Raw genomic sequence first — 72,089 nt, 5'->3', positions numbered from 1 at the left:
CGTAAAGTTGAATATAGAATTAATCATAGTGTCTATAATATATATCCTATTGCTATGAAACTTTGTAAGCAGTCTTATAATATATTCAGCTTTTGTCATACCAAGTTTTATAAAGATTGGTCAACTTTTTCTATCCTATTAGGTCCGAGTACACAGTTATCGTCCTTTGATTTTCGTTGTCCACGAATATAGTCCTTAATGTGGACAGTGTGTTACTTGCCAAATTTTGTTATACCCCTTCCAAATTTAATTCTCCATGTTTTATGCCTCATATAGCAAGTTGGGGGGTGAAATGACACTGTAAAAAAATTTGGGTCATAAATATTAAGGTAAAGTAGTGATGAGGTCCAGCTGAAAAAGGTCAAAAATTAGCACTTCGGAAGCTGTCAAAAGATTTCAAGACCCCCTTAACACAAAATTGTCCATATTTTGAGTTAGAGCTGATGAAGTTTTCTATAATTTTGATATAATTTGTCCCAAAAGTAGTACAACACACTGTAAAAATATTATTGAGAAAGCGCAGGTGGGATTTTTTTTATTTACATTTATTGTCTAAAAGAAATGCACTACGAAATAACTGTGTACTCGGACCTACTTATACAAGCACAACTATTGCTACAAATATATATTCTTTTTAATAAAACTTCAGAAAATGCATATTTAATTCATTGCATTTCATATGACAGGGTGAAATAGTAAAGGGGAACGTTACATGACTTATTGGGGTGAAAATTGAGTAGTAAAACTGTTATGTGATGAGTTTTATAAAAATGCTTGTAAAAGTTGATTTGTATGTTCTATCGAACTTTCATATATGAAAACTTATTAAGTATTGGTAGTGCTACTTTTTTGTGTGAAAATTTACTATTGGTGATATATATAAGAAAATTAAAATACTTTGACAGACGGTAAGCTTGAAAAAAAAGTTACATACATTTGAAAATCGTCCAATTCACTCAACTTATATGTTCATATGATATTAAAGTTTGATGTCAAATAAGAGCTACACTGTGCAATTGTTTTTATTGTTTATTTCAATTTGACGTCATAGTTTCACAGATGATATCGGATATGTTCCTTACGTCGTAACTACTATCCAACTTTCCTTTCATGAATGTGACCTACTGAATTAGACTATTTACCGGATTTTTAAACAGGAGCATCACGACGGGTGCCACATCTGGAGCAGGATCTGCTTACCCTTCCGGAACACCTGAGATCACCCCCAGCTTTGGTAGGGTTCGTGTTGTTTATTCTTTAGTTTTATATGTTGTGTCATGTGTACCATTGTTTGTCTGTTTGTTTTTTTCATTTTTAGCTATGGCGTTGTCAGTTTATTTTTGATTGATGAGTTTTTATTTCGTCCCTCTTTTATGGAAGTTAAAAGAATGATTTTAAATTTTAAAGTAAAATTAGTTTAATGCCACCATTATTTTGTTTTTTAAAATATGAACATTTTAGATGCAGTATTGACAAACTTTTATTATTTATATGAACATTTCTTAAACGATAATACAATACTGGATATGATAGACGTTGATATAGTTCAACTATGTATTACAATGGTCTTGACTTGATTTCTACACATACAGTAATAAGGAACATTGATACAATTTGCTTATATTTACAAAAAAAATGCAATCGTGAACCCTAATGCCTTTTAAGTGTATAAGATATTATAAATGTTATTTAAAGATGCATGATTTTACCAATTTGTTTTCATATAATATGCTACAGTACAAAACTGTTATTTACTTTTAATGGAAATGCTGTTCAAGGTTTGGCAACATTTTCTTGTTAGATAAATTATTTATCTCTGTCTGTCTGTCTGTCTCTCTCTCTCTCTCTCTCTCTCTCTCTCTCTCTCTCTCTCTCTCTCTCTCTCTCTCTCTCTCTCTCTCTCTCTCTCTCTCTCTCTCTCTCTCTCAATCTCAATCATTATGAATTAGTGCTGTAGCCAGTTTGATCTCAATTCATTTTTACCTATGGCAACACACTCCTAGTGTGTAAAAACATTTGAAAACTCAACTTAAATCGAACGAATCTCACTTTTTCATTTCATAATTTGTCCTTTTGTAAATATAATGAAATCGTTGTTTATATATAAATATATGGGTGTGTGACAGTCTCTAAATTGTTACTTTAAATCTGATTCGCTACACAGTTGGATGATATTGAATATGCTTGATTTATATAATATCATTTCTATTACCTATAACGATAACACTTCACTTAGATGGCGTCCTAAACATGCTGCTGTATACAACCTACGTTATTTGCAAGGCATACCTATATCAATTGTTGATGTGTTTTTGTCCTGAATAATGTTTAAATAGTTGCTGTTATATGTTAATAACAATCAATCAAACATATGTATTATCTTAATTCTGATGTAAATTTTATTAAATACCCTTTCCTGAAAGTTTGAAGTAAAAAATATCTAAACCAATATTAAAAGTAAACAGAACGTGACGAAGGTGTTCGATATTCAACCACTTCCAAATACATTATATGCCTGTGTGTATTGTTTTACTTACAAAGAATTATACATACAAGACCTTTTACCTCAGTATGAATCGATTCAAAGTAACATAGGTTGGGATAGTTTCTGTTGAAATTCATATGAAGTTGAGGTCAACTATTTGGATATTATTAGAAGTGAAATATTTAAACAATGCCGTACCTATGACCAAGAGAGCCAATTAGCAAGCTTTTCTCTTTGGTGTTTTTGACGTAGAGCTTGGAATAATTGGCTACTATAGTATATGTTGTTTGGGTATTTTATAGACATACAAGACGTGTTTCTTCAATGAGCCCATGTTATAGCTGACTATGCCATATGAATTATGTTCATCCAATGACTTATAGTTGTCATTTGGTATCTGATGTAGTTTTCTCATTGGCAATCAAACCATATCTTCTTATTTTTATACCGTGATTTTACACTATTGTTTCTGTTAAGATTTGTACTTATTAAAACGTTAAACCCGCTGCATTTGTTTGCACTTCTCGTTTTACAATTTTTATATAGATAAGACCGTTGTTTTCCGTTTGAAGGGTTTACACTTATCATTTTTGAGGCCCTTAAAAGCTTACTGTTCGATATTGACCACTATACGTTGACCTATAATGGTTGACTTTTACAAATTATGACTTAAATGGAGAGTTGTCTCATTGGCACTCATATCTTTTTCTTATATCTATCATATCTATAAAGAAGCAGACTTTTTAAAAACAAACAGAACTTTCAAAATGCCAAAAAGAACATTAAAAAATGCCCCAAAAAAACACAATACCATAGGATGCAACTAAAGCGTGCAAAAGTTGAAATGTCCTTTATACCAATTAAAGTAACCATCCGAGAACAAAACCATATATCCAATACCAATCAAAGAAAAACATCTTAAAAGTTATTAAAGGTACCACGATTATAATTTAGTACGCCAGACGCGCGTTTCGTCTACACAAGTCTCATCAGTGACGCTCATATCAAAATATTTATAAAGCAAAACAAGTACAAAGTTGAAGAGCATTGAGGATCCAAAATTCCAAAACGTTGTGCCAAATACGGCTAAGGTAATATGTGCCTGTGATAAGAAAAAACACTGTTAAACTTTAACATATATTCATTTTAGTGAACACCATAATCCTAAATTAGGACAAAAATCCACTTCAGAGTATTAAATCTATATTTTTATTTTTCAAAAGTTTAACCGACTGTGTTCTATTCATATTCTACGAATCATCATTGATGTGGTCTTCATTGATTGAGATGCTTTCCAAAGAGGCAAACTCATTCCTTTGTTATCAATTTTGTTTCCTAGATACAGTCCGTTCAGATTAGAATCATGACAGCTTCGATACCACCAACCTCCTTTCTAAAGTTCTGTACAATCCGCCCTGCTATGGCCGTTATTATTCTGATCTTTTGTCGAGAAAGTCTGTTTAGTGTGGCCCTTTAAAGAATCACCTAACATTGTTTAGAAATGAAAAATATATATTAGAATCGACCATTTGTTTTACCATTATTTGAATGTATGCAGCCAGCTTTGAAATGTCCTTTATTTTACTTTTAATTAATACCACGTTTTTCTAATCCACTAATGCTAACACATATTTTTTTTTTATTGCATATACAAATATGAATATTAAATTTTATAAAAGAAATGTAACGAATTAAAAATGTATTTCAAATTTAATTAAGGAATGACTTTAATATTTTGTCTGTCTATGAAGAAATAATATAAAAAATGTGGTACAAACTGAATAACCTGCATAGCGTGTTGTTTTAAAGTGTGCACCACATTTTTTATGTTATTGCGAATAGACAGAAAAAATATTACAGTTATTTCTTATAATTTAATTATAAATTCCATTTTAAACCATAGTAAACCATGATAAAACGTAGATGACGTCGAGGTCACATGACCAAATTATGAATATGAGCTGATAAATAAAACAGCGTCAACCAATCAGAAGACGCGTTACATCTAAAATTAAACTATTGTGGAATAGAAGAAATATGCATAGAATATATGCAGTATATCATATTATTTTAAAGTTTATTGTTTCTTATGCACATGATACTGCAAGTTTTCGCGGTGAAATTGTTTACCTTTCTTATGGCGGAACCTTTCTGAAACTAATAATAATCAATTACTTTAAACGAACTCTAAACATTATATGGTTATTACATGCTCTACTGCATTTGAGATTATTTTATGGTTACGTTAGCTATAAAGCCAAGTAAAACCACGTATTTATCTTGCAAATTACATATACCAATTCAGAAAAAAATAATTGTTCCTTATTGGTTCCGTTGGTTGTACCAAGTCAGGAATATGACAGTTGTTGTCCATTCGTTTTTGATGTGTTTTGTCATTTGATTTTTTCATGTGATTAGGGACTTTTCAATTTGATTTTCCTCTGAGTTCAGTATTTTTGTGATTTTACTTTTTGATATCTTCAAATGGTATTGAAAGTTTTCACTGACTTCCCCTTTTTGTATTTACCTGCGAGTTTTTTTTTTTGTTAATTTGTTTTTGAACTGGTCTTAAAATATAAGAATTCAAAAGTAAAATGACCAGTTCTTTGTAACGGAACCCACAATAAAAAAAGAAACGAAGTAAAAATATTCACAAACCACTTCTTTTGATACGAGTGTCACTGGTGATTCTTTTGTAGAAGAAACGAGAGTCTGGCGCAAATACAAAATTGCAATCCTGGTATCTATGATGAGTTTATCTGAAAACAACTTATAATCCTTGAGTGTTACATTTAGGTGGAGAAGTAATAACAAGGCAAGTTTAAAATATAGAACGTCCCTAGAACTTTGACATTGAGGGCAATTTTCTTCTGATGTACTAAATACCCGATTTCGAAAGAGTATATGTCTCTATGACTTGCAGTTTATCAGATGTACAAATCGATGCTTTTAATAAAAGAAAACTGAGATGAATTTAATGAAATGTCACAGTTGATCATGTTGAAAACAGATTTGAAAACAAATTGTTTAGCAATACCATATTCGCTTTCGGTAGTTTATGTTTACTTTATCTAAAAATATCTGGAATTAAATGCCACTGTCATACATGTGAGAGGTTTCGCTAGCTATAAAACCAGGTTTTATCCACCAGTTGCCTCTAAACAAAATGCATGTACCAAGTCAGTAAAATGACAGTTGTTTTCCATTCGTGTGATGTATTTGAGGTTTTGATTTTGCTGTTTGATGATAGAGTTTTCGTTTTAAATTCTCCCCGGAGTTCTGTAGTTTTGTGATTTAAATTTTTATTCACAACGTGCATATACAAAAAAAAGAAAGATCACAAAAATACTGAACTTAGAGAAAAATCAATTCGGAAAGTCCATAATCAAATGGCAAAATCAAATAACAAAACGCATCAAAAACGAATGGACAAGAACAGTCATATTCCTGACTTGGTACAGGCATTTTCAATGTAGAAAATGGTGGATTGAACCTGGTTTTATAGCGCTAACCCTCTCACTTTGATGACAGTCTCGTCAAATTCTGTTATATTTACATTGATGCGTAAACTAAACAGACATAATAAATAAAAGAGTCAAAATATGGGCATATCAGTCATTATCGTATAACAATTTTAAAAGGAACAATTTAACAGAACACAAAAAAACATCTATCTACAAACACATTCATTGATTTGAGTGTCTGACGTCAGAAAATTTTTAATACGTCACATAAATTTGTCGTTCAATGTGCATGCAAACAATTTTAAAATTTACATAAGTAATGTTAGCATATAGGGTTAAAAAATCAAAAGTATGTAAGAATAGATATCAGAAATAGACCGAGATGGATAATAGTCCAAAAGATATATACATGTATAGAATTTATAAGAATCCACAAATAGTTAATTACACTGTCAGTCATCATAGTATAACAATTTTAAATGTTGAATACGATCTGCTTACCATGTAAAAGAGGGACGAAAGATGCCAGAGGAACAGTCAAACTCATAAATCGAAATAAACTGAAAACGAAATGGCTAAAAATGAAAAGGACAAACAGACAATAGTACACACGACAAAAAATAGAAAACTAAGTAATAAACAACACGAACCCCACCAAAAACTAGGGGTGATTTCAGATCCTCAAGAAGAGTAAGCATATCCTGCTCCACATGTGGCACCCGTCGTGTTGCTTATGAGATATCAAATCCTGTAAATAGTCTAATTCAGAAGGTCACATTTATGAAAGGAAAGGGGATTGTAGTTACGACATAAGGAATATATCCGATATCATTTGTGAAACGGTTCTTCCATAACGTTCAACCAACTCGTGATGGCGTCCGTAAAATTTACTAAAAGATAATTTCAACTTCACCATTTGGAACTCTTGATTAAATAGCTTCCTTGTGAGCAACATATACTGGTTTAACATTGAAGTATAAATCGTATGCTGAATTGAAATATAATTTGACATTAAGTATGTGTTGTGCTGTAGGATAGCTATTTCGAAGATTTACAGAATGTCTTTGGTAATTGTTTGTGATAATTGCACAACTAAATGGATATCTCATTCTCAAGAATTGTCACAGCCTCCCTGTTGTATTCTTTTGATTGGATTGCCTAGGTTAAAGTGACATACTCACTCATTCATTGCCTTTTCTAAACCTAGTGAAAAAATAAAAATTGGGCAGCCATTTAGCTGGTTGGGAGGTAGAGTTTAAAGTCATGTCTGGACAGAAATGTGGCAAGATATATGATTCTCCATTTTGGAAATTTTAAAATCGTCGAGGGATTTGAATTGTTAATGAAAAGCCAACTCAGCAGAAGTACTTTCTTCTTTACAAATATATCCCATCAATCTTAAATAAAGTATACAACTGCTTCATTTTTAATATCCGTTTCATATCTTGACAATCTAAAATTGAAAATGAAAGTCGATTGAAGAAAGAGGGACGAAAGATACCAAAGGGACAGTCAAACTCATAAATTTGGGATTTGGGCGGGGTTCAGCTGGTTACCTAGGCGTTAGTTTTCTATTTTCTGTTGCTATTGTCTTTTTTTCAATTTTTCATAAGTTTATCAGTTTCTTTTTACTCCTGAATTTTTATTCATCCTCTAGAAAGAAAAAAAAAATTTCAAGTCAGTCAAACTGTTAAGTCATTTTTTTAGTCGACCTTGATTGTTAAAAAATAAATTCATTGCTAATTTTCTACAGCACATATGTACTTGATATTTGTCATCAAATGCAGGTCCTTTATAGCTTGTTGTTCGGTGTGAGCCGAAGCTCCGTGTTGAAGGCCGTTCATTGATCTATAATGGTTTACTTTTATCAAATGTTATTTGGATTGCGAGTTATCTTATTGGCACCTACACCACATCTTCCGATATCTATAAACAACATTAACCGTTCCTCTAATTTTGAATAGAACCATTCGGAGGAATATTTTCTTCTCTGTACAAGTATCTTTTTTAAATAATCTTTCATTTCAAACAACTATTTTGTGGAAACGCTTCCGGCAGGATGTGTGTTGATCTAAGCCTTTGAATTTCATATATTTAAATTATAACATAAACGGAAATGCTTAAAAAAAATAATGTTATATGCATGTTTGAAAAAACGAGACACGAAGAAACCACGCGTTCTTGTTAAAGGGCATCGCCTTCTTGTATCGATCAGTTTTTATTATCTGATTTCCGGATGGAGGCGTACTTTTATTTTACTGTGTATGAACAGAGGCTTTATTTCGTTCTTTAGACTTCTTTATTAAATTCAGATATAAGATCATGAATACAGTTCATTATTGAAACGTCTGAAAAAAGGAAAAATTATAACTTTTTGCTCTGCAGTTAAAAAATATAATGGTCCGTTTTCAGATATGATGAAGGAATGATAAAAATTGTAGAAGCAATACGAATTCCGTTTAACATAGACGGTTTAATTTGATCTCATTTTATTTAGGTTAATCTGTAAGTTAAGTTTTTCTTCGGGCAATATGTAAATAGTTAAATAACAAAAAACGAACTCCGTGATCATTCATAACAGAAAGTCAATTGGCAAAATCAAAAACTCAAACACATAAACCGAATAGATAACAACTGTGATATATTTTATTTTTATTTTTCATTGTGTCGATGTTCTGATTTCTAGATTTCAACCCCATTAGTTTCAGTATTAAGATAGTACGCAATATACCTTTTAAGATATTATGTAGGGCTGGCACGTCCACATGATTTATGATAAAGGAGTAGTTCCAGTAAGACTCCTTTTTGGCCCCAAAATATAGTTGTTTTACAAAACTGTTAAAATGTAAACTTTTAGTAATTTATTGGACAGAAGAATGCTTCTGCTACATAAATATGGGCTTTTTTGGACAATACAATGTACATATATCGGGTACTAGCATCATTAAGTCATGCTATTTACTGAAATCTTCACAATTTTAGCATATTACTTAAATTTTAGACGGTCCTCTAAAATGAAAGTGGCCGCAATTGTGTTCATTCTTAATATTGAAATGTAAGTTGTATTTGATGATAATACATAACATATATAAAGGTTGAGGATGAAAACGGATGCGGCCACTTTCATTTTTGACAAAAAACATCTGAAAAGTGACATTTTTTGGCATAATTGATATATTTTACATATTTGAGCTTAAATCGGAGCGTTTTGAATGACTAAATCAGTTAAAATCTTTCACATAAACTAATTGCATCAAATCAAATAGGCACTTAGGTGTTTAAAAAGTGTTCTATCGTTAGATGAACTTGAAATTTGAGGACAAAATCGGTGGAGTCTCATAACTTTACCTCCAGTTTATTTCCACAACATGAAAACACCATTGAAACATTCATTTTGATTTCACATTGAATAAGTTTCCATTGGAGATTAATTAAAATAAAGAGATAATGATACCATATAGTTAGAGACTATATTATGGATGCGTTTTGATTACACATCAATTACATTAAACGTCCGTAAAGAAAACAATGATCCAAATCATCGTATGTTAGATAAAACCCCTAAGACCAGGTTTTTACCTGAGACTTCAACATCGTTCTAGTCTGAGAGGTATACAACTTTTTGATACGAAGGACCAACATATAGTCCTTCATTTAAAATAGATTAGAAACAGAGTGGTCATGTCATTAAAGACGCTTTTTTCTTAATTCAATTACATATATAACTTTTGTGTAAACGGAAAATATTTGATAAAAATAATTGATTGTTATTTAATCGAGAATATTCAAATACCTCATTAGGAAAATAATTAAGAGATAAGGAAACGGGAACAAAATGACCAAACTTCGAAAACATGTTTGTATATTACATAGCAACAAACAGTGTGTTTGTGGTATGAAGTAAATACTACAAGGATTTTCTTTAGAATAAAATTCTATTTTTCGATAATAACGTCTGTGCGCTCCACATAAGTTATATTTTCATTGCTTACCTAACTAAAAAAAAATCCCGTTATATATCATTTCATCTCGGCTTTTATTAGGAGCTGATCTCAGAGAAAACCATGCAAAATTTGAAAAATTGTCCAGAAGTAACTTTTGAAATTTGTTTTTTTTTTGTGTTGTTTGTTGGAATGTCAAATGACTCAGCATCACTTTGGAAGTGTTTCAAATTATACCTGTTTGTCTTATTTTTAGTAACACATGTTTCTATTTTTAGCAAATGGGAAATCCGAAAATCTTTGAAATTTTATCGAAACCGCACAATTTTGAACTTAGAAAAAAAATTATTCTGACATTATATAATGATATATTCTATGATAGAATCACAAAATATATATTACAAATTAATAAAAACTCGTTGTTTTGTCTGTTGTGTGAAAATTGAAACTTTGCAAATATTTGGAAGTTGTGTCAGTTTAGGGAGCTACCATTTGATTTTTATGGTGGGGGGGGGGGGGGGGGCTAGGATGAAATTTGAAAAAAATAGGCAGGACAGCAGTTTTGAGTAAAAAAAAAGGCAGGATGAGACACTTTGCAAAAAAAGCAGGATGACAATTTAGTTAAAAAAAATAGTCAGGATAAACTAATAAAAAAAAAGGCAGGACCGAATAGAGTGAAAAATAAAAAGGCAGGACCGAATAGAGTGAAAAATAAAATGGCAGGACAGAGATTACAACTAAAAAAAAATGCAGGACAAAATTTGTCATCCTAGCTAACCCCCAAATTGGCATATTTTAGCTCTGAAGGCGTAATAATTTTCTCAAATAAAAAAAATATCTATTTAAAAGGAACGTCGGAACTTTCGTATTAAACAAAATATATTTTGCATTGTGTACACAAACGATACCTGTTCTGGCACTAATTAAAGTTCGTTTATATATCAAATAGTATTCCCGTAGGATCAAAATTCCAAGAAACGATAAACTCAGGAACATAAAAATAAGAAGTAGAAAAATGACCAATGTTTGTCCACGCTAAGTCATCGATACAACGACGTCGCTAGATGTAGTAAAACTTTTTTTCAGTTGCCTTTGAACTTCGTTATTAATTTGACCTCAAAGCACACTTGTATCTAGTATAAATATTCTTATTTATAATTTAAAGGGTGTCTTTGAAGACTTAATGAAATATGAAAAACAGAACCCATGCCACCTAAAATGGCCAACCGGAACAACAAACGGCATTTGATAAAGATTTACCAATGGAAGTTCAAATAATGTTTCAATCAGATATTTGTTATTCTTTTTAATCTTGTTTCTTAATATCGTATCCAGGAATTTTTAATTTTTTTTTATCTTTTCCTTCATTATCATCATTTTTTTCCACACAAATCTTATGGAGCTACATCTTTATTTGGTATCATATTTGTTTTGTGTGAAATTTCATTTGTTCCATACATCAAGTAAATAGACAAAACCTTGTGATTGACAGTCATATTAAGTAGAGTAGAAGCATTTCATCTTATTTTATCCACTTACAAATCATAATTGAAACATACACGGTTTTGTTCGTTTTCCAGTGGCGTTTGTATTTCGTTTATGAATTATATTTTTGTATGACCCTATGTATTTCCAATTTTGATATAACAAATAACAAATAAAATTATGAAAATCACAAATACCGAATTAAGCTTAAAAAAACCTAAATCGTGACGAAAAATCAAATAATTCAAATATAAAAGGCCAGAATTAAAATAAAAATAGTAAATAAAAACCAATCATAGCACACAACAACAGCTGACAACAAGTTAGATCCAGGCTGGTACAGGCAATACAAAAAAGCAAAAAAAAATGTGCTTACTTCCCTTTTTCTCTAATGCACAATGATATATTATATAGCACAACACAACATACGTACATCAGTTGCAAAGGGTTTGACTTTCATTGTCAGTTCACAAAAACATAAAACGACAAAACGGTTCTCGCAGTTGCTGAAAACTTGTGTATTGTTCAATGTCAAATAATAAAAAGTTGCTCTCCAAAACAAAAAAGTTGTTCTCCAAATCAAAAAAGTTCAATAGCATCTGGTTGTATATGTAGTATCACAATCCACATGTGTATATAAAAGATAATAATGTATGTTATGTTTTAAACTGTGAAAAGTAAACCTATAGAAACTTAAAACAACCTCAGATCTCAGAATGAATAATCGAGTTAATATATATTCTTTGTATGTTTATAATCTTGTATGAATATTGTTAGTGCTTCATAAGCCTCTAAAGGCTGGCTGATATGGTATACTATTGCTAATGCATTGAAATGTAATTGTAATTTCATGTATATTGTATCAGGTTGCACTTTAAATAAAATAAAATCTAAGTAAGCACCACTAAAGAAAACGATGAAAAGATCTGAATAGAACATGTAAATTGTTGCATGTATAACCTTACAATTATATTCACCCAAAGGATCAATAAGTTTGCATTTATCCCATCTTTACTTACGAACGCTATAGAATTAGTACTCGCGTCTTCATCAAAATAGAGATGCACATTGCAATTTAAAAAGTACAGCAAACATCTAAAGTGTTACATACGCTATTCAACATTTATAGATAGTCGTATCAACAGCTTATCATGTCTTTAATTATATATGAACAGTACAAATAGAGTGAGGATAATACCTGAAATGTGATGTACAGTATATGGTAAGATTAAGAAATTTCAATACCCAAAGTCTATTCAGCTCGCTAATTCCGTCATGTAATTTATATAGTCAATGCAGCATGATGTATCAAATTCATATTTGATTTTTGGATGCTCTATACTCACCAATTATTATTCTCCATTGATATCGTTTTACATTTCTCTTTATATGTATTAGTCTTTTACACTGACTGGGCAAAGTTTGAGAGAATAACATATAGCCAACATGTAGCACTTACTAGGATACTTATGCCTGTTCCTGTTCAGGAATCTTAACAAACAGATTGATGTTCGGAGTCCTTGTGGTAATAACACACAATTAAAAAAATGGCCACATCAGACAATATCATATATATAAAACAGTAAAATAAATCAGCATTTCTTTTAAGACTGTAAGATATCCTCCTAACCTAACAGATTTACAGACAAGACATTTTACATGATATTACAACTTAGATTGTTACGAAGCAAACAAATAATTCAGATTCTGTTTTGAAAATGATATTTATTCTAGCATGCGTTTATAACATAAAATGTTTTAGTCATTGTCATGCTCGTTGTTTTTTTCCAGGACCCTAACTCATAGTTATATTGAAAAATTGAAATAATTTGTCTAGACGATAAGACACAGAAAAGCAATTGTAAACAACAGTTTACATTGACCCTAGACAAGAATAACAATTTCAAGGGAATATTTTGGCAGCAAAAATAACAAATTATAGTGCTGAACTGACAGTCGTAACAATAATTTTGTTTAAATATGTAATAAACAATGTTATAAAGTTTTGTAATTGAAAAAAATGTCTAGAACATTCAACGAAATAACACTTCCTGAATGTCTATATACGTTTATACATGACGTCTTAAATTGAATATGTTTTGTCAAGCAGTTCATTTGACATATTACATTCATTACTCAGTAACTGCAGTTTGTTTGTCCATTCAGTCAAAGGACAGTGCTTCATAAGAATGAAAATAACATTTAAACGACAACACGTGTTGTTATTTTGTCTTTTTGTTACTGTAGCATAGCTTTGGGAGACATTTCCTCCTTTTTATTTACAAATATTAAATGTATTGGAAAAAACATAAATTTTCTAAACTTTATCTCATTGACAAGGCGGGATTTACTTCAACTAATTGTCATGACAAACTATACAACAAACTATTTTTATTCTTGTTAACGTGAAAAACACAGATTCAACCATCAAGTTAAACGTTCTCTCAGTTCTCCACAGCTATACGACTAAGAACGTTAAATAAAAACTCCAAATTCAAAGAAGTAACAAGCACAATTTTCCCAAATGAACTAGGTTGGCAATTGTTTTCATGAATACATTCGATTTTGTATATAAAATACAAATGAAAGTACTTTCATACTAGTTAACTACTATCAAAAGGTTAACTAACGGTTTAGATTTTTTTTTTTATAGTAACGACGAAATTAAACATTTTGTAAAATGTGATTGTGAGCTTATGTTAGCATTAATTTTGTAATTGAAAATATAAGATATCTGCAAAAATAATATACACAACGGCAGAATAAGTGACTGTTGCTCAATTTTTATAATAGCGATTTCTTTTAATAAACATGAAAACGGAAATCGGAAAATGTGTTAAAGAGACGCCAAAGACGTTCTGATATCAGAAATCAGCCCAAGGCCTCGAATTGGTTGTTAACACTGTGAGACTATTCTTTTATTGCGTTTAGCTATTATAAAATTTGTAAGTTATAATTTTTCATGCCTCTTTTTTCTAAATATTCGTTTTTCTTGAGTTGATTGAATTATATATAAAAAAAAAACACCTTAAAACTATATCATTTTTATCTGGTTAAAACTTTGTCAGTCGAATGAAGTTAATTGAAAAAAACGATATGATTTACAATCAAGGAGTCTAATTGCATCAATTCAAAGTTCGGTATTCATTTCAATGTCATGACATACTTATATAATAAGAATAAATCATAGGAGAAAAATTACACAATGATCAAATACAATCAATGAAAATCATATAATATAGGTATTAAGTACACCATTTTGAAGTAGAATACTGGTAATCAGATTCTCAAAGTCATAACAATGGATACTTCTAACGTGTATAGGAATTTGTTTTTGTCCCGGCCGATAAAGCTGCTAATAATATTATTATTGTTTGACGTAAATTTTACATTGAGGTTCTGAAAAAGGAAATCACCAATTCACCAACATTCCAACTGACTCCATTTTCAGAAAACGAAATCTGTAACAAACATAAACTTTTAGCCACCGCTTTACAAGCAGAGCCAAATAGAAAGAAAGTCCCAACTATGTATTGGCTTCCGAAACTACACAAAACCCCTTACAAATATAGATTTATTTCGTCTTCAAGCCATTGTTCAACTACTAAATTTTCTATTCTTCTTTCCAGCACACTTGGTACAATTAAAAACCAGATAATAAATTGTTCAAATAAGGCCTTCGAAAATAGTGGAATAAATTACTTTTGGAGTGTCAAGAACTCGTTGGAAGTACTTGATAAATTGCATGCTTATATTGGTGATTTTGAATCTGTTCAAAGTTTTGATTTTTCTACCCTGTATACCACATTGCCTCACATTCTCATTAAGAAAAAATTCACACACCTAATAAAATGGGCATTCAAAATATCAGAATGTAAATATATATGTTCAAACTCTTTTAGGTTATTTTTTTAGTAGCAATAAACAAAAAAACTATGTTAATTGGACATGCTTTGATACTATATATGCCCTTGATTTTTTACTAGATAACATTTTTGTTCGCTTTGGGGATTCCGTATATCGTCAGATTATCGGAATTCCAATGGGGACTAACTGTGCACCACTTATTGCGGACCTGTTTTTGTATTGATATGAGTTACAATTTATAACAAAAATAAGCAAAGACCCATCGAAACAACATCTGATAAACAAATTTAATAATACTTTTAGATATTTGGATGATATTTTGGCTCTCAATAATGACGACTTCAGTATGTATATTAATGAAATTTATCCTGTTGAACTTACTTTAAATAAAGCTAATACTAACAATGATCACTGCCCTTTTCTCGATCTTGATATCTATATCACTAATGGAAAGCTGAATACTAAAATTTATGAGAAAAGGGATGATTTTTCATTTCCTATCGTTAATTATCCGTTTTTAGATGGTGACGTTCCCTTGTCACCATCTTACGGTGTTTATATATCTCAACTTGTACGATTCGCTCGTGTATGTAACAATGTTTTAGATTTTAACGAGAGAAATTTATGTAATACTGAAAAATTATTACACCAGGGTTTTCGATATCACAAACTAGTTAAAACATTTACTAAAGTTTATCATCGGTATAAAGACATCATTCGTAAATATAGCTCAACATGCAGACTTCTAATACGTTCAGGTATTTCACATCCAATTTTTTATGGAAATATTCTTTATAAAGCACAAAGGTGTCAGTATTCACCTCACAAACTTACAAAACCTTTGAATAGACTTATTAAGAAGGGATATAATTACGATACTGTTGTCCAGTCATTAAAGATTGCATATTTTGGCGTTAATATTGAGTCACTGATAAGGTCTTTGCATCGGAACTTAACACATTTATTCTAAAAACAGTTGTTTGCATGACACGGGTTATGTTCTTCTCATATATGTTATGATGGTATGATACTAAACCCCTAACGGGAAGGATTGTGCCTGATGTTCATATGATGAAATCATAATCTTTCAGTCAGTTTAATTGAAGTCTGGAGCTGGCATGTCAGTTAACAGCTTGTAGTCTGTTGTTATTTATGTATTATTGTCATTTTGTTTATTTTCTTTGGTTACATCTTCTGACATCAGACTCGGACTTCTCTTGAACTGAATTTTAATGTGCGTATTGTTATGCGTTTACTTTTCTACATTGGTTAGAGGTATAGGGGGAGGGTTGAGATCTCACAAACATGTTTAACCCCACCGCATTTTTGCACCTGTCCCAAGTCAGGAGCCTCTGGCCTTTGTTAGTCTTGTATTATTTTAATTTTAGTTTCTTGTGTACAATTTGGAAATTAGTATGGCGTTCATTATCACTGGACTAGTATATATTTGTTTAGGGGCCAGCTGAAGGACGCCTCCGGGTGCGGGAATTTCTCGCTACATTGAAGACCTGTTGGTGACCCTCTGCTGTTGTTTTTTATTTGGTCGGGTTGTTGTCTCTTTGACACATTCCCCATTTCCATTCTCAATTTTATAGACAGTTTCCAGATAAAATTCGTAAAATAGAGAATGTCGTGATATTTTGGCTTTTGTAAATACAAAGGTAAAGGTGAAAACGATAACATTTGTTCAACTTGTAAGCTGTGGATTCATTATTACTCGTTGTATACCAACTGTCGTAGATTTTCAGGGAACAAGGAAACCACGAATTTTACTGTTCAACGAATTACACATTAGCTTTATGCAGACTTTTGGAAAAGCAAAAATGAAATATGAACGGGTTCTATCTTTACAATGTCTTATAACAGAAATATATTCAACACTATACATTAGCAGCACAAATGATTAAATCAATTAAGTTAACTAGTATAGTATCCATACTCTTCTTGACTGTACAGAACACCGGTAGTTATAGGCAGTTATTATAAATGAGTGGTCACTGATGATAATATAAATGTGTTATATAGTACTAGTGGGTGACTTTAATCACAATGATCAAATACAAACAAAGAAAATAACATGAAAGAGGCCTTAAATTCCCCAATATTGTAGCAGAATACTCGTAACAGGATTTCTAACTTGATGACAATGGCCACTTTAAATGTGTCCCGACAGTTCCCACAAATAATTCGGGAAATAAAGTATGTCTTCATTATTATGCTTTATTGTTAAACATTGTTGTGACGTCATTCTATTGTTTTACCTGTTCTTTATTTCAATGATTGATCATTTACCTGTATGAAACCATATCACAGCCCTTTATCTCACGTTTTTGAATTGTCTTTTATGCACTAATTCAATAAATTGATTGTGCTCGTTGTAAGTATTGTTTTTGTTGCTTGATGATTTTTTTTTCAAAAGATTTATCCTCGTCCGCCTTAAGGTAATAAAAATTGACTTCTGATGTTGCTCTTATTCTTCTTACATCATTTCCAACTACGATTGAAATGAAAAAAGCAATAAAGTAATTGTTCTTAATTTTGATAGATTATGCCGCAATACAAAGGCCACGAACAATATAAACCTAATCCTGTGTACAAAGTGCGAATCTAGCACTTCCTTTATAATATAGGGGACTATAATAATTTTTAGAATTTTCAGGTTTCGGCGTTCATTTACAAGTTTTGGTTTTTTCAGTTATTGCTTAAATTGAATATAATTCAACACTTCGCTTATGAAAGACGATGAATATGGAAAGCAGAATAAAGGAAGACATTACCTCAACTTATCTGTCAAACAAACCAATCGTATGTCCGATTCGCTTTTTATTCTCAGTGAACGTTTTATAAAAGGGTGGGTTTTTTTCAAAGGAAACTGGAGACAAAATTACGTTTCGGTAACTTTTTAAAAATAAACAAATAAAAAAGAAAAAGAGCGATACGACATGCAGAAAGAAAAAAAAACAGAAAAAGGGGGGTATTCAGGACTCAGGTGGTACCAGTCTCTTGAAAATTCCAACTAAAGAATATAACTGTTGCATGTTGTTCGTTTGTTCATATTAATTATGTATTTGATATAAAATCGACTGCAGTGCACTCGATATGGTTCAACGAGAACCTGTCTTCATATGCTATTCTTTTTTATCTCATTTAACCTGAAGAAAATAAAACCCGAGAAGAAACAAGAAACTTATATGAGAGGACTACATTTTGAAATATAATATATTTAAAATTTGCCATTAATAACTGCTTTGACTAAATCCTCTTTGTTATCCGCACCGAAATAATGTATCTGAATAAATTCTTAATACACACTTGATTTTAATCCAAAGTTTGAAACAAAACAAAACTAATAACGACATTTCTTTCTTCGTTTTTGCATTTTGAAACACAAAACGCATGTAAAGGTTTTCACGAAAATTATGAGCGGAAACTATTAGTTGTCCTTGCGCACGCAAAAATCATGATACGCATACTTCTTCATGTAGCACTAAATGTTGCCTACCTTCAGCTGTACTTTCTTTTTGTCTTTTTTTTTTAATTTGACCTACTGTTTAAAGGGGGAACATGTAGGATATATTTTAATGTAAAGAGGTTTATTCACAAAACAATTTTCATACTTAATGAAAATTAATCTTTGCTTGCTTTTTCTTTTGTTTTAACTTTTTCGACGTGTAAAACGTGTTACATATCTGATTTGAGCATTATTTGAACTTCCATTCGGTTAATCTTTATTAAAAGTCGTTTGTTGTTCCGGTTGGCAATATTAGCTGTCCCGATTTCAGTTTTCATATTTTACAAAGTCTTCACATACATCGTTTTGAATATAAATAAGAACATTTATACTAGATGCGAGTTTGTTTTGACGTCAAATTAATAAAGAAGTCCAAAGGCACCTAGAACAAATTAAAATCAAAAGGTTTACTACATCTAGCGAACATGAAAACCAGAAGATATGATATGATCGCCTATAAGAAAATGTCCACGGGATACCAAATGACGACGAAGTTGATATCGCTGACTGGGCATAGAAACTATTAATCATGTTACTTCTAATTTTATTTTCCCGAACTAATCGGTTTTTTTTTTACTTTTGTGAGTATCCGATTTGATATATAAATGAGCTTAGATTAGTGTCATCTAACATCTATAAGTTGCGGCATTCCTTATTCTAAGTATTTCAAATTGTACATAAATCAAAATTGAAATCAGAATGAACGTTTCAATAGTGTTTCATTATGTGATAAAAACTGGAATTAAAGTTGTTAAACTCCGTCGGAATTCCTCATAAATCATATCACTTAGTTCTTTCATACGTCTTAAGCAGATTGTGTACACGCAAGCCCTAAATATTAAAGGGTCAATTATGTAGTATCTAAATACTTCAACTAATTTAGGGGCAATTAAAACAAAAGAAGACTTTGCCATTTCATTGTTGACTTTTCTTTTTAAATTATCCACGGAGTTCGGTATTTTTCTTATTATACTTTTGCATCAAAACAGAAATAAAACTTGACTTACAGAAACTGCCAGATAAATTGAGATCAGACTAAACCGTTCATGTTTAATGGAATACTTTTCGCTCCTACAATTTTTTTTATCATTCCTTCAACTGAAAACCAATCATTATATTCTTTAACTTCACAGCAAAAAGTCATAATCTTTACTTTCTTCAGACATTTCATTAATGAACTGTAATCATGATCTTATAATTGAATTGAATAAAGAAGTCTAAACGAACGAAATAACGCCTCTGTTCATACACATACACATAAAAGTACGCCTCCTTCCGGAAATCAAATCATTAAAACTGAGTGATACAAGAAGGCGATGCCCTTTAACAAGAATGCGTGGTTTCAAAGGATTCGTCTTTGTGAATCGTTTTTGAAAACATGCATATAACATATTTTTTTTATGTTATTCCGCTTATGTGGTAGTTTAATTAAATGAAATACAAAGGCTTTCATAAACACAAATTCGGCCGGAAGCGTTTCAACAAAATTGTTGTTTGAAATGAAAGATACTTTAAAAACATACTTTTACAGGCAGGAATTTTGTGTAGTCTATGCAATGTTATTTGTTATTGTGTTATCATAAAGAAAAATATTAAAGAGAAGAACATATTCATCTTAATTGATCTATTCAAACGGACGAGTACCGCATAAAACGGACATCTTACGGAGGCGTACCGGATAAAACGGATAAACAAAATATGTAGTAAAAATTGAATGCGACAATAATAATACCTGTAAATCGCATAAATATTCAAAATGTTTCTGTGTGACTGGCTTTGGTTTGTTCTTCAAAATGCCACCAAAGGGCAGTGTCTGACCTGAATAAGATCTACTTGATAGTGAAGACGTGCCCTTACTCTAAGATCGATTATGATAATAAGTATTCATGAACCTTAAGAAATCTGACATACCAATAATTGGCATTTCTGACGCGTAATTTTCAATTGTTATTTATCCGTTATACGTCCGGTAGAAGTCCGTTTCATATTTGTTCGATATCCGTTTTATCCGTTAGACGTCCGTTAGAAATCCGTTGGTGAATTTATCTACCAGACCTCTCCAACGGATGAATAACGGACACGTTACGGATACAAAATGGAAACGAAACGGACGGTTACCGTACTAAACGGACGCCTACCGGATGTTCAACGGTCATTTCATCCGTTGGACGTCCGTTCAAACTTTTGAACATGCTCAAAATTTTCCACCGGACACAACGGACGTCGACGGATAAAACGTACGCTTAACGGACATACAACGGATATGGAAGGACGTCTAACGGATAATAACGGACGTCTAACGGACATGAACGGATTGAAAAAAAGTTATCCGTTAGGCATCCCTTCGAGCTATCCGTTAAGGTGTGACCGAGGTTTTACAGTTCTATAACCATAATGACCATATCCATGATATTTCATGTCAACACAAAAGTACTGACTACTGGGCTGGCTATACACTCTACATGACATATAAATTTCTTGTAAATAAAGAACTAGAACCTTTCATATCTTCCTATTAAAATAGCACACTTATATCAAAGTAATATTCTTGTTCATAATTCTGTTTAAGTATGTATATGTCTTTAATTTAATATGTGTTAGCCTTATCGTGTATTAAGTAAAAAAAATACTTTCATCTTTAAGCATGTATAATTCGAATCTTTAAAATGTATTGAGTGGTAAAAATATATATCCGCGGAAAGTTGATATTTTTTAGAAATGGTAATTAATTTTTAATAGATGCTGTTGCTTTAACTGAACATACTCATTTTAAAAGTAGTTCTCCATTTTGATAAAGAAAAACAAATATTCCTGTAGCTATTCATGCAGTGGTAACTTTTTGAAAATGCTTCCACACTCAGTGTTAAGATACAGATGTCTATTTCAACATTGCATTTGTTGACAGGCACGTCATACTGTATACCAATTGGTCTTATTTCTATGAAAACAATCACAAGGATACACATATAAAATGTATAACAGGAATCACAAAAAAAAACACTTGAAAGTTTCCTCCGACAATATCAGACATGAAAACCCTAAGGGACAACAATGATCATCACATGGCAATGTTTGGTGGAATAAAACCAATATTCCGTTGGCAGAAACTACAAACATCATATATTGACCGCACATGTAAGTCGTAAAATGAAAATAAACAATAATAACAACTGTTCAATATACCTGCATATATGATCTCCCTAACTTCAACAAGAAAATACGAACATGACTTTGTGGGTAGGGTCAAAGTTTGTTCGCTAATTAGAAACAAATGATTAGGTAGCTAAGGGAGTTGGCTAGAACTGGGACATAGTATAATAGTCCATGGTAAGATACTGTTTAAATGAATTGGCAGAAAGTAAAAAGATTTCCTAAACTCTCCATATTTGAGTATGTGGATCCCCCTTATATAAGCTCTGGATTCACCACTGGTCTCTTCCTAACATTTAATCTAATTCAGTTGTATTTAAACAGGATCGTAGATATTTAAGTTATCACATAAAAAAAAGAACCCTTTACGTTTAAATAAAACATTCCAAGAAGCAGACAAACAAAATTGAATATACATTTTTATTCGAAACAATCCAATCTGTTACAATAATAAGTCACGCAACTAATATTAAAAATCAAGGTATAAATCGTGAATGTACTAGTTTCAGTTTTAACGAAGCGTCGATCAAAATATATCAATCCAGTAAAACCTAAACCGTGTAAATTATTGTTTACTTTCGTATTGGTGATGCTGATGACAGTAACGGATGCTAATAAAAATCGTTTAACTTCTGATTCTGGTAATTACAATACAGTTAAATGTGTTAACATCTGTACATTGAGTTTTTTTATTACGTGGATGGATTATCTTTGATTTGCCTTCATCTTTTATTTATTAACACTTAAATGGATAATATTTTTAAGGTGTTTGCTTTCATGGAAAATCAGCTGAACGAGTTCTTAGCATCTTGGTAACCTGTACATACAGATCCGTACTGCCTCCAGGTAAAATTCATTTGCATAGAACTAAACTACGTAAAATTATCAATTCTTTTTAAGTGGCCACATGACTCAAATCTATGAAATGCATATTATGCTGAATTCGCTTTGACAAGTAAAGGACAAACAACTGAACATAAATATGTACTATAAAGAAACGATACTCTAAATTAATATATTAATCAAATCTTGATTTTAGTGATTTAATAAATTGTATTAAGATTTATTCATCAATGTTTTATCATAATACTGAACGAAACCGGCTTTTTACATGTTGTAATAGTTTTTTCACTGTTTCAGAGTATACTGTTCGGGACTGCTCGGATTTAGACTGAAAGCATTACAGAGGTGGAGTTTACACCATCTACCCGGAAGTTGGTGGTGGATATAAAGGGTTCTGTGATATGGAGACCGATGTCGGCGGATGGACAGTAAGTTACTAAAAGATTAAATGAGCAAATGGAAGCTAGCTATGGTCAATGTTCATGTGTAGCATTCAACTTAGAAAATGTATTTTTTGCCTTGTAACAATGTTTAAAAGTAGAATTACAAAAAATACCGAACTCCAAGGAGCATTTAAATGGAAAAGTTCCTCCTCAAATGGCAATATCACAAGCTCAAATATATCAAACGAATGGATAACATCTGTCATAATACTTGCTTGGAACAGGCATTTCCTTTTGTAGAAAATGGTGAATTCAGACTGTTTTCATAGCTAGTTATACCTCACACTTGTATCACAGTCGCATTAAATTCTAATAAATTGACAACTATGTGTGAACAAAACAAACAGACATAAACAACTGTCAAAAAAGGGAAACAGCAATCAAAGGTGTGTCATAATTTGCATCAGTGTAAAACAAAGAAATATGTCCAAAAAAGACAATGACATATGAACAAAGCACACAAGCAAGGAATGGCGGATTGCACAAGTACCGAGCCACGTCACTGGTTCATTAAATTTCTGCTCAGATACTTGGAATGTTCTATAAAGTCTAGGTATCAGCTGCAATCTCTTTGATACCGAATGAGTAGGAAAATGTATATCCCATTTGTGGATGAATTTGATATATGGCTACTAAGGTGGTGTAAAATAATAATATTGAAGTTAAGTTAAATTGTGTCGTTTGTCATAGTTTCTGATTATTAGATGTTAGATGACCGCTTGTGTTAAATTCAAGATAAACGCCTAAACATGAGGCAAAGGTAGCCATGTCTGTAGTTTCTTTTATTTCTAGTTCTAGAACCCAATCCGAAAGGTTTTGTTTAAAAAAAATCATCATCGAAATAAATGACGGTGAAATTAAATGTTCCGGCTTCTGCTATTCTCTTATTTTTTAATGTGTAAACTAAACCCAACTGTTAACTGCCTGGAAAATCCTCAAAACGTTGAATCTTGAAAAACATAATTATTTGATCAATACGGTGGTAAATTATAAGGATTTTAATACTAAGCATTTTTATTTGATTTAACCCTCAGATTATTTTTGAATCGAACGCTACTGGTGAGTCTTATGTAGACGAAACGTGTGCCTGGTTTAACAAATTAATAGCCTGATATATTTCGTTTTCATATGTGTACACCTTATATATATAAACGAGTCTGAATTGAAAATATCGCAATTTTTATACGTGTGCATTTAAAACAAATTACGTTGTAGAAGGGTCTAAATACAGCACAAACAACATTTTCCAAAAGACCAAAAAAGTGAAAAAGTATATTTAAATAAAACGCATTTGAATAACAGGTCGAACAACTGATGTTCTTCTACCCTGCTGACTGCCATTGGCGATTGCCAAATAAAATTGAACACAAGATGTAACAAAACGGATCTTAATATAAATTTAATACTGAACAGAAAACAATTGATTTGTGGCCACGTCATGCCACAAACATAAGGTGTCAATATTTTTTTTGTACACCAGAACCGGATTTCGACAATACATGTCTCTTCAACGGTATTTGGAAGGCCATATAAAATATATATATATGTGTGTGTGTGTGTGTGTGTGTATTTGTCTTATACAGGTAATGCAGAACTAACATTCTGTTTTCCAAATTATCTTACATTTCTTATAGCTACATCTTTGAGAGCTACCTAACAATATTTAAAATTTTAGGTTTTCACCAAAAAAAAACCAAGAATAATGCTTTTCACTTGCATTAAGAATAAGAAAGATACATGTGATTAAATTGAATGCTGGTTTTTTTTACTATCTAAAACATTATCATGTACTTAAAGTCTGATGAAATCAAAACGTACTGACCAAACTCTACAATGTTTATATGGTACATTAAATCAACAACTGTTCAAAATACCACTCATATTTTGTTAACACCATTCTTCACAAATGCATCACAATTTAACCTCTTTATTTGGAAAGTATAAAAACCTAACAACTTATTCGAATCTTTTTAAATAAAAAGAACGGGGGAAATCGTTTTAATCTTAACAGTTGAAACGACTATATCGTCGTATCAATGCATTCATTTCTATTGAAGCTAGCCTACTTGGTATAATCGTTATTTTTCTATTGTTCTGTTTTTCCAATTTTATTAGTGTTAATTATATCATAATGATAATTTTAGATAATGTTTGTTGATTCAAAAAAAGAGGAAACATAATAATGAATTTTAGTACTCATCTTAATATTTATCTCCTTTCTTTGTCATTTTGAATATAATAAGGTAATGATAAGCTATATACACTAACATCACGAGGACAGTATGAGCTCCGAGTCAACCTGGAGGATTTTAATGGCGATAGAGCATATGCCAAATATTCTACCTTTTACATTGGCAACAGGTCATCATAAATTAGTTCAATCGAAAATACCTCCTTATTTCAAAGACCAGTCTGTACCAATAATTTCTTATACCTATACCAAACCTATTGCAACTAAAATTTTCAATTACAAACGCGTTTTGCAGAATCTCGATATTGACGACTTCAAGTCTAAACCTCCTGATTGCACTTGTGCTAGTTCCCAATTCATATATAATCCTGCTACATTTAATCTAATTCAGTTGTATTTAAACAGGATCGTAGATATTTAAGTTATCACATAAAAAAAAGAACCCTTTACGTTTAAATAAAACATTCCAAGAAGCAGACAAACAAAATTGAATATACATTTTTATTCGAAACAATCCAATCTGTTACAATAATAAGTCACGCAACTAATATTAAAAATCAAGGTATAAATCGTGAATGTACTAGTTTCAGTTTTAACGAAGCGTCGATCAAAATATATCAATCCAGCAAACCTAAACCGTGTAAATTATTGTTTACTTTCGTATTGGTGATGCTGATGACAGTAACGGATGCTAATAAAAATCGTTTAACTTCTGATTCTGGTAATTACAATACAGTTAAATGTGTTAACATCTGTACATTGAGTTTTTTTATTACGTGGATGGATTATCTTTGATTTGCCTTCATCTTTTATTTATTAACACTTAAATGGATAATATTTTTAAGGTGTTTGCTTTCATGGAAAATCAGCTGAACGAGTTCTTAGCATCTTGGTAACCTGTCCATACAGATCCGTACTGCCTCCAGGTAAAATTCATTTGCATAGAACTAAACTACGTAAAATTATCAATTCTTTTTAAGTGGCCACATGACTCAAATCTATGAAATGCATATTATGCTGAATTCGCTTTGACAAGTAAAGGACAAACAACTGAACATAAATATGTACTATAAAGAAACGATACTCTAAATTAATATATTAATCAAATCTTGATTTTAGTGATTTAATAAATTGTATTAAGATTTATTCATCAATGTTTTATCATAATACTGAACGAAACCGGCTTTTTACATGTTGTAATAGTTTTTTCACTGTTTCAGAGTATACTGTTCGGGACTGCTCGGATTTAAACTGAAAGCATTACAGAAGTGGAGTTTACACCATCTACCCGGAAGTTGGTGGTGGATATAAAGGGTTCTGTGATATGGAGACCGATGTCGGCGGATGGACAGTAAGTTACTAAAAGATTAAATGAGCAAATGGAAGCTAGCTATGGTCAATGTTCATGTGTAGCATTCAACTTAGAAAATGTATTTTTTGCCTTGTAACAATGTTTAAAAGTAGAATTACAAAAAATACCGAACTCCAAGGAGCATTTAAATGGAAAAGTTCCTCCTCAAATGGCAATATCACAAGCTCAAATATATCAAACGAATGGATAACATCTGTCATAATACTTGCTTGGAACAGGCATTTCCTTTTGTAGAAAATGGTGAATTCAGACTGTTTTCATAGCTAGTTATACCTCACACTTGTATCACAGTCGCATTAAATTCTAATAAATTGACAACTATGTGTGAACAAAACAAACAGACATAAACAACTGTCAAAAAAGGGAAACAGCAATCAAAGGTGTGTCATAATTTGCATCAGTGTAAAACAAAGAAATATGTCCAAAAAAGACAATGACATATGAACAAAGCACACAAGCAAGGAATGGCGGATTGCACAAGTACCGAGCCACGTCACTGGTTCATTAAATTTCTGCTCAGATACTTGGAATGTTCTATAAAGTCTAGGTATCAGCTGCAATCTCTTTGATACCGAATGAGTAGGAAAATGTATATCCCATTTGTGGATGAATTTGATATATGGCTACTAAGGTGGTGTAAAATAATAATATTGAAGTTAAGTTAAATTGTGTCGTTTGTCATAGTTTCTGATTATTAGATGTTAGATGACCGCTTGTGTTAAATTCAAGATAAACGCCTAAACATGAGGCAAAGGTAGCCATGTCTGTAGTTTCTTTTATTTCTAGTTCTAGAACCCAATCCGAAAGGTTTTGTTTAAAAAAAATCATCATCGAAATAAATGACGGTGAAATTAAATGTTCCGGCTTCTGCTATTCTCTTATTTTTTAATGTGTAAACTAAACCCAACTGTTAACTGCCTGGAAAATCCTCAAAACGTTGAATCTTGAAAAACATAATTATTTGATCAATACGGTGGTAAATTATAAGGATTTTAATACTAAGCATTTTTATTTGATTTAACCCTCAGATTATTTTTGAATCGAACGCTACTGGTGAGTCTTATGTAGACGAAACGTGTGCCTGGTTTAACAAATTAATAGCCTGATATATTTCGTTTTCATATGTGTACACCTTATATATATAAACGAGTCTGAATTGAAAATATCGCAATTTTTATACGTGTGCATTTAAAACAAATTACGTTGTAGAAGGGTCTAAATACAGCACAAACAACATTTTCCAAAAGACCAAAAAAGTGAAAAAGTATATTTAAATAAAACGCATTTGAATAACAGGTCGAACAACTGATGTCCTTCTACCCTGCTGACTGCCATTGGCGATTGCCAAATAAAATTGAACACAAGATGTAACAAAACGGATCTTAATATAAATTTAATACTGAACAGAAAACAATTGATTTGTGGCCACGTCATGCCACAAACATAAGGTGTCAATATTTTTTTTGTACACCAGAACCGGATTTCGACAATACATGTCTCTTCAACGGTATTTGGAAGGCCATATAAAATATATATATATGTGTGTGTGTGTGTGTGTGTGTATTTGTCTTATACAGGTAATGCAGAACTAACATTCTGTTTTCCAAATTATCTTACATTTCTTATAGCTACATCTTTGAGAGCTACCTAACAATATTTAAAATTTTAGGTTTTCACCAAAAAAAAACCAAGAATAATGCTTTTCACTTGCATTAAGAATAAGAAAGATACATGTGATTAAATTGAATGCTGGTTTTTTTTACTATCTAAAACATTATCATGTACTTAAAGTCTGATGAAATCAAAACGTACTGACCAAACTCTACAATGTTTATATGGTACATTAAATCAACAACTGTTCAAAATACCACTCATATTTTGTTAACACCATTCTTCACAAATGCATCACAATTTAACCTCTTTATTTGGAAAGTATAAAAACCTAACAACTTATTCGAATCTTTTTAAATAAAAAGAACGGGGAAAATCGTTTTAATCTTAACAGTTGAAACGACTATATCGTCGTATCAATGCATTCATTTCTATTGAAGCTAGCCTACTTGGTATAATCGTTATTTTTCTATTGTTCTGTTTTTCCAATTTTATTAGTGTTAATTATATCATAATGATAATTTTAGATAATGTTTGTTGATTCAAAAAAAGAGGAAACATAATAATGAATTTTAGTACTCATCTTAATATTTATCTCCTTTCTTTGTCATTTTGAATATAATAAGGTAATGATAAGCTATATACACTAACATCACGAGGACAGTATGAGCTCCGAGTCAACCTGGAGGATTTTAATGGCGATAGAGCATATGCCAAATATTCTACCTTTTACATTGGCAACAGGTCATCATAAATTAGTTCAATCGAAAATACCTCCTTATTTCAAAGACCAGTCTGTACCAATAATTTCTTATACCTATACCAAACCTATTGCAACTAAAATTTTCAATTACAAACGCGTTTTGCAGAATCTCGATATTGACGACTTCAAGTCTAAACCTCCTGATTGCACTTGTGCTAGTTCCCAATTCATATATAATCCTGCTACATTTAATCTAATTCAGTTGTATTTAAACAGGATCGTAGATATTTAAGTTATCACATAAAAAAAAGAACCCTTTACGTTTAAATAAAACATTCCAAGAAGCAGACAAACAAAATTGAATATACATTTTTATTCGAAACAATCCAATCTGTTACAATAATAAGTCACGCAACTAATATTAAAAATCAAGGTATAAATCGTGAATGTACTAGTTTCAGTTTTAACGAAGCGTCGATCAAAATATATCAATCCAGCAAACCTAAACCGTGTAAATTATTGTTTACTTTCGTATTGGTGATGCTGATGACAGTAACGGATGCTAATAAAAATCGTTTAACTTCTGATTCTGGTAATTACAATACAGTTAAATGTGTTAACATCTGTACATTGAGTTTTTTTATTACGTGGATGGATTATCTTTGATTTGCCTTCATCTTTTATTTATTAACACTTAAATGGATAATATTTTTAAGGTGTTTGCTTTCATGGAAAATCAGCTGAACGAGTTCTTAGCATCTTGGTAACCTGTCCATACAGATCCGTACTGCCTCCAGGTAAAATTCATTTGCATAGAACTAAACTACGTAAAATTATCAATTCTTTTTAAGTGGCCACATGACTCAAATCTATGAAATGCATATTATGCTGAATTCGCTTTGACAAGTAAAGGACAAACAACTGAACATAAATATGTACTATAAAGAAACGATACTCTAAATTAATATATTAATCAAATCTTGATTTTAGTGATTTAATAAATTGTATTAAGATTTATTCATCAATGTTTTATCATAATACTGAACGAAACCGGCTTTTTACATGTTGTAATAGTTTTTTCACTGTTTCAGAGTATACTGTTCGGGACTGCTCGGATTTAGACTGAAAGCATTACAGAAGTGGAGTTTACACCATCTACCCGGAAGTTGGTGGTGGATATAAAGGGTTCTGTGATATGGAGACCGATGTCGGCGGATGGACAGTAAGTTACTAAAAGATTAAATGAGCAAATGGAAGCTAGCTATGGTCAATGTTCATGTGTAGCATTCAACTTAGAAAATGTATTTTTTGCCTTGTAACAATGTTTAAAAGTAGAATTACAAAAAATACCGAACTCCAAGGAGCATTTAAATGGAAAAGTTCCTCCTCAAATGGCAATATCACAAGCTCAAATATATCAAACGAATGGATAACATCTGTCATAATACTTGCTTGGAACAGGCATTTCCTTTTGTAGAAAATGGTGAATTCAGACTGTTTTCATAGCTAGTTATACCTCACACTTGTATCACAGTCGCATTAAATTCTAATAAATTGACAACTATGTGTGAACAAAACAAACAGACATAAACAACTGTCAAAAAAGGGAAACAGCAATCAAAGGTGTGTCATAATTTGCATCAGTGTAAAACAAAGAAATATGTCCAAAAAAGACAATGACATATGAACAAAGCACACAAGCAAGGAATGGCGGATTGCACAAGTACCGAGCCACGTCACTGGTTCATTAAATTTCTGCTCAGATACTTGGAATGTTCTATAAAGTCTAGGTATCAGCTGCAATCTCTTTGATACCGAATGAGTAGGAAAATGTATATCCCATTTGTGGATGAATTTGATATATGGCTACTAAGGTGGTGTAAAATAATAATATTGAAGTTAAGTTAAATTGTGTCGTTTGTCATAGTTTCTGATTATTAGATGTTAGATGACCGCTTGTGTTAAATTCAAGATAAACGCCTAAACATGAGGCAAAGGTAGCCATGTCTGTAGTTTCTTTTATTTCTAGTTCTAGAACCCAATCCGAAAGGTTTTGTTTAAAAAAAATCATCATCGAAATAAATGACGGTGAAATTAAATGTTCCGGCTTCTGCTATTCTCTTATTTTTTAATGTGTAAACTAAACCCAACTGTTAACTGCCTGGAAAATCCTCAAAACGTTGAATCTTGAAAAACATAATTATTTGATCAATACGGTGGTAAATTATAAGGATTTTAATACTAAGCATTTTTATTTGATTTAACCCTCAGATTATTTTTGAATCGAACGCTACTGGTGAGTCTTATGTAGACGAAACGTGTGCCTGGTTTAACAAATTAATAGCCTGATATATTTCGTTTTCATATGTGTACACCTTATATATATAAACGAGTCTGAATTGAAAATATCGCAATTTTTATACGTGTGCATTTAAAACAAATTACGTTGTAGAAGGGTCTAAATACAGCACAAACAACATTTTCCAAAAGACCAAAAAAGTGAAAAAGTATATTTAAATAAAACGCATTTGAATAACAGGTCGAACAACTGATGTTCTTCTACCCTGCTGACTGCCATTGGCGATTGCCAAATAAAATTGAACACAAGATGTAACAAAACGGATCTTAATATAAATTTAATACTGAACAGAAAACAATTGATTTGTGGCCACGTCATGCCACAAACATAAGGTGTCAATATTTTTTTTGTACACCAGAACCGGATTTCGACAATACATGTCTCTTCAACGGTATTTGGAAGGCCATATAAAATATATATATATATGTGTGTGTGTGTGTGTGTGTGTATTTGTCTTATACAGGTAATGCAGAACTAACATTCTGTTTTCCAAATTATCTTACATTTCTTATAGCTACATCTTTGAGAGCTACCTAACAATATTTAAAATTTTAGGTTTTCACCAAAAAAAACCCAAGAATAATGCTTTTCACTTGCATTAAGAATAAGAAAGATACATGTGATTAAATTGAATGCTGGTTTTTTTTACTATCTAAAACATTATCATGTACTTAAAGTCTGATGAAATCAAAACGTACTGACCAAACTCTACAATGTTTATATGGTACATTAAATCAACAACTGTTCAAAATACCACTCATATTTTGTTAACACCATTCTTCACAAATGCATCACAATTTAAGCTCTTTATTTGGAAAGTATAAAAACCTAACAACTTATTCGAATCTTTTTAAATAAAAAGAACGGGGAAAATCGTTTTAATCTTAACAGTTGAAACGACTATATCGTCGTATCAATGCATTCATTTCTATTGAAGCTAGCCTACTTGGTATAATCGTTATTTTTCTATTGTTCTGTTTTTCCAATTTTATTAGTGTTAATTATATCATAATGATAATTTTAGATAATGTTTGTTGATTCAAAAAAAGAGGAAACATAATAATGAATTTTAGTACTCATCTTAATATTTATCTCCTTTCTTTGTCATTTTGAATATAATAAGGTAATGATAAGCTATATACACTAACATCACGAGGACAGTATGAGCTCCGAGTCAACCTGGAGGATTTTAATGGCGATAGAGCATATGCCAAATATTCTACCTTTTACATTGGCAACAGGTCATCATAAATTAGTTCAATCGAAAATACCTCCTTATTTCAAAGACCAGTCTGTACCAATAATTTCTTATACCTATACCAAACCTATTGCAACTAAAATTTTCAATTACAAACGCGTTTTGCAGAATCTCGATATTGACGACTTCAAGTCTAAACCTCCTGATTGCACTTGTGCTAGTTCCCAATTCATATATAATCCTGCTGGCCACGTTATTACCGGTGACCTTAACATTGTTAATAACACTTCTCTACGAAATGTGTTATCGAAAGGTCCGAAATATCGTGAGCCTAAATCCATCAATTGGAAATACAACTTTAAAATTTTGATGGACTCAGTCGAGGATTATGCCAGGCAAAGGGCTAAACGTGAAAAGGAAGACGTAGACACTCTATCCGAATAGATTAAGGCAGTGAGGTCGTTAATACAAATCAGAATCAAGAAACTGAATGGGTCCATCAATGCCCATGCTACGTCAATCTTTAAAGACCCAAATGTTGCTAAACACTTATCCGACCTCCATGATAAATATGTTGTTGTCCCCGCAGACAAAGCCCCAAATAACATCGTTTTTGTCTGTAAAAGTCAAAGAGCAATATTGGTAGCGCGTCATCCCTACAATGGCTTCCATTTCTACGATTGTGAAAATGAACTGGCGTAATGGGGAGATAATTTTGACGAAGTAGACTCCTGACTGTATAACCATTAACTGTAAGTCTGCAGTAAAAGAAGAGGGACGAAAGATACCAAAGGGACAGTCAAACTCATAAATCTAAAACAAACTGACAACGCCATGGCTAAAAATGAAAAAGACAAACAGAAAAACAATAGTATACATGACACAACATAGAAAACTAAAGAATAAACAACACGAACCCCACCAAAAACTAGGAGTGATCTCAGGTGCTCCGGAAGGGTAAGCAGATCCTGCTCCACATGTGGCACCCGTCGTGTTGTTTATGTGATTACAAATCCGGTAAATAGTCTAATTCGGTAGGTCACATTCATGAAAGGGAAGGGGATTGTAGTTACGACGTAAGGAACATATCCGATATCATTTGTGAAACGGTTATTTCATAACGGTCAACCAACTCGTGATGGCGTCCGTAAAATTTACGAAGGGATGATTTCAACTTCACCATTTGGAACTCTTGGTTTAATAGCTTCCTTGTGAGCAGTAACCCTCTATCAAGAAAATCATGATAGGAAATGCAAGCACGGGAATATCGTATCAATTGGGAGATATATACCCCGTATGCAGGTGCTGCTGGAATGTTGCTACTTAGAAATGGAAAGTTCACAATTGGAAAGCTGAAATCATCTCTTTTGTCGTAAAGTTTAGTTTTCAATCGACCCTCATTGTCAATTTCTAGATGTAAGTCAAGATATGAAGCCGACTTAACTGTATCTGTAGTATCCTTTATCTCCAATTCGATGGGATAGATGCGTTCCACATAGTCACCAAATTTTGAATTGTTTAGTGAAAGAACGTCATCTATATAGCGGAAAGTGGAGTTAAAGGATATTGCTAACTTCTTATCTTTCTTCCTAAGAAGTTCCTGCATGAAGTCAGCCTCATAATAATAAAGAAACAAGTCGGCAAGTAGAGGGGCACAGTTTGTTCCCATTGGGATGCCGACAGTCTGTTGAAAAACACGTCCTCCGAACGTTACAAATATGTTGTCAATCAAGAAATCAAGCATCTTGATAATATCGGTTTCAGAGAATTTTTTGTTTGAATCAGAGTGATTCTTTACAAAGTATGATTTATCCCTCCCTAAGACAAGATACTTGTATCTACGTTGGCCATTCTTTTTTATGAAGCAAAGTAATACCAACTCTTTCAATTTGTCTTTTAGTTTAAAATGTGGAATACTTGTATAAAGAGTAGAAAAGTCAAATGTTTTAATACTGTTACAAGATGAAAGAGAGTTAGATTGTATGTACTCTAAAAGATCTTTGGAATTTTTAAGTATCCACATCTGATTCACGCCACCTCTAGAATAGGCAGTTTCACAATAACTTTGAAGCCCGTCTTTGATTGCTGATAAAATAGATGTTAATAATTTAGAAAGAGGTTTCGTGGAGCACTTGGAAGACCCAGCAATATACCGTTGTTTGTAAGGACACTTATGTAGTTTAGGTATCCAATACAGTGATGGAAGATCCAGTTCTTCATCTTTGGTTGACATACCAAAGGAACAAAGAACAGACCTATGATTATCCAGGATTTCCTCTTTGGTAAGTGTCGTGAGGGTATATGTTGAGTTTCCAAGTGAATTGTCTATACCTAATTCGTTTATCAAGCAATTAATGTACTCGTCCCTTGATAAAAAGCGCAGTTACCAAATTTTGTATAATGTTTTTTTTTTTTTTAAGCATAGTAAAATCTTATTTTTTGCAAAGTATAAGAACATTCTGCCATTTTTTTCTATACCCATTAACAACATTAATAATATCGTACTTATTATATGGATGGGTTTGTTTTGATGAGTTTTAATTTTATAAATTTTTTTCTCGATTTTTTATTTGTTCTGTTATTAACTTTTTTGGTTCTTTTTCGCCGTCTTAAGATTCGAAGTGTTATCAGATATGTCGTAATTTAGTCAAAATTTCATCAATTTGGTCCAAGTCTCAGGACAACTTCGATAGTTCGGTCACAATATGCTTTGTTCAATTTGTGAAAACGTATAAAACAGAAACAAAAAGTCATGAAATGTTTTCACATTTCGATGGAACCACTTTTTTGTTTTTCGTTTATTGTTTGTTTTTGTCCTCCGAGTTATCATTTTTTTTTATTTGTGTTGGTTCGTAGCATACCGGAAGACATATAGCAAAGAATACAGATCAACGATTATGATTTCACCATAGACCCTTCGTAATATGGTATATCATTAAAATCTACATCCTATGAAATGACAAATGTTAAATTGACGTTTACGATTTAGTATTTTGTATCAAAACTTCATAATAGAAAATGATAAACAGAAAAATGAATTTTGCATCAATCAGAAAGACATATGATCTTGAGAATTGTTGATGTGAAGGGAACTGGTGTTCATGACTAAAAAAAATTAATTAAAGAAACAGTGTAAAAAGGTTTTAATAAAAATTTCAAACTCCTAGGTAAATTTAAAAGGGCAAACTCCGAAAAACCTCACAAAATAAAACGCTCGACTATATTAACCAATGGAGCGAATTGAAAACATCTGTCACGCTCCCGACTTGGCATGCATACGTAAAAATAAGTTAATGAACAACTTTAAAATATATTATTTCAGATAAAAGAATTATGAAGCAATTAAATTTTTTTGAGTTTTTTTTCAAAGTGAAATAATTGTGGAAAAGAATGGTATTTTGTGTAAAAGCATATTTGAAAAGTCCCAGACATAAGAAATATAGAGTATCTTAATAGAGAAGACTGACTGCCTTGTTTATTTACAAAACAATAAACGAAAAACAAATACTATATATAGCACAACTATAACGAAGGTTTTAAATAATAATTTCTCGTAATAAACTATACAAACGTTTTTAATTTAATTTATTTCTTTACAAAATCTAGTACTTGGTATATATAACTATATAGACAATATATCATTCCATTATTGAAGATTCTAAATATGTTTATTTTTATAAAAAAAAAAAAAAGGTGATTCTCTAAAGTATCATTATAAACAGGCTTTCTCGACAAAAGATAAGGATAATGACAGCGACAGAAGTGATTGTGCAGAACTTTATAAAGGAGGTTGGTGGTATAAAGACTGTTATCACTCTAATCTGAACGGACTGTATCTAGGAAATCAATCTGATAACAAGGGAATGCGTTGGCGCTATTGGAAAGACGGCGAACAGGTCATGAAGACTACGTCGATGATGGTTCGTCGAGTATAACTGTAATGCTTTCATTCTTGAAAAATAAATGTAGATTTAATAATCTATAGTTTTTCCTTTTTTATGGTAATAAAGTATACGTTATAGGTATACATTGTTTAAAGATGTTAACCTGGTTGGTATTCAGCATATGGTAACTTAAGCAGGCTAAGAGACAATAAACTGTTCTGAATGGGTTTTTTTTACGGCTTCCAATCCTCTGTTTGTCTTTCCAAATGTATGGTCATTATGGTTATGAGGATGTTTGAGGAAGTTTATTCTAGGAACATATCCTTGTGTATGATAAGTTACCAGCGTTTATCATTAAAATAACTATAAACATAAATATTGCCACTTTATCGGAAAGCCACATCAAAGACACCAAAGAATAGGATTTGTTGATTGGCTGTAACTGTTAGAGGAATGGGCCTTTTTTCATCTAAGTCTTGTAATATTTTCCTTTCAGTTGACCATAACTATAATATATATATATATGATTTTCAGAACTAACTTTCCCAACAATATATGACCTTGAATTTATATCAATTGCGGTTCCGGTCCTGTATAAGTAGTCTCTAGTAAAGAAAGTAATAAATAATAGTCCGGAATTGGACAGTTGTTATCCATTCGTTTGATGTGTTTGAGATTTTGACTTTGCCATTTGATTAGGGACTTTCCCTTCGTGATTTTTCCCCAACGTTCAGTATTTTTCTGATTTTACTTTTCCCAACACAGTGACATGAAAATAATCCCTAAAACAAATCATAAGAAAAATGACTCAAGAAGGCGAATGTCCTCGCAACAAGTGCTTGATTTTAGATGATTTATCAACGGTTTTACGAACAAACAAAATAATGTGTTAGGTTTTTTTTGTATATTTTTTATTGTTTTCATTTCTTTATGTTATTATTATAATGTTTGTAATACATATAAATCATGAACAGCAAACTAGCTACCTATAACACATCAATGTTAAACATGCTTAATAATTGTCAAATGTATAGCATAAAATCAAACATACCTTAAAAATATAACCTCACGTGCTTAGTCTTTTCATATGTATATGTTTGTTTATGACGGATCGAATGACTATCGGAAGTCTTTGATGGTTATTTATATGTCAGCTTATATAGCATACACACTAAATGCTGATACATTATAATGTATATATGGGGGTTGATGTCCGGTACTTCGGAAGGTAAAGCTGTTCCACGTACATGTTGCACTAGACATATTGATCTTGTTAGTACAAAACAGGTGAGAAGTTAAATGCGATAGGTCACATTCGTGAAAAGGGAACGGGATTGAAGTAAAGATAAGTGGTCCATGCATTGTCCGAGTTCAATGTAAGATTAGGGGGGAAAAGGAACTTAACAAAATGATAATGATATATACATAAATGTGTTCATTTCCTATGCAAAGACCCTATAGGTAAATCAATATTAAAGCCGAAATATGTCACCTTTAATGAATTGACAAGAGTAATTGTTTAATTTATGTTGAAATACTTTAGTTTTATCCATGTAGAATCAACAAAACATTTTTCAGCTTACCTCTGCTTTTGTTTTCATCATTTTTATAGTGTTTAAATTGCCTTTTTGAAATCTTATAAAAATCCTTGTTATTTTTTTTTTATAGTTTTTGGAAGGAGCAATGTGCTAATGTCAAAGGTATTAAAAATGCAGAGAAAACCATCGACCGCCTAATTTTCAAGTGCCTATATGAAAGAAGGATTTAGCATTTGTTTTCTGCTTCGTAAGTTCCTTAATTAATACACTTTTAATGTGTAACAGTAATTTGAAAAGCTTGTTATCTAAAAAGAAATATTAACAAAAGGTTTAACGTAATTTATATCATATGCTACAGCAAAGTAATGTAAACATCTTTAGTCTTAGATGCATGATTTTTTTAGTTGTTATTGGCTTTGAACTAGCTGTCCGTGTCTTTACATTTTTTGACAGTTCTTTTTTTTTAATTTTTTAGGCGGTTAAAAACAAGTTACGTTTAGAGGACGTGTTTTTCAACTGACCGTTGGCATTCCAATGGGAACCAATTGTGCCCGCTTCTTGTCGACTTTTTTCTTTATTATAATAAGGCTGCATTTATACAGGAACTTCTTATGAAGAAAGATAAAAAGGTAGCAATGTCCTTTAACTTTACTTTCCGTTATATAGATGATGTTCCACCTATGATCTATCCCATCGAATTAGAGATAAAAGAGACACCAGATACTATTAAGTCGGCCTGATATCTAGACTTACATCTAGAAATTGACAATAAGGATCGATTGAAAACAAAATTTTACGACAAAAGAGATGATTTCAGCTTCACAATTGAAAACTTTCCATTTGTAAGTAGCAACATTCAGGTAGCGCCTGCATACGGAATATATATCTCCCAATTGATACGATATTCCCGTGCTTGTATTTCCTATCATTTCCTTGATAGAGATTTGCTGCTCAGAAGGAAGCTATTAAACCAAGAGTCCCAAATGGTGCAGTTGAAATCATCCCCTCGTAAGATTTACGGACGCCATCACGAGTTGGTTGACCGTTTCTCAGATGATATCGGATATGTTCCGTACGTCGTACTTTAACCCCCTTCTCCAGATTTATTTCCCCGAGGGTATCACTAGCCCAGTAGTCAGCACGGTTTGTTTGTACTGACATGAATTATCATTGATATTGTTATATTTATAAATTAACTGTTTACAAAATTTTGAATTTTTTGAAATACTAAGGCTTTTCTACCTCAGGCATAGATTACCTGAGCTGTTTTTGGCAAAACTTTTTTAAGGAATTTTGGTCCTCAATGCTCTTCAACTTCGTAATTTATTTGGCCTTTTTAACTTTTTTGGATTCGAGCGTCACTGATGAGTCTTTTGTAGACGGAACGCGCGTCTGGCGTAATATAAAATTTAGTCCTGGTATCTATGATGAGTTTATTTTCATGAATGTGACTTACCGTATTAGTAACTTTTTTTATCTGAGCGTCACTGATGAGTCTTTATGTAGACGAAACACGCGTCTGGCGTACTAAATTATAATCCTAGTACCTTTGATAACTATTAGAATATGAATCGGGTTTTTAATCAAATAAGCAACACGACGGTTGCCACATGTCGAGCAGGATCTGCTTACCCTACCGGAGCACCTGAGATCACCATAAATTTTTGGTGGGATTCTTGTTGCTTAATCTTTAGTTTTCTATGTTGTGTCATGTGTACTATTATTTGTCTGTTTGTCTTTTTCATTTTTAGCCATGGTGTTGTTAATTTGTTGAGTCCTTCTGATATATTTCGTCCCTCTTTTACATTCTGATACGATATGTATGTTGCTGTTCTATTCAAGGAGCCTACTGATCAGTTGACGGTGGTCGATCGTTATATCATAATTATTTTTGACAATTGTTTTATGCATCAATCAGACAGTTGTATTTTTATTTTTTTATTTTTTAAATATATACATTTTTCAATGGCAATTTCATTTATACCTAATCATACGGTATTGATTTGCTAATTGTTAAAGTCTGTGAAGTGATCTGCGATATTTTGCCTCCGTAAGGTTTTCGTAATGACAATCATACTACATTTTCATAACCTCCTTATATATAAACATAAGAGAGTAATAAGTTGAATCCAACGGCCAGATGCGTTGAAATAATAAGAGTTTGACTGTTTTGTACACGTAACTTATATATCTTTATAACCAATTGTTTATGCTTTACTAGGTTTATGAATGCGTCATAAGGGTGGATTCCTTTTTCAAGGGCGTGAAACATATGTGATAATTCATCTGAAAATCGGCACAGTAATGTCACCTTTATTTACACAGACAAACATCAGAAGGAGCTATTTGGAATGTGGAATCCAGAAAAACACGTTGGTTTCTTTTCAACTTTGAAGACTCATCTGAAACAATGAAAATCTAATATACTTTCATGTTCTTTATTACTATATTGATCGAAATCAGGTCAAAATCATCGTTATACAGAGTTTGAATATATAAAAGTATATCTCCAGTAACGATTATCGTTGAAGAAATATACATACAGATAAACAAAATCAGCATACCTATATATGTCTTGACAGTATGTCGAAAAATTGAAGTAGACAATCAAACCAATTATGTAGCTTCCAACAGGATGGCTGTTGACTTTAACAAAAAAAATATGGTCTAAGTAGGCTAATGTACATACAGCTGTCACTAAGACATTGCAAGACAAAAAAAGAAAAACAGCAATGTCCAAGTTAAAAGAGTCTTCTTCTAAAATTCAATTAAAAGTTATAGACCAGAAGGTATTCAAAATCGTCAGATCAAAGGACGAAGACACACTCTATGCCATTCCTATAAACAGACAAGGAAGTAATATAAATTCGTAAAAACATGATACTGTTCTGAGAAATATTAAACACTCCAATCTGTTACGATAATTAGTCACGCAACTGTTATAATATTTCTAGGTACAAATAGTATTCTAGTTTCGATTGTAAGCATGCGGCGTTCAACATGTTACAATCTATTATACATACACCGTTTATACTGTTGTCTATGTGTGTATTGGTAGTGGTGATTACGATAGCAAATGCCGATAGAAATCTTCTAACATCAACTTCTGAGTCTGGTAACTATAATGTAGTGAAACTTATGTGTGTATTTCCATATGAATTGTCAATTTATTACTTTGTTGCATTGTTAACATTGTTTTTCCTTTAACTATATTTTTTTTATATTATCATGTTTTCACTAAATTGATTCATATGTTTAAGGTGTTTGTTTTTATGGGAAAACGGCTGAACGAGTACTTAGCATATTGGCAACTGGTAGATACAGATCTTTGCTGCCTTCGGGTAACACTCTTTTGCATTTAACTAAATTAGTTAAAATTTAGCTTCAAGTATATGATATGTATAGAGCCTCCTTTTCAAAGTGAATGCTCTATCAGTTAATATAAACTAGGAATATTCCGCTATTTTGTACACATAAGTATTTAAAAAACCAATTATATGAAAAAATCCTATATTCTATGTTGATGGGTAAATTTTACGTGGTTTTACTTCTTAAGGTCACAATAAGGCACTCAGTAACATGAGCACTTAATGACAGTATGCTACTCATTATCGAAATTAAGTAAGGAAAATTATCAAAGAGTGTTATGAGTGTCTTCCCGATATTCCTTATTGCTAAACAGCTTTGTTTTAAGGGCATACGATACAGTTTTTATCCTGTATTTACAAGTTGATGAAAATTTGCATAAAGGCGATTTTAAAATTGATCAAATCAAATATGTTATCAAAAATATACCTGCATGTGCTACTTTTTGAGTAAATTGAGGTTCAAATTTCAGATATTTCCTCAAAATACGGATTAATTTTGTGGACATATTTTTCCTTTCGATAGAAATACATAACTTTTTTGTTTTAAAAGATAAACACGATCTGTTTTTTTTTGTTAAATTATTTGTAATTTGTGTGTTATATAAATATTGCAAAAAATTGTACATTTTATTTTTACAAATAACTCAAATTTATCAAATGATCATGAATGTAGGAAAAAAAACGTGATTTTTGGCTGTATATTTATCAAATTTAAAAAAATTGCACTATTTACGTTTTCATAAAAATTTGTACACATAATCTTCTTACGTAATCAAACCACATGTCATTTTTGAAAAGGGGGGTCCATGAACTCGTTTTCAAGTTAAATCAGTTTGAATGCTTAAAATTAGCCGAAAACTGCATCTTTTCCCGATATCACCGTTTGACGTCGCGAAAATAACAATTTACGTTAGCAACGTCATTACCTCCCCTGTAACTGTATCGTATGCCCTTAACTTTCCATCTACCAATGCAAAAGTACAATATTATTATTTGCAGTAAATGAACATTAACGTCATTTAAAGATTTCAATGAGATATGTAACATTCTGTGTAGAATTGAAAGAAAAAAGTTGATCAGAACAAATTGACAAAAAGAAAAACAACGTGTTACTGATACATGTTGGCAGATTCATTTTTGATTGTATTCTAACAAGGATTTATTTCGAAAATAATTAGGCCATTATCTGTTTCTCGAAAATGCTACTAGTGTTGCGATTGGAGAAAAACAATTGTAATATGTTATCTTCTATCTTATTTAAACCTAAGTAAATTATTATACTCTAATATAGTGTCTATGCTATTTTAGAAAACAAAATTCAGGACTGCTCGGATTTACACCGAAAACATGATAAAAGCGGGGTGTACAAAATCTTCCCGGCTGGTGGCGCTGGATTTAAGGCGTACTGTGATATGAAGACGGATGGCGGACGATGGACGGTAAAAATATTGTAAAATAAATGGAGGAAGTTGTTAAAAAATTATAAGACCAACGCATTAAATTGTTGCTTTATGATAATAGTATTCTCATGTGAATGCTATTGTAGACCTCACTGTATAATTTTTAGAAACTTTAGACTGATAATTAATATGCACATATGCGCATATCTCATATTCAATATTCGTTTTTTTTTATTCATTCAGTTACATCATATACATGAATTGTATACAGCAAATTAATTTATGATTCATACAAAATGTACATATATATTTTGAACTCTAGGTTTTTCAGCGTAGGCAAGACGGTAAAGTAGATTTCTATCGGGGATGGGAAGAATATGCAAAGGGATTTGGTAATCTGAGGACGGAATTCTGGTTAGGTGAGTGCTTTCATTTAAATAAATCAGAATGTGAAACACGTTCTCCGACTTGAATCGAGTTCGAGGTCGAAACATACATTATCAATGTTGTTTTTATGTTGATTTTTTTAAACAAATGCATGAACTAGTACATGGAATCTATCGAAATTATTGAAGTGCTGGCAAAATGCAAGATGCTTATATTGTAAAATTAAAAAATCAAACTTTTCGAACATATTTGTAATAAAACAAGGTTCATCACACATGCAACAAAACATATCCTTTAAATGAAAAATACCAATAACTTATTTGAGGTTCCTGACGTAAAAAAAAACTGAAACAATCGACTTCATCATATAAATGCATTTATTCCTAGTTTAGCTGTCCTGTTTCATTTGTCCGTATTTTTAAATTTTTCTGCTTTTAGATGTCGTGTGATGTCATATATATAATTTCTCATATAATTTTGATAAATTTAAATAATGATTCGAATTTAAGCGGGAGTATACACAAATAAGGTATTCATCTCAATATTTCTCTCATTCTTTATATATAAAAGGTAATGACAAACTGTACAAACTAACATCTAAAGGACATTATGAGCTGAGAGTCGATCTGGAGGATTTCAATGGCGACAGAGCCTATGCCAAATATTCTACCTTCTACATCGGCGACAAGTCAACCAACTACAGACTTACAGTGAAGGGTTACAGTGGAACGGCAGGTAAAATTTATGGCATTTTCTAAATAAGTTTTCGCTACATTACTTTTTTCTCAATTACAGAGAGAAAGGGACTAGCTTTCGAAATTTTTAAGTCGTAAAAGGATTTATCAAACATGTCTCAACTAAGAATACTGCTCAGAATATCTCATCGGTTAAGGACACCAATGTAACGCTTACGGTACACCATTTGTTTTGTATGTTGTTGATTTTAAGATCACTCAATCACACACTTCACAATATCAACTAACGGACGAATGAAAAACAACTGTCTTATTTCTGAACTAGTAACAGTGTACTAACCGAGGAAATTACTGTGTAAACCTTGTTTTATAGCTAGATTAACCGTTAAATAATCACATATGCAACAGGAAATAGTAAATTAGATCTATCGGAAACATATCAAAACCATATACTATTTAGGATTCGTTGATAGCAAACAATTATTGTAACCGGCAGTGCCCCTGTGTAAAAGAGGGACGAAAGATACAAAAGGGACAGTCAAACTCATAAATCGAAAATAAACTGACAACGCCATGGCTAAAAATGAAAAAGACAAACAATAGTACATATGACACAACATGAACAACACGAACCCCACCAAAACATGCAAAAACTAGGGGTGATCTCAGGTGCTCCGGAAGGGTAAGCAGATCCTGCTCCACATGTGGCACCCGTCGTGTTGCTTATGTGATACCAATTCCGGTAAATAGTCTTATTCGGTAGGTAACATTCATGAAAGAGAAGGGACTTGTAGTTACGACGTAAGGAACATATCCGATATCATTTGTGAAACGGTTATTCAATAACGGTCAACGAACTCGTGATGGCGTCCGTAAAATGTACGAAGGGACGATTTCACCTTCACAATTTGGAACTCTTGGTTTAATAGCTTCCTTGTGAACATCAACCCTCTATCAAGAAAATCATGATAGGAAATGCAAGCACGGGAATCTCGTAAAATAACAAGGCTTTCTTTGAAAAAAAGTCCAGACATAACAAATGTAAAAAAAATTACCTTGAAAACTAATGGCCAAAAGTATGTGCAAGACAATAAACAAATATGATATACAGCATACATACTCTGTATGTTTTGAGGCAAGTCTTCTATTCCACATTTAACCCAAATTACATTTTTAATTGGTTACATCTTTTAAAATTTAGTACTTGATTTTGTGTATATAATTTTTTTTTTAAAACAAATATAATAATATGAATGTGTAAGCATCGGTACTTTTAAAAACTAATCGATATAATATTGGTCGTATTATCGAATGGGGACAATTTTTAAACACAACCTCTGGAGAGATATTACAAATGGTTGAACAAACGGGCATTTTAAAGCTGCTAGTTTTCATTTACGTCATCGTCAATTATGGTCGAATCTATACACCTTCCTTTTTATCTTGATATAATTTTAGGTGATTCTCTAAAGCACCATAATAAACAGGCTTTCTCGACAAAAGATAAGGATCATGACAGCGATAGCCGTGATTGTGCTGAAATTTATAAAGGGGCTTGGTGGTATAAAGACTGTCATCACTCTAATCTAAACGGACTGTATATAGGAAATAAAAAGGATAACAAAGGATTGCGTTGGAAGCAGTGGAAAGCATCTCAATCAATGAAGACTACGTCAATGATGATTCGTAGAATATAAATGTGACACTGTTTGTTAAACTTCCGAAAAATAAAAAGGTAGATTGCATACTCTGTAGTTGAGTTTTATTTTGTTTTATTGCCTTGATATTTACAAAAATGGATATTCATTAAATGTATTTTAAGTTGTTTACTTGGATTGGTATTGTATAAATTGCAGGCTAAAGTGACATTTAACGGTTTTGTGCGGTTTCTGAATTGCATTTTTACTTTGTTTGTTTTTCCAAATGTATGTTTAGTATAGCTATAAGCATGCTTGGTGGATATAAAAACAGGAAGATTATGATTGCAAATGAGACTTCTTTCCACCATATAGACCAAATGACTTAGAAGTTAACAACTATAAGTCACCATTCCATTTTTACAATGAGCATTACCCATACCCACTGGTGGTAAGCGGGTGGTCATAACGTAAAGTTTCGACCATCTAAATATGGGAGACCACTCTAGGGATATGTTTTTCTTTTCCAATTTTCGTGCAGTAAAAGGTTCATTTGAGTCAAACCGCTTGTATCATATACACTTATCGTGAGTGTGTTGATATTGATACCAAATTTGTTACACAAAATCATTCCAATTTTCGTAAAATAGTCATCAAAAATTCGAGCAAAATGGTCCTTACTTTAAAGTGTGGTGGTCGTAATGTCAACTATAGTATTTTGGATGATGTTCGTAACCGACACAAGATGGTCAACTTTGAAAGATGACCGTAACTCGCGTATTTAGACGAACTTATATTAAAGTATTTTAAACGTAACGTGCACATAACCATGTCAATACACTCAGTTGTCATATATGGTTTACTACAAACAATATTATTTGTTACTCTGATAATGGTATGCAGAAGTTAAATAATTATTAAACATACACAGTTCTGATGTATTCCAAACGACTATCATTTAGGAGAACCAGTGAAAACTAATCAACTCGCATTAAGCCAAATAGTATGCATGTTAGGGTTGAGTGTTAATATATTTTTTACTGTACGTTAAGGCATCAAATTGTTGAATACATGTGTAATATTCCCTCATATTTGATTTTAGATTTTTTTTTATTCACGAATTTTCATTTCCTGCAATCAAGTCGGCAGATGAAATTATTGAACATACAATTTTGAAAACTAATCTTTAATTTTCAATCAGATATTGCAGTTTTCATAAACCATTGGCCTCAAAATATTTGGTTTTTGGTCGTTCATGCTGAAGGTAAATCCACAAATGCACCTGGCGTTTTTGACGTGTTGTCTTTATTTTTTATCGAGTGCATGACGATCATATATTGCGATATATCATTGGTATTAGTTCTAAGTATTGGTACGAATAAGAAATGAATCTATGGTGTCGCAATGAACATTGTGTTAACCTGAAAAGTAGGAATATTTTTGATATAAATATTACACTGTTACATGCGCTGAAGTTAAGAGTAAGATCAAATATTAGAAATTAGTAGCCAGGATAATGTTACAAGGAAGAACTAAATGTACTGCGGCAACTATCACATACATATGCAGAATGAAAATAATGTGTATGTTATATATTTATATTGTATGAAAAAAAAAGTAAAATTACAAAAATACTGAACTCAGAGGAAAATCTAATCGGAAAGTCCATAATCACATGGCAAAATCAAAAGACAAAACACATCAAAAACGAATGGGCAAGAACTGTCATATTCCTGACTTGGTACAGGCATTTTCAAATGTAGAAAATGGTGGATTAAACCTGGTTTTAAAGCGCTGACCCTCTCCTTTGATGACAGTCTCATCAAGTTCCGTTATATTTACAATGATGCGTGAACTAAACAGACATAATAAATAAAATAGTCAAAATATGGGTACAGCAGTCATCATCGTGTAACAATTTTAAAAGGAACAATTTAGCAGAACACCAAAACATCTATCTACAAACACATTCATCGATTGGCGTGTCTGACGTCAGAAAATTTTATACGTCTCATATATTTGTCGTTCAATGTATATACAAACAATTCTAAAATTTCACATGGGTAATTTTAGCATACAGGGTTAAACCATCAAGAGTATGTAAGAATTAATTTCAGAAATAGACCGAGATTTGAAATAGTCCAAAAATTATATAGAATTTATAAGAATCCATAAATAGTTCATTCCACTACGCGATTGAATAATTTTGACGTTTGTGGTTCAACGTATTTTCAAATTCATAATTGAAATATATCATAATGACATATAATAGAACAATATCATACTGACGGGATCTTTTAAAGTATAGAGTCACGTTATAAGAACCAAAGAAACAAAAAAAGTCGCATATACAAAACACACCAGCTAAAAATGAAAGATAATACAAACACATTGACGGGATGTTTAAGTACCGAGCCACGTCAAACAGATATCACATAAAACAAGCCAACAGTAAAAGTAATATTTATAATAGAACAAAGACAAATGACAAAACAAAATAAGACGTTGTAAAGATGATAAACAACATCAGTACGCAGAATCTATACATCAAGACTCCCAAAATCAGAATTTGATTGCTAAACTTGAAAATATTCAGCTTGACGCTGCGCGTATCGTCACGGGGGGTACTAAACTTACCAGTATAAACAATTTATATATTGAAACTCGATGGGAAAAATTATCTGAAATACGACGCAATCATAGACTAATTCATTATCACAAAATTTTGAATAATAAAACTCCAGAGTATTTAAGAGACTTATTGCCTGATTCAGTATAATATAGGAAGTAGGCATGATCATAATACAAGACAAAGAAATAATATTACCCAAGTCAACACTCGGACCCGTTTATATTCTAAATATTTCATCCCTGCAACAACAAAACTATGGAACACTCTTAAATTAAACATAAGAAAATGTGAATCTCCATCATTATTCAAAAAACAAATTAGTACCCAAAATAGTAAGGTCCCAACGTATTATTATATAGGACATCGTTTTAGTCAAATTCTTCATGCTCGCTTAAGAATGGATTCAAGTTCTTTGAATTCTCACCTTTTCGTTCGTAATTTAGTAGACTCTGCAAATTGTCGTTGTGGTGATGTAGAAACAAATACTCACTTTCTGTTATCTTGTCCTATATACATTAATTTAAGACATGAACTATTAGATTCTATTTCGGTTCTTCCTGTCCAGGTAAACACAAAAACTTTGCTTTTTGGATCAACGGTACTCTCAGATGAGCAAAATAGTATTTTATTCAGTTTGGTGCAAAAATATATTATTAAAAGTAAACGTTTTAACCCTTGATGTTAATGCCTCATCACTCAATAGGAACCCAAGCATTTCACACTGTATAAATTACAATTATTCACGTTTATTTATTATTATTTTTATTTTATTTTTCTCATGAATTTTTTTTTTCTTCCTTTTTTACCTTTTTCATATTCATATATTTATTACAGTTCATATTTATGTATTGTTCAATAAGTGTATTATGTCTGTAAAGGGAGACAGATTTGTAAAAGCAAATTGCTTGTTTCTGAATCCTTAATATTATTTCATTGTATAATATGTTTAATGTTGATTTATCTGAATAAATATTGTTTAAACTAAGACCATCATGTATAATTTATGAAGATTTAGCTACAAGGTCTTGGTATCTTCCGATGAACTATTTTAGAAAAAAAGATGAGACGTTCTTTGACATACCCCTGGTTTATCAACTTTCTACTCAGACACTGATGACGTTTCACAAAGTTCTGAATAGAAGCTGCAAGCTCTTGAACATCGAATACGTTGGGAAAATAGTATACAGCTTTGAAAGACCAGCACGATGAGTTGTAGCACAAAGTTTTATCTTTTAAACATTATCCTGGCTACAAGCTAGTCATACATATATTTGATTTCATTCTTAAGTTCAGTGTGTATATCATGGTACCAATAGTCGTATTCAGGATTTGCTCTAACCACGGGTAATATTTGTACCTAAACTTCGACATTGCACCTTAAAATCATCTTGACTTTACCAAATGACGATACGACTTCTCAAAATCCAGGCTAAGAATAAGGCGTATGTTCTTTAATTCAGGTACAGACTCGCGATGTCGCGGGTATGGTCTAGTCTCGACAACGACCTCCATAACTTATCAATATTTTAAGCTTATTGTGAAGTAAATCCTAACTTATGCTCTTTCGGTTTAAAGTATCAATTTTAAATTGTAGCTTTTTTTTATTTCCACCTAGTAAAAAGTTTATCATTTCAATAGATGTAAAATCTAAAGAAAAAAATCTGGATACTGTTATTTCATGTGATGTCCAATTTGTGACAAACGCATTTTCTTACAACCATTTATTTTGTGATTTGTATTCGTAACTAAGAATAATCATAACCAGAGCTGTGTTTCTTGTTTTAAAATAAATTCTCCACTTTTGAGAAATTTATATTGTAATTGAATTTAACCGCTTACAACTATTTGCCTCTTGGTTAATTTCATACATTACATTTTAAGTAACAGTGACTGTTCATTTCATTTTGCATTGTGGGGGTTTTTTTTCTATTCGTTCCAATTTTCTTCCGTTTAGCACTTTACAGGTACCCCTTTCTTCACCCGTTTTAGTTTTTATCATTTCGTAAAATCAACTTCACAAATATATCATATAATATATTCGTATAATAAAAGACACGTTTAAAACTCTTGACTTGCCTCATTCGGTCCTATTTAATAAAGAGTTACGACCATCACAATTAACGTTACGACCATCCTTAACATTTTTGTTGTTTAAGTTACGACCATAATGCTCGAATTTTTGAATGACTATTTTACGAAAATTGGAAGGTTTTGATGTATCAAATTTTGTTTCAATATCAACTCACTGACGATAAGTAATAAAATTCCACTAAAAATGTTTTTAGAAAATTAAGTGTGTCCAAATTCACTAAGTAATAAATTGTTATAAATAATGTGGTAGGACTGGGGCAGATAAGGCTATAACAAAAGACATTATAACTAAAACATTCAATGAAGAGTGTGAGTTTGCGTGTTGTTCTACTTGTGCCTTATCATCATTTGCATAGATGTTGTCTTTATATCTTATGTCAATATAGCTGATCAGCATATTCACATGAAACACATGTTATATACAAGCCGTTGAATCAATAATGATAATAATATAGCATTTGCTTTGTTTGAATGGAAATATGTTATGTATTAACCATTGTTAACAGATATATATTATTATATGTCTCTGGTATTATGCTTTTGATGTAACTCATTTATAACTTGTTTTGTTCATCTACAATACTGACCCTAAGGAATCTCCACACTGTCTCATTTTTTTTTTTATATTATCTTTTTTTTTACAAATCATAGGTCGGAATTAATCGCCTGCTATTCCGGATACGATTCAAATTATACACGTTGAGAGGTCAGAGTTGAACACAACATTGACATGTGGGAAAGCGCGAGGTATGAAATTTTAATCATGTTAATACAATGAAGACAGGGATCCTTGGAGACCAAACTCATCCTCAGAATTTAACATGCGAGGACTATGAAATACAAACTTCCAATTTTGATGACAATTCGGGATTATTAACTTTCTCGTCGCGATATCAAAACAAAACAACACTGGCAACATGATGAGATCATACAGAGACGGCAGTGGTTCGTCCTCAAGTTCATCGGAAGAAGATTATGATTCTCCATATGTTGGTGGAACATTGAAGATTATACCCTCCTCAACATGTCTTTGGAATATGGTTTGTCTTGATTCAGTGGGGTTGATTTACAGTGATGAATATTTTCCATCACCCTTAGATGTTGTTGATTTTATTTTTGAGAAAACTGGCAATTTTGGACCACTGAAAGAAAAAGATAAAGACCATGTAAAGAATGCACAGGATAGTATGTCCTTCAGCATGTCTGTTAAAGAATTACTTCAATTAACCACAGATATTCGTGAAAGTGTACTAATTCCAGTGTCCAAGCAAATAGAGAAAGATTTGGGCAATCTTCATCAGTTAGAATTCAGGTATTAAAAGTATAAGTCCATATAATTTTGACATCTTATAAGTGGGTCTCATTGGGGTCTAAGCGTGACGTGGGATTGCCGAATTTTTGTAAGCTTGACATGTGAAAGTCAAATTATTGTGCAGGGAAAACAGGAAATGAAGTCTAGCGGGACACAGGAAATTAGAAAAAAATGAGAATTGCTTATTGTAAATACATAGTGTAAGCGGGATATAGGAATCTGACAAAACAATATTAAGCGGGATCCAGGATCCCCTTGTAAGGTTATTTCTATGTCAGCTGGGTCACAGAAAAAACAATAAAAAAATAGTCTTTCCAGATTTCGTAAATTCTTATCTTAGACTAATGTACATGTAGTATGCACATGAACATGATGTAATATTGGTGAAACAAAACCCTTCATGTCTCAAAAATGCCCCTGGTGGTCTTGTTGATGCATGATCGCTCTAAGCTGCGGGAGGTCATTGGTTGGAACATAGGCAGGGTCAAATCAAAGACTTAAAAATTGGTATTCAAATTAATACTGCTTCTCTGCTCAGCATGCCGCACTAAGGAGTAAGAGTAAAGACTCAGTCAGCTCTAAGTTAGAATAATAAGTTCAGTGTTACATTTTAGGTGACATGTCTTCCTGCGGATTTGTTCCTTATGAACTAGCACCTTAAAAAAAATCATACTAAGATCTAGAGTGTTGGTATACATGTAGTACAAGGCAGGGCAAATATTCATAATATTAACATGTTCTTGTCTTGAAAATATATATCAATTTGCCGCTGGACGTAAAGCAGCCATTTATTATCATCATCATCATCTTTAATTTCCTTTAATTGAATTTAAAATTTGCTTACGATTACTAATGTTAACACTCACCATTTGTACATGTATGTTAGCAGCTACATTGTACATGTATATATAGGTTGGATTACATTTGTATGTCCTTCACCAATGAGCAAATCAGATCCTGCATATCAATCTACATTTGTCATGTTTGTAGTTGTTTTTGTACGCATGTATAAAAGGCCACCAGTGGTATAATATTTTTGCAATGAAGAAATAGTGCACATGGTACATCATCATGATTATGTAAATGTACATGTAGCTACTTACAATGTATGTTCCAGGGAAACATAGGTATTGCCTGTTTTATCAGTATTTAGTATAGAGGCTGAAAAAATTGTAACAAATAACAATTTTTTTCTTGCAAAATGCCTCTGACATCTTTCCCAAATTATACATTGTACAATGTAGGCTGTTGTACATGTAAAGTGAAACAATTGGTGTCAAATGATTGAAACAGATTTTAGTTCAATAAATATATACTATTGCTGTGGATTCATTTATTTTCGTGGATACCAATTTTTGTGGATTGCTGAAAACTTGTCTTTTCGTGGATATTTGATTTCGTGGTTTTGCCAAAGTCGGCACACATCCTAATACAAAATTTGTTATTCGTTGAACATTTAAATTCATGGTTCACCTGTACCCACGGAAACCACGAAAATTGGTATCCAATGAATAATAATGAATTCACAGTAAATGATAAGACCTCATTTTGTGTGTCGCTTCGAATTCTCTTCCTTCCACTATAAATTAATCATCATGCCTCTGTGTCCTATAGGTACCCTGCATAGTTTAGTACCCATTTGTCATCCATTCTTTATATGATTATTCTGTATGGGTTATTTTTGGAGGAAAACCGGAAAAAAGTGCTTCCTGTTTGCATTTTTCTGTATACTTTGAAGTCTTTGAACATACATACATGTATACTTGATGAAAAAAGTGAATTTGCTATCTGCTATCATTTTCAGGTTAACTACAAATGTATCCACGGTGGTCACAGGGTTAAATAAATAGAGAGGGTCTATATCCAATGTAATATGTCAATCAGACAATGACTGCTGTGGATTGATTAGTAAACCGAGAATTGATGGTAAAAAGCAAATTCACTTTATGGATAAATAGTAATGAATGTTCATAATATACAGATTTATAAACGCTAACAGAATTGAAATGTATTAAAAAACAAACAAAAAATGGGAATTTAGAAAAAAAGGACATGAAGGAGAAGTCGGGCTAGAAAAACAATTGTCTTGTCCCTAAGTACCTACATGTATGACTTTTGATACATTCTCGAGTCATATTAAAATCTTTTACAAAATTCATAGGGTCACTAAGCATGCTAAGTATATGAGATACAGAGGGTCTATATTATATATCAATGACCGCTGTGGATCAATTAGTACACTGAGAATTGATAGTAAAAAGCAAACACACTTTATTTTATAGCATGTATAGTAATGAATGTTCATAATGTACTAAATGTGTATATGTTCATATTGAAATTAATAATTGTTAATACATGTAGAGAACAAAACCATGACAATTTTGGAAAAAAAGAAGAGATGGGGTAGAAAAACAATTGTCCTGTCCCCAAGTACATGTACCTACATGTATGACTTTTGATACCTTTCCTAAAATTCTCAGGTCATTAAATCTCTTACAAAAATTCATCCTACAACACATAACACACTTTCAACCACACTCTGAATGCGTGTGATTTCGTGGGTGTGTTCTAGTATATAATTAAACAACCCCACTTATCAGTCAAGGGTATAACTTAAATAAGTTATTAGAAAAAAATAACATACATGTACATTGTGTACTTGTCGTGGGCTAAAATATCTAAAAACATCTGTGATAACATATATCATGTATATGATACATGTTAAATTTTGCAAAGTGACAATGCACATCCTCTGTTATGTTGCAATGTATACAAGTTCTATAATGTCTATTGGGGTAAATTCAGTAAAAAAATCTCCCATTGACTTTAATGCTAATCTATGTGTGGAAATAAATTTATACCTGATTTACCTTTAGAAATTAAAATCTTTCATATATCATTCATGAAAGTACAAATGTAGCCCTATCTTTTGCAACAATAAAAACATAGGGTCATGCGGCATTTTTGGGCATTCACATGGCCTTGTTTACAAACAATGTAGATTCGCACTGAATTCCTATACTGACCCCCATTACTTTTCAACCCTGTAGGGGAAAAAAATAGTACATTCAGCATTTTTTTTTTTTTTTTTCAACTCTAGTTTTGATCCATCTACCAAAAAATATTTATTACAAACATTATCTACCAATCAGAAGAGCACAGGACTTCACTTTTAGACAGAAAGCTCTCCCCCAAATGGGCGGTCCCTGATGACGTATATTTATTTACTGAATTTACCCCTATTGACATTGTTAATGTTATTGTCATTATCATGATTATGTGTACTAAACTTTAGTAAGATATTATACTGTATAGTATATACTATTATAGTTTGGCAATCATGCATAGTACAGCTACAAATGTACACAATGTATGTTATTACAGAAAAAATATGTCCATATTAACTAAAGGGTGTTACATGCATTTCAGCTTCTCTACATAACTTCCATGACTTCAATGCCTTTGCTCAGACATTTATCTTTTTTCACCTTTAAGGCACAAATTAGATATTGCAGATCCTATTAATTTCATCAATGCTGTTCAAGTAATGATAGCCTATCAGGATGCCCATTGTTTTGATAGAAAAGGATATAGAAAATCTGTTGGTGGTGTGCCAGAAGATATGTTTGTGGATATGGTCAAAGAATTCTCTAAATTGTGTAGACTGCTGCCTCTGTGAGTATTTTACAGTTTTGTAATGTACTATGTTATTAGACATAAGTGTACATGTACATTGTACACTGTTCAATGAATAATAGTGAAACCACTAAAGAAATGAACTACAGGATTTTAAAAACTACATTGCTTTAAAATGTAATTTTTCGATCAGGTTAAAGAATTACAATTTTTTAAAAAGACTGATGAAGTCAATCAAGTTTTAATACATAAAACTTGTAAAAAGAAATGTAGGAAATGGTGTATACATGTACCTAAACTTAACTAATGAACTGACGGTTATTCAAATAAAGCAACACTTTAGGGTAGTATGATTGCCATTGATACAAATCTTCACCAGAGACAAAACAGCATAGAAGTTAACAACTTACTATAGCCTAGGTCACCATATAGCCTTCAACAATGAGCAAAATGAATACCGCATAGTAAGGTTCTCATCATACCATATTTTCTCGCATCAATTTGCTTCAATGATAATATTCATAGCTATAGGCATTTCCAATTGAACAGGGCTGTTTTTATACGCCGTCAAAATTTTGACGGGACGTATTATGGTATACAAATGTCAGGTGTCCGTCCGTCTGTCTGTCCGGCGTAAACATGTCGCACCGTAACTTGAGAACGACTTATCCAAATTTCATGAAACTTAATGTAGTTGTTTCTTATGATGGTCAAATGATCTGTATACTTTTTGGTGAAAATAAGGCTTAAAATTTTTGAGTTACGGCACTTTATTACTAAAACAGGGGTGTGTTTTTTTTTCACATGTCGCACTGTATCTCAAAAATGATTCTTGATTATGACTTAAAACTTTAAACACTTCTTTGATATATTAATCTCAATATCTGTATATTTTTTGGTGATGATTCAAAATTTCATTTTTGAGTTATTGAGTATTTTGTAAAAAAAGGGGGAGGATTTTTTTTACATGTTGTGCCGTATCTCAAAAACAATTTATGATTATTGCTTAAAACTTTACACATTTCTTTGTTCTATTAATCTAAAGATCTGTATACTTTTTGGTGATTATTAAAAATTTTATTTTTGAGTTATTGAGTATAATTTGAAACAGGGGAGGGTTTTTTACATGTCACGCCCTATCTCAAAAATAAGTTATGATTATTGCTTAAAACTTTACACACTTCTTTGATATATTAATCTAACGATCTGTATACTTTTTGGTTTTGATTCAAAATTTTATTTTGGTAATATTTAGTTTTTGTAAAAAAAACAGGGTGGGGGGTTTCACATGTCCCGCCGTGTCTCTAAAACAATATATGGTTATTGCTTAAAACTTTCTCATAAACTCTTTATGATTATTGCACAAGACTTCCACATAAGACGTCGGGCATATCATGCGCTCATGGCGCAGCTGTTTATTAAATTTTATTGGGTTCATTGTTTGTTTTTCAGACCAGGTTCAGCATTCATTGGGAACACAGAGATTTGTCTGGACAAGAGAGTTCAAGTTACAGCAAAGTCAGATATAGTTTTAGTACCAGGAGCTTATTCTGTTGACATCCTTTCAAAGACTGTTACAGGAAAAAGGAGAAAGCCTCATGTTGTGTCAGTTGTAAAATTTCTGATCCTTTGTCATGATGTATTGGCCTATACTTTCTATCCTCTTTTGTTTAAATTACAGTCAAAGTTTACACCCTTCATGTCAGTTAAACCACTTTGCAGAATCTACCTATCATGCCTATAGAATTTAATATTAATTTGTGCTTGATATACATGAAATATTTACTACTTGACATTTTGCAAAATAACCAATTAATCTTTTTATATAACCACTATTTAAAGTTCATGGTTATTCTACATATGCATGTTAATGGTTCGTTTTATTGTTTCTCTTACTCCTATTACATACAATAAAAAATCTTATACAATTTAGAATGTATTTAATGTAATAACAAATTTTAAAGTACACACAATTTATTGTGTTTTATTTTTCATAATATTTTTTCTTTCATTACAAATGTTTTATTTTCTGTAAACATGATACAATTACTCTTATACATGTTATGTATTTAAATTCCTTTATCGTTTATCCAATATCTTACCCAAGGATAAACTACTATATACTGTATGAAATATTCAACTAAAATTCCTTTTACCAGAACATGCAGAAAGGCCGGTGTAAACCAGTATCATGGTTAATGTTCAAATTTTCATAAACTGAATTTCAGTTACATAATGAACTGTATATTATTATATTTTAGGTTAAGAACTTGGAACATTCAGTCAATAAAAACCATATTGGAATGGAACAAGAAAAAAGAAGACATTCAAATGCATGTAGTGAAGCTAATGGAAATAAAATGTCTGTTCATGCTGAGAAGCCAATATATCAATGGTTTAACCCAGATATATTAGCAAAACATGGAGGAGACTTACTCTTACTTGACCAGTTCTTCACAGGACAACTGGATGGAACAGATGGCCTGAGAGAGTATTGCCCTGGGGTTATAGTAGTTGGAACTGAAGTATGTAGCATTAACATATATCTTAAAATTGAATAAGAATTAAAGTCGTGCAGTTTGTGCATGCTGACAGAAATGTTACGACTTGGTGCAGATTGCATTCATCTTTTTGACAGCTGTATAACAACATGTACATTCATGACATTGTAGATGTATTTAGCAAAAAAACGTTTTTTGACAGAAGAACAAATATTTACCATGTTTACTATCAAAATTCAACATGTTTAATAGAGTTAAGGTTTTTAATTGCAAGCTGCAAATGTCCCCCTCCCCAAATAAAAAATAAAATGTAACAGGATATTGTTTATAACTTCATGGACAAAATATATAATATTAACTTTGACAGAAGTCTATTCTGTTCAATGGGTTAAAGCTTTTATTGTTGTTCTTCATCTGAAATTATCCAAGAGCAAAATAACACACCTCACTACTGTAAGTTTAAGATTACCTTAGCACTGGTTTCAGCAGAATTTTAGTTGTTGACAATACTACTTCTGTGCTAGAGTGGTTGCAAATATTTAACAAATATCAACAAATTAAATTAAAGATTATATTATTTGGCTCAGATTCACTCTCCCTGTCAGATATACATGTATGTGATACATGCACTATAACAGATTAAATCCTAATACTGCATGTGTAATAATAAAATGTAGTAGGAAAAGTATCTGACATCAGTGTAAGGTTATTGTTGGATTGGTCTGAGTTGAGCATTTAAGCTTTTTTCCAGTAACAATAAACAAATTTAAGCCTGGAGAGCTATAACTGGATGCTTTGAGTCTCTGTTTATTTGAAGCAGTTGAACCCCTCTCTACTCCCAGTACTTCTAACTTGCTATGGATCTTAAAAAATACAATCTTATCAAAATACAGATTTTTTTGTCGTCACTTTCATGCAAGAAACTGACAAGCAATCGTTTCACTGGTTTATTTGATGATTACCAAAACAACCAAGTTTTAACTAGTCTTAACACATGACATGGGTAAAATCTCTTTGTTCTTACTGTGCTATAATCTGGATAATGCACCGCAAAGGTGTGCATTAACTACCTCAGATATACTGCACAGTTCAAATCTATTTTTACCTTTAGGGGCGGTTCCTAGATTTTGAAAGGGGCGTTATTCGATCAAATTAAAAAAATATATAACCGAGTGTAGCGAGACTTAAAACGATATTGACGATTTTAAGGCAAAACACGATACTTTGTCCATATCCTAGGGTGAACGACATGTTTATCCCCACCCCGAATCCGCCGCCTGCCTTGAAATTACAACAAAATTGAACTTTGTACAAATATCGTAGTTTCAAAATAGGAAAAAAGAAAGGTTTCTCATTCCTTTTTTTTCCATCTTAGCTTGAACATAAAATGTTATTATATTTTGCGTACAACATAAATCTTAAATCAGTGTTTTAAAGTCAGAAATAAAGTTAAAACAATTTTTAGTAATTTCCGCCAAAAAAGAAATGTATCTTAGAATATCCGAATAAAAGCAATCCAGGGATCTCCATGGCCTGTTTAACGATGGCGCTCCGCCATCGTTCAAATGTCTTGCGCCATCGTCAAATGACTCGCTCCATCGTTAAATTGTCTTGCGCCATCGTTAAATTGTCTTCCGCCATCGTTCAAAACTTCATCATTTTTTGTAGCCCGACGCCATTTTTTTTATCAATTATAATCAAATGCATGTAATTGCATAACCCTTAGGCTTTTTATGTTATAATCCAACACAGTTCTAACGCCTGAGGGATATCCGGATTAAGATCGCTAATCACTTGTACCTGAGCTTGTACAGGTAGATCAACAAACCAGACAGGAGAATACTATCTGAGGATAGACGATCCATTTGTCGAATTAATCAACTACGTTTCAGCAAATGATTATGATAATTTAGATTAAATAAATAAATTAATAATCCAGTTACAAAGAAAACAGTTTAACAAGTCGAACACGTGCTTTATTTTGACTTACGCAATCAGCATCCCCCTTTTTCAAGAAGAACAAAATAAGACGCAAAACAGTAAATATTATTTCATCGCAAATAACTCGAGTACTGCTGAAACGATAATTTAGAATTACTTTAAAAGTTTAAAAGTAAAAACTTATAAATATTTCCTGTAAAGAAATATCGTATCGTAATTCCGAATTCATTTCGTATATTACAATCAAATTGATACATCGACGAAAAGAACGAGGTTAAACATCTGGGTCTTATTAGAACTATTAAGAACAAAGTGAATATAGAAGACCGATTAAAAGTGGCACGTCGTACTATATATGCTATGCTTGGTCCTGGACTGAGTGCCAGAAAAGGAATGTCACCAATCGTCTCGGCACGACTCTGGCAAACTTACGCCTTGCCAAGGAGCCTGTATGGTATTGAAGTCTTAAACTATACAAAGTCTGACATCACAAAATTGGAGAGACTGCAACTACAAATCTGCAGACAGATACAAGGACTGCCAAAAAGAGTTGCTAGTGCTGCCAACTATTGTCTACTTGGTATAGAACCAATACAGTCAACTGTGGACCGACTGCTACTCAATTTCTTTGGAGGCATTATTCAAGACAATACCAGCATAGAGTACAGAATTATAGAAAGACAACTTGTAATGTCAAAACAAACTGCAAATACGTTCATAAGTAGATTGGAAACTGCTCTATCAAAGTACAAACTGCCAAAAACTCAAGAACTGCTATTAGTCAAACCAACTAGAGAAAAATGGAAAACAACTGTCAAGTGTGCAATTCAAGATTATTGGGCAGAGAAATGGGAGATGGAAAAATTGGAAAAATCAACAATGAAGTACCTTGACATTAAAGCAAGGCCAATTGGACATGCTCACCAAATATGGAAATTCACTTCAAATAACACCTTAGAAGTAAAAAAAGCAGAAATAAAAGCAAAACTTATAACAAGGACTTATACACTCCAAGTAGATAGAGCCAAGTTTAGTAGAAATGTAGAGCAGGACATGTGCCAATTATGTAATTCAGCTACAGAAGATACAGAACATTTTATGCTGGAATGCAATGCACTGAAAACCGAAAGAGATAAACGTTTAACAACACTTATATCATATGTGAAAAACAATATAGGCAAAAAGATATTCGATAAAATTATGAATGAAGGACAAATGGTGCAGTTTATTCTGGACTCATCATCTGAAAAGATCAAGGAAATAGTTAACATCAAACATCAAAATATCAGAGACATTGAGAATATCACACGAACTTTATGCTATGGTCTACATACAAAACGAACAACCCTGTTGAACAAGAGTTAAATTTGACTAAATGAACTATATCAGTCTATCAAGCGAAAGTAGGAGTTTCTTGGTTTATGGTGTTACTGTACAGGTATAATTCTTTAAAAGTTTAAATGTACAACTGTAAATAATGTACATATTTAATTACTAACCTAAATAAATCCCATTGGGAGTGACCCTTAGAAAGGGTGAACCTACCAGACAGGTAACAGGTAACAGGTAACATCCGCGTTTCCGGTTTCTATTCAGACTCGAAAGATGCATGTTGCACAGCATCAATTTGTCAGATAAAGTCATTAAAAACCTGTTCATTTGCTTTACAAATCTCTTTAACCTTTTACATAACCCGTACGAATCGTTTTGTTGTTGCTTCAAATCAGCCATACCGGTAATGGGTTCTGAATTTGACAGTGTACATCAGAAATAAGCTCCACATCATATGATTTTTAACCCCCATAACAATTACCAAAAATACAAGAAATCTACATGGGGACCTTCATGACAGCTTTTGGTCATTCTCGACTAAGGGGGGACCATGAAGACTTGGCATTTGAATGGTTAAAAACGGCAATAAATGAACATATTGATACTTCTAATTCTATAATGAAAATTCAAATAAATATAATTTAAATAAGCAATGAATTAGCATGTTCACCATTCCTTGTATGGAGGGATAAAATACTTCCGATCGCGCTACACTGTACAGCGTAGATACGGTTTGTAATGGTGAAAGTTCCTCCATGGTTCAATTTTCATCCATGGAGATCCCTGGCAATCTGATTTTGATTAGTTTTAGACTCAATGGAATTTATAATGACTTTTTGAATATCTATTCCCCATATTTCAGTCAAGGGTACTACTTGTACAAGTGTATTTTATTTACTTGAAGAAGTAAAATAAAATAAACACATATAAGTAAATTTGTATGATACTTATACAAGTGAATTTTATTTACTTGTATAGGTAAAAAAAAATTGGCTAAGTTATGTCCCTCAGGCATTCAGAATTTTTTACTTGAAAAAGTAAAAAAATCATCCTTTCTTCTTTTCTTGAATTCTTAAGATTTCTTTGCTCTAATAGAATTTTAAATTGTGTACCCTTTACAGATGTCTTTACTAATCATTTAAGTGTAATTTCATGGACAATGAAAATCCCATTTGTCTGTCATCTTCATAACACTGCTCATTTACAAGCCCCAAAGGAGCAATTTTTGAAGGCCTTGCGCAAATATACAAGATCTTTGCTCAATCAGTTTCTTTGATGAATTAATGAGATGAAACATTGAACTTTAATGAAAAAATTTGAGCAAACCTGGGAAAAATCATTAAAGGCATGATTTTACATCTCAAAACTTGAGGACTTTTGTGGGATTGTAAGAAAAATTTACTTATACAAGTAAATTTTTTAGAAAATTAAGGGGAGATTATTCAAACATTATTTATTTACTTATATGTGTATATTTTTTTTTACTTCTTCAAGTAAATAAAATACACTTGTACAAGTAGTACCCCTGACTGTATTTTTTAATTGAATTTAAAGGGGGTCATATTTAAGTTTGTTTTAAAACAGGGAGACTAGCTGGAGATCAATCAGACTTCATTTAGATGGATGTGTCTTAAAAATTAATACAGTATACATAGCTTATAGATACAAAGAAATTTTTGGGAGAGGAGTAAAAGATTGGAAAGAGAAACGTAAAATTTAGGTAATATAACATCTTCCTCGGTTTATCTTTCTCTATTAAAGCATATCATTGATGGAAAGAAATTCAAAAGCACTAACCCTTTCAGTTGTGATTTTTTTTCATACAACAATTTGAAAGTACTCAATTTGTCAAAGTCTTAATCGTCACTTATTAAATAAAGAATGGGAATAGATCTAACAGAAACATTTAAAAAAAAAATCTACCATTAAATCGCAATTTTACAATAAGTCTAAACCCCAAAAGAAAGTTATCAATCTAAAACTTACCAATGAAAGTTGTATTTCCTCCTTTCTTACCCTACAATAAACTTTCCTCGGATCCGTGGATTGCGGAATATCGTCCACATCTAAAACGTTCACGTAAATTAATGACGTCATGTGTTAAAACAGTTATTGGCCAATCAAATCGGTATATACAATTTAATCTGCACGCGCTCAGGATGACCCTTTAACCCGAACTCCTACATTGTTCGGGTTAATAAGGGTCACCTGAGCTGTGCAGATTAAATTCTATATACCGACTTGCTTGGTCAATAACTATAACTTGTCATATCCTTGTAATTGAAGGGTAGACAAAAATGAATATAAGTGTCTGCATAGATAGATGGCAAAACAATAATTGGAAGTGCATGATAAATATCTGTAGATGATTGCGCGAAGTTTAATTTAATTCCACCTACAAATATGCTCATTGTTCACAAATTATAACCAAATGATTTATCATTCCTATTTATGTTTCAGGTAACATTTACAGTGCTAGAAATCAAGACTGGTCATTTGACTGATGTAAAGAATAAACTATGTGAAGGTGGTCAAGCTACAATATTCTACTCCAAACCAAGAGACTTATTACTCAAGGAAGATCGTGATGTATTGGTGGAGGCATTCACTAGACTTAATAATTGTAAGGTTGACTAAACATGAATTTTCTGTTCAGCTTTCTCAACATTCACATCATCATCTATGCCTGAAAGTGTTTCGAAAGTAGTAGGTCCAGTAAGGCCCCTTTTTGGCCCCAAAATATAGCAGTAGTTACAAAATTGTTAAAATGTTTAGTTATATATTGGAAATTAGAATGCTTCTGCAACATAAATATGGGCTGTTTTTGACCATACAATGCACATTTATCGGGTACTAGCATCATTATATTAAGTCATGCTAAATTACGTAAATCTTCACAACTTTAGTTAAATTTTAGACGGTTTCCGTCTTCGATGAAAGTGGCCGCATTTGTGTTCATTCTTAATATTGAAATGTAAGTTGTATTTGATGATAATACATAACATATATAAAGGTTGAGGATGAAAAACGGAAGGGGCCACTGTCATTTTTGACAAAAACCATCTGAAAAGTGACATTTTTGGCATATTTGATAGATTTTTCATGTTTAAGGTGGCTCAGAACTATTCAAATTTTCTATCAGAAGTTCTGCATTTTTTGTTATTTTATTCTTTATAGAAAGTGAAATAAATTGGTCGAAAAAAATAGGGGGTCACAGACCATTTGAGCTCAAAATTTTACTTTTAAACAGGTATGTAAAAGGGACCATTTTTCAATGAAATGATATGGAAAATAGAGGTGTTGACATATTATTATCGGAATATCAAAAAAAACGTTCTATGACACTTGGTCCAAAACTCTCCCAAAATTGCAATATAAAAAGCTGAAATATAGCTTCAAAGAATGAGCAAATAAAAAACATGGGTCACCGATAAGGAAAAAAAATTATTTTGAATTAAAACCCAAATTTTGGCGGGGAAAATGGTGAAAATGCGTAAAATGTCATTTTGAGCCTTTAAAAAATACACATAATAATGAAAATATTCTTTAAGTGACATAACTACAATGATTTAACAGGAGTTATTGCCCTTTATAGTCCCTTTTTAACCATTTTTCGTAAATCTTAGTAATCTTTTACAAAAATCTTCTCCTCTGAAACTACTGGGCCAAATTAATCCAAACTTGGCCACAATCATCTTTAGGGAATCTAGTTTTTAAAAAATGTGTCCGGTAACCCGGCCATCCAACCAATATGGCCGCCACTGCTAAAAATCAAACATAGAGGTAAAATGCAGTTTTTGGCTTATAACTCAAAAACCAAAGCATTTAGAGCAAATCTGAAACGGGTTAAATTGTTTATCAGGTCAAGATCTATCTGCCCTGAAATTTTCAGATGAATGGGACAACCCGTTGTCAGGTTGCTGCCCCTGAATTGGTAATTTTAAGGAAATTTTGCCGTTTTTTGTTATTATCTTGAATATTATTATAGATAGAGATAAACTGTAAAGACCAATTGTGTACAGCAAAGTAAGACCTACAAATAAGTCAACATGACCAAAATAGTCAATTGACCCCCTAAGGAGTTATTGTCCTTTATAGTCAATTTTCATAAAATTTGTAAATTTTTACTAACATTTTCCACTGAAACTACTGGGCCAAGTTCATTATAGATAGAGATAATTGTAAGCAGCAAGAATGTTCAGTACAAACACATCACCATCACCAAAACACAATTTTGTCATGAATACATCTGTGTCCTTTGTTTAATATTCACATAGACCAAGGTGAGCGACACAGGCTTTTTAGAGCCTCTAGTTATGTGTACTTGTTTATAGCAATGTTTTGTATTTAGTAAATTACATGTACATGTTTACTTTAAAAGTATATCAAATCCCGTTGTAAGAGCTTTGATAAACAATTGTATACTATTGATTGTAAGTTTGTGCTGATTCTAAATGATTATCAAATAAGAACATGTAGTGTGATTGCCAAACGCTGCATCAGAGACCAAAATACATAGAAGTTTTACCACTAAAGGTAATCATATGGCCTTCATCAATGAGCAAAACCCATACTGCATAGTCCCCTATACCAGGGTCTGCAATCACAAATGTAAAACAATGAATGAAAAAAATATGAAATACAGCTACAAACAACAACCACTGAGTTACAAGCTCCTGATCATGACTTGGGTCAGGCACATACAGAAGGTGGTTGGTTTTAATAGCGCAAATTAAATTTGATTTCAATATAAATGAAAAATTTACTGACTTAGTTACTTATTTATGTATTTTAAGGAATTTGACATCATTCTTAGAAGTCCCCTATCATCGAAGTCAAAGGTGACTTTAGGTTTGCACTTCATCTGTCTGTCCATCTGTCAGTTTTCAAGACTTTTTTTCTTTAAAATGCTTGAAGATATTGATTTGATATTTGGTGTATTGTTTTGTCATGACAAGTTACAGGTTAATTATCTTGATTGGATGAAGAAATCATAAATCTACTACATCATTAACATTTGGACTTGGGATACTGTAAATCAGAAATTAATGCATGCATTTATTTTTGTTACTTTTGGAGAAAAGACAACAAAGCAGATTTTAATTATTGTGATTTCAGGTAAATTTGCATACAGTTATATGTATCAGATATCCGAATGTGAATTCTTATTATTGCGATAATCATTAAAATATACAGTAGTTGTCTCATTGGCAATCACAACACATTTCCTTGTTGTATATAGATATTTGTTAAAGTTTACTTTAATTGAATGATTACGGTGCTTTGTTATATTTTACATATACATTGTAAATCAAATTATTTGTTGCATTTTTTATTGAAGATATATTGTAATAAAGCTGCTAAGAGTATTCTCTTGAAATATGTTGTTTGAAAGGTTCAATACTCCAAAAATTGTGTTCACAGAACTGCAACTGCAGTGTTGACTGGAGATTATAAGAAAAACAAATTGTGATACCAAGGCTTACAACTACATGCATCATTGTATGTCTAAACTTCCTATACTATAATTTGGTAAGATAAATTCATTACACAGTGGCTAGTGACCTAACACAATAAAAATTAATATATAGTTGATATCTAGAGATATTGGAGTAATTTGATTCTAGAACACAAGACATAGAGATGTTATTCTGGGGGTTGCAGCATAACTAATTTGTATAAAGTGAGGCAAAAGATTAGTCCAAAACAAACTGACAATGCCATGGCGAAAAACTATGAAAATACAAATAACAGTACACAAAACAGCATAGAAAATTAACCATTAAAAACTATACATTTCAGAAGGTATTTTCTTTATAATGTTACGAAATCTTCATCTGTCTATTGTCCTTGGTCTCATTTTCATTGTTTAGCAAGTGCTTTATAGAACTGCGTATGTTATTTTATGAGTAATAGAATAATTATTTTCTTGCATCATTTACTGGTCTGTCAGACCTGGGACTATTCAACTAACATATAGATTATGTCTCAGGTCAGATAGGGCTCATCCTTGTTTCATGGATAAGTTATCAGTGTCATCATGGTCGTGAATAATATTGATTAGGTTTGTTTCTCGGACGCTGTATAAAGCAGTAACTGTAGGTCAACTCTACCGACTGTTTGAGCGCTTTTAGTTAGAAGTCAGTTAAGGTGAACGTGTTTGTATGACAAAGTTCCTCTGGCATCGACCTCTTCTTGGTGTTCATTGGTTAGTGCGCTTGGATATGTCACATTATATGATAGTATTATATAATAGTCCCATGTTAGTGTTGAGCATTTCTGTTAGTTGTAAGGTTTACAATTCCGTTGGGTAGGCATAGGGTTCATCCGACCTTTAATTTGTATTGATAATTATGTTAGGTGTATGTGGTCCTTGTTGTAATGCGTCGGGCATATATAAATGAATTGCAAAAATATAATCAATCACAACCAGTTAAGTAGGCGATATATTCAGTCCACGTCTGCAAACTGATTTATATATAATTGTACTGTATTAAATATAGTAAATGGTTAATGGCTTTTATGCTAATCTTTAAAAGCTTAGTATTCGAACTGTTCATATACGAACAGTCATAAGTATTACTACATAATCTTATCTTATCTTTTACTTGAACTGACTAAATCTTTTAATGTCCTGTAATGAAATAAAAGAGAGGCGAAAGATACCAGGGGGACATTCAGACTCACAATTCTAAAATAATCCAACAACTCCAAAACTAAAGAAAAGGACAAATAATAGTTTACAAAACACAACATAAAAAACAAAAGACTAAGCAACACGAACCCCACAATAACTGAGGGTGAACTCAGGCGCTCCGGAAGGGTAAACATAGCCCGCTCCACATGTGGCACCCGACGAAGTTCTTATGTTAGTACAAACCCGGTAATGAGTCGAATTGGGTAGGTCAAATTCGAGGAATAGGGAACAGGATAAAGTTAGATCATTTGGAACATATCCGCTATCGTCTTTGAAGTGGATATTCCATAACGGTCTACCAGCTTGTGATGGCGTCCGTAAAACTCCAACTTCAATAGAAACTCTTGGTTCAATTGCAGAGGCGGATTTAGGGGGGGGGGGGGGGGCGGGTCCCCTCTTAGGTCAGTCAGTGGGCCCCCACTTATGAAAATTTCTGGATCCGCCATTGAATTGCTACCTTGTAAGCCTACTTCTTTTATATAGATTAGACCGTTGGTTATCCAATTTCAATGGTTTTACATTAGTCATTATCGGGCCATTGTAACTTGTTGTCAGGTATGAGCCAATGCTGTATGTTGAATGCCGTTCTTTGACCTATAATGGTTTCCTTACACAAATTGTGGCTTGGATGGAGAGTTGTTTCATTGGCACTAATACCACATCTTCTTATATCTATGCGCACCTTAGAAGTATTCCATACACCAAACTAAGTTGACTTAATTGTTCCTTATAGTAACCAAAAAATACTTATCTTGGAAAACATCAAATTAGCCCATAAACCATAAAAATAAGATGATCTACTGTTTAAGGGCGTACATTTGATTTCTAACAAAATAACAATAATTTGGTAGTCGTGTCTTAAGCCTGCATGGTTTGCATCGACTATAAATCAAGTAACAAGGAGATACCTCTCTTTCAACACCAAATCATCTATGAATGCTTTGTCTAACATTGACACTTCTTAAAATTACACTTCGTCATGTTATTTTGTTGAGTCACGTGAGCTAGAGCAAAATGAGTTATAATCCTCTTGATGACAATATTGTGTGGTACTTATACTTTTAACAAGTTTTACAAAATTCACTTCAATTTGTCTCTCTGTCTGAATTTTTCATCTTAAATCAATTCAATGAAGTGAAGTATGTTTTTGTAAACTTGTAAAAGGATCTACGAAGAATATTTTAATATTATTTCTATACTTTAGTTTCAACTGTCCTAGCTGTGCTAATATAAAAGAGATTTTGTAGATAGATATAGGAAGATGTGGAATGAGTGCCAATGAGACAACTAACAATTTATAAAAGTAAACCATTATAGATCAAAGTACGGCCTTCAACACGTAGCCTTGGCTCACACCGAACAGCAAACTATAGAAAGGGCCCATAAATTCCTAGTGTAAAACCATTCAAACGGGAAAACCAACGGTCTAATCTTTATAAAAACGAGAAACGAAAAACATTTATATATGAACCACATAAACAGACGACAACCATGCACTGAACACCAGATTCCTGACTCAAGTTATGACAGGTGCAAACAATTGCAGAGGGATTAAACGTTTTAATGGTACCAAGCTTTCTCTCTTTTCTGAAACAATAATATAACATCACAACATAGAAAGACACACTATAAAATATAAATTGGAAGGTTAAACTCAATCAAAAAACGTAGTAACACAAATTAAAACACCATGAATCTCTATTTTTTATTCAAGACTGAAAGTGTTAGCAGCCTCCAAATTCTAAAACACACAAAATGGATTCCTCGTCATTGACAGAAGACAGACCTTCCACCCAGAGGTATCCGTCATTGTCAAGGACGAGAAGACCTGGTCGAGTAAGTCCAAACTGTGTGACATCAATAACGTCAATAACACGTCCATTCATATCAAGGATGTGCAAAGTATTCCCGCCTCTGTCTGCTACTATAAGGTAACCTAGTCGAGTTCGATCAATTCGATGGGAATGAATTCCTTGGCCTTTGACCCAGACGCAGGATATTCCCAAACAACTTCTTTCCATTTATTAACCATTTTTATTTTGCTGTCATCTTCTAATGGTTGATAGGTGTAATAAATAAAACCATTTGATGCAGCTTTTAATAAAGAATTGCATCTAACTCCTATAAGACGACGCGAAATCTCAAAAAAATATTCGTCTTTGACTTTTCCGTTCAATCCCAGGACAACAAACTTTGATGCCGGCTTCCTAATTCTAGATGACCTTTTACTTGGATCCATCTCTAATGAAGCAACAATTTCATCGCGTTGTGTAATGTTAAATGTAATAGGCTTGTACGGCGAAAAGTCGCATACTTTCTTATCGATACCCATTCTAGTTACTTTACGGACTTGATTATCAAATACTCCGTATAATTCGTGTTTTGAACTAAGACTCAATTCAATGCAATGTACATTTGAAAACTCCTTCAACTTTTTCATTCCATTTTTTAGGTCCACTTCTATCAGATTTTTTGTGTCTGCTATCCACACTGTTTCGTCTTTTGTTATTGCCATGCATTCGGGATCAAAAGGTAAAACAAATGTCTGTCTGACCTTGAAATGTATATTGTCCTTGCTGTCTTGTTTGCCAACGTACCTTAATTTCTTATTGCCACCTTTCTTCCAATCTTCACTGTCATCGTTCTTCGGTAGCTTTCGTCGACTTTCGTTTGATTCAAAGTCACAAAATTTACAACATACTGATTTAGTTCGTTTTCTTTTCATTTCCAAAGAGGAGTTTCATAAAATACACTTACGACTACTTATAATCGATCACAATATCTAAATATAGAGATCATAATATCTATAAATATAATTATCTTTTAAATACACTGAGGTATTTGCACATACTTGTATATTATTGATTAACATTAAATCTATATTTAGGTATATTATACATATTCTAACGCCTGGTATTTCTTAATCATAAGAAATCCGATGGACAAGGTATAATTTGCAGTTTTTTTACCAAGCGATGCTTAATTATAAAAATACTTATATCTGAACTTACTTTGAACTTCTATTTGCTTGTAACTGACTATATGTAACTGTCTGTTTTTGACACCAGGCACTGTCTGGTGAATGTTTCATTGTACATATTTTAATAAAATTTTATCAAGAGAAAAAAAGTCTCTGCGCAATGCTATGCGGTGTTGTCGTAGAAATTAGAAATAAAAAGTACAGGTTCCAGCCCCACTTGGGGAGGAAGTTACGCATCAACTCTAACATCGTTAGGTTGATTTTCTAGACATTTTACATATTATATAAATATATTAGTCAAATGCGTTTTGTCAAAAAATATACTTTTTTTCACTTTTTTGGTCTTAAAAAAATGTAACTGTTTGTGCTGTTTACTACAACGAAATTTATTTTACATGCACACGTATAAAAATTGCGGTTTTTATCCAACGCAATCATAGGTTTGTACGCAGTTTTCAATTAAGACTTGTTTATATTTTTTCGTTTGGATTTGTATATATTTTCCCTCCGGCTTTTATGATCCGTTCATCCTATTTTTACTCTTTAAATTCAACAGTCTATCCTAAATTGAGGTAAATTATATGGCCTTCCAAATACCGTTTCGATCCCTAACATCACTGAAGAGACATTTATTGTTGAAATCCGGATTTTGTGTACAAATAGTTTTTAATTTAGACTTGTATATATATATATTATATGTAAGTACGTCTGAATCAGTGACAACTCTACAACAGATTTATCCATCGGATTTCACCAGCAGTGATGGTGATACATGACTGTGTACATTCTGTATATATATATACAACTCGTCTACCCATCAACCCAACGATGTTAGACCTGTAAATTTTCTCTAATTTACAGATCTAACATCGTTGGGTTGATGTTTAGACGAGTTGTATATTATATATATATATATATATATAAACGAGTCTAAATTGAAAACTACGTTCAAACCTATGACTGCGTTGGATAAAAACCGCAATTTTTATACGTGTGCATGTCAAACAAATTTCGTTGTAGAAGGGTCTAAAAACAGCACAAACAACATTTTCCAAAAGACCAAAAGCGTGAAAAAGTATATTTAAACAAAACGCATTTGACTAACAGGTCGAACAACTGATGTTCTTTAACCCTGCTGACTGCCATTGACGATTGCCAAATAAAATTGATGACAAGATGTTAATATAAATTTAATACGTCACAGAAAAAAAAAAATTTGTTAACTTGTGGACAGGATGTTGTGCCACAAACATTCGGTGTCAATATTTCTTTAGTACACCATATCCGGATTTCGACAATAAATGTCTCTTCAGTGATGTTAGGGATCGAAACGGTATTTGGAAGGCCATATAAAAAGTACCCTCATTTTTTAGAGAAAGTACCCTCGTTTTTAGATTAACTCTTGAATTTTAAGAGTCAATATATAGGATGAACG

General features: G+C 32.1%; 3 protein-coding genes across 3 annotated transcripts; all 3 read left to right on the top strand.

Annotated features, from left to right (window-relative positions):
- Positions 1-41,041: 41,041 nt before the first annotated feature.
- LOC143074659 (ryncolin-2-like) lies at positions 41,042-45,640 on the top strand. Its single transcript, XM_076250007.1, has 6 exons — positions 41,042-41,160; positions 41,306-41,386; positions 42,722-42,852; positions 43,136-43,232; positions 43,771-43,935; positions 45,354-45,640. Exons 1-6 carry the CDS (start codon positions 41,046-41,048, stop codon positions 45,590-45,592), a joined length of 828 nt encoding a protein of 275 aa, XP_076106122.1. The 5' UTR covers positions 41,042-41,045; the 3' UTR covers positions 45,593-45,640.
- A 5,327-nt stretch (positions 45,641-50,967) lies between these two features.
- On the top strand, positions 50,968-57,469 carry LOC143074113 (uncharacterized). Its single transcript, XM_076249661.1, has 4 exons — positions 50,968-51,567; positions 55,063-55,242; positions 56,656-56,834; positions 57,465-57,469. Exons 1-4 carry the CDS (start codon positions 51,173-51,175, stop codon positions 57,467-57,469), a joined length of 759 nt encoding a protein of 252 aa, XP_076105776.1. The 5' UTR covers positions 50,968-51,172.
- On the top strand, positions 57,469-63,717 carry LOC143074658 (uncharacterized). Its single transcript, XM_076250006.1, has 2 exons — positions 57,469-57,728; positions 63,438-63,717. The coding sequence occupies exons 1-2, from the start codon at positions 57,507-57,509 to the stop codon at positions 63,612-63,614; spliced, it is 399 nt and encodes a 132-aa protein (XP_076106121.1). The 5' UTR covers positions 57,469-57,506; the 3' UTR covers positions 63,615-63,717.
- The last annotated feature ends 8,372 nt before the right edge of the window (positions 63,718-72,089 follow it).

Source organism: Mytilus galloprovincialis, chromosome 5 (genome assembly GCF_965363235.1).
Source record: "Mytilus galloprovincialis chromosome 5, xbMytGall1.hap1.1, whole genome shotgun sequence".
NCBI classification, from domain to species: domain Eukaryota; kingdom Metazoa; phylum Mollusca; class Bivalvia; order Mytilida; family Mytilidae; genus Mytilus; species Mytilus galloprovincialis.
The sequence above is the reverse complement of the archived record's forward strand: the minus strand, read 5'-3'. Positions and strand labels throughout refer to the sequence as shown.

Bases quoted from the DNA above. Each gene is read 5' to 3' on its own strand.
- LOC143074659 (XM_076250007.1), top strand. From the start codon at position 41,046: ATGTTACAATCTATTATACATACACCGTTTATACTGTTGTCTATGTGT. The intron at 41,387-42,721 runs GTAACACTCTTT...ATGCTATTTTAG, and splicing joins CAGATCTTTGCTGCCTTCGG to AAAACAAAATTCAGGACTGC. The intron at 42,853-43,135 runs GTAAAAATATTG...TTTGAACTCTAG, and splicing joins CGGATGGCGGACGATGGACG to GTTTTTCAGCGTAGGCAAGA.
- LOC143074113 (XM_076249661.1), top strand. From the start codon at position 51,173: ATGATGAGATCATACAGAGACGGCAGTGGTTCGTCCTCAAGTTCATCG. The intron at 51,568-55,062 runs GTATTAAAAGTA...TTCACCTTTAAG, and splicing joins CTTCATCAGTTAGAATTCAG to GCACAAATTAGATATTGCAG. The intron at 55,243-56,655 runs GTGAGTATTTTA...TTTGTTTTTCAG, and splicing joins TTGTGTAGACTGCTGCCTCT to ACCAGGTTCAGCATTCATTG.
- LOC143074658 (XM_076250006.1), top strand. From the start codon at position 57,507: ATGGAACAAGAAAAAAGAAGACATTCAAATGCATGTAGTGAAGCTAAT. The intron at 57,729-63,437 runs GTATGTAGCATT...TTTATGTTTCAG, and splicing joins TTATAGTAGTTGGAACTGAA to GTAACATTTACAGTGCTAGA.